The sequence below is a fragment of the Microcebus murinus genome, chromosome 4 (genome assembly GCF_040939455.1).
Source record: "Microcebus murinus isolate Inina chromosome 4, M.murinus_Inina_mat1.0, whole genome shotgun sequence".
In the NCBI taxonomy this organism is placed as follows: Eukaryota; Metazoa; Chordata; class Mammalia; order Primates; family Cheirogaleidae; genus Microcebus; species Microcebus murinus.
The window spans coordinates 113,972,552-114,042,255 of NC_134107.1; the positions used below are offsets into that span (position 1 = coordinate 113,972,552).

The 69,704-nt window shown below is 59.8% G+C and overlaps 1 non-coding gene and 4 pseudogenes across 1 annotated transcript; all 5 read left to right on the forward strand.

Annotated features, from left to right (window-relative positions):
* The first annotated feature begins 14,028 nt into the window (after positions 1–14,028).
* LOC142870653 (5S ribosomal RNA) lies at positions 14,029–14,147 on the forward strand. The gene has a single exon (XR_012919026.1). It is a non-coding gene; the product is annotated as a 5S ribosomal RNA (ribosomal RNA).
* A 12,564-nt stretch (positions 14,148–26,711) lies between these two features.
* LOC142870663 (uncharacterized) lies at positions 26,712–26,830 on the forward strand (annotated as a pseudogene).
* A 3,948-nt stretch (positions 26,831–30,778) lies between these two features.
* On the forward strand, positions 30,779–30,897 carry LOC142870661 (uncharacterized; annotated as a pseudogene).
* Positions 30,898–35,052: 4,155 nt separating this feature from the next.
* On the forward strand, positions 35,053–35,171 carry LOC142870665 (uncharacterized; annotated as a pseudogene).
* A 3,936-nt stretch (positions 35,172–39,107) lies between these two features.
* On the forward strand, positions 39,108–39,226 carry LOC142870662 (uncharacterized; annotated as a pseudogene).
* The last annotated feature ends 30,478 nt before the right edge of the window (positions 39,227–69,704 follow it).

A 69,704-nucleotide genomic window follows, 5' to 3' on the forward strand; every position in this document is an offset into this window, starting at 1 on the left:
ATGGCGCGGTGTGGATCTGGCTGTGTCCATACACCCATGGGACACGGGCAGGCAGGGCGCTGTGTGGATCAAACTGTGTCCACTCACCCACGGAAGATGGACAGGCAGGACACTGTGTGGATCTGGCTGTGTCCACACACCCATGGGTGACGGGCTGGCAGGGCACTGTGTGGAACTGGCTGTGTCCATTCACCCACGGGAGATGGGCAGGCAGGGCCCTGTGTGGATATGGCTGTGTTCGTACACTCACGGGAGACGGGCAGACAGGGCGCTGTGTGGAACTGGCTGTGTCCACTGACCCACGGGAGACGGGCAGGCTTTGCGCTGTGTGGATCTGGCTGTGTCCACACACCCACGGGAAATGGGCAGGCAGGGCGCTGTGTGGAACTGGCTGTGTCCACAGACCCACGGGAGAAAGGCAGGCAGGGAGCTGTGTAGATCTATCTGTGTCCACACACCGACGATAGATGGGCAGGCAGGGTGCTGTGTGGACCTGGCTGTGTCCACACACCCACGGGAGATGGGCAGGCAGGGTGCTGTGTGCATATGGCTGTGTCCACACACCGATGGGAGACGGGCAGGCAGGGCGCTGTGGGGATATCGCTGTGTCCACACACCCCCGGTAGACGGGCAGGTAGGGCGAGGTGTGGAACTGGCAGTGGCCACTGACCCACAGGAGATGAGCAGGCAGGGCGCTGTTTGGATCTGGCTTGTCCACACACCCATGGGAAACGGGCAGGCAGGGGGCTGTATGGATCAGGCTGTGTCCACTCACCCACAAAATACGGGCAGGCAGGACGAGGTGTGGAACTGGCAGTGGCCACTGACCCACGGGAGACGGGAAGGCAGGGCGCTATGTGAAACTGGATGTGACCACAAACCCACTGGTGATGGGCAGGTAGAGCAGGGTGTGGTACTGGCTGTGTCCACACACTCACGGGAGATGGGCAGGTAGGCCGCTGTGTGGAACTGGCTGTGTCCACTAGCCATGGGTCACGGGCATGCAGGGCGCTGTGTGAAACTGGCTGTGTCCACTCAGCCACGGGAGACAGGCAGGCAGAGCAATGTGTGGAACTGGCTGTGTCCACTCACCCACTGGAGACACTCAGGCAGGGTGCTGTGTGGAACTGGGTGTCTGCACTCACCCACTGGTGACGAGCAGGTAGGGCGCTGTGTGGAACTGGCTGTGTCCACTCACCCACTGGAGACGGGTATGTAGGGCGCTGTGTGGATCTGGCTGTGTCCACACACCCACGGTAGATGGGCAGGCAGGGAGCTGTGTGGAAATGCCTGAGTCCACACACCCACAGGAGATGAGCTGGCAGGGTACTTTGTGATACCGGCTGTGTCCACTCAGCCACAGGAGATGGGCAGGCAGGGCACCGTGTGGATTTGGCTGTGTCCACACACTTACGGGAGAGGGTCAGGTAGGGCACTGTGTGGAACTGGCAGTGTCCACTCACCCACAGGAGACGGGCAGGTAGGGCGCTGTGTGGATCTGGCTGTGTCCAAACACCCATGGGAGACGGGCAGGCAGGGAATGTGTGGATCAGGCTGTGTGCACTCACCCCCGAAAGATGGGCAGGCAGGGAACTGTGTGGATCTTGCTGTGTCCACACACCCATGGGAGACGGGCAGACAGGGCGCTCTGTGGAACTGGCTGTGTCCACTGACCCACGGGAGACGGGCAGGCTTTGCGCTGTGTGGATCTGGCTGTGTCCACACACCCATGGGAGATGGGCAGGAAGGGTGTTGTGTGGAACTGGCTGTGTCCACTCACCCACTTAAGATGGGCAGGGAGGGCGCTGTGTGGATCTAGCTATGTCCACACACCCACAGGAGACGGGCAAGCAGGGAGCTCTGTGGAATTGGCTGTGTCCATACAACCACCAGAGACGGGTAATCAGGGCGCAGTGAGGAACTGGCTGTGTCAACACACCCACCGGAGACGGGTAGGTAGGGCGGGGTGTGGATCTGGCTGTGTCCACACACTCATGGGAGAGTAGCAGGCAGGGCACTGCGTGGAACTGGCTGTGTCCACTCACCCACGGGAGAATGGCAAGTTGGTCGCTGTGTGGATGTGGCTGTGTTCACACACCAACCGGAGACGGGCAGGTAGGGTGCGGTGTGGAACTGGCTGTGTCCACTCACCCATGGGAGACAGGCAGGTAGGGCGCTGTGTGGATCTGGCTGTGTCCACTCACCCACAGAAGATGGGCAGGCAGGGCGCTGCGTGGAACTGGCTGTGTCCACTCACCCACGGGAAATAGGCAGGTAGGGCGCAGTGTGGAAATGGCTGTGTCCATTCAGCCACGGGAGACGGGCAGGCAGGGCGCTGTGTAGATCTGGGTGTATCTGGGTGTGTCCACACACCCATGGGAGACGGGCAGGCAGTGCACTGTGTGGAAGTGGCTGTGTCCACACACCCACCGGAGAAGGGCAGGTAGGGCACTTTATGGAACTGGCTGTGTCCACACACCCAAAGGACTAGGGCAGTCAGGTCCCTGTGTGGAACTGGCTGTGTCTACTCACCCACGGGAAACGGGCAGGAATGGCGATGTGTGGAACTGGCTGTGAACTCACACCCGTGGGAGACGGGCAGCCTGGGCGCTGTGTCGAAATGGCTGTGTCCACTCACCCACAGGAGACGGTTAGGCAGGGTGCTGTGTAGAACTGGCTGTGTCCACACACTCACTGGGGTCGGGCAGGCAGGGCGCTGTGTGGAACTAGCTGTGTCCACTCAACCACGGGAGACGGGCAGGCAGGGCGCTATGTGGATCTTGCAGTGTCCACACACCCATGGGAGATGGGCAGGCAGGGCGCTGTGTGGATCTTGCAGTGTCCACACACCCACGGATGATGGGCAGGCAGGGCGCTATGTGGATCTTGCAGTGTCCACACACCCACGGATGATGGGCAGGCAGGGTGCTATGTGGATCTGGCTGTGTCGACACACCCACGGGAGACCGGCTGGCAGTGTGCTGTGTGGATCTTGCTGTGTCCACTCAACCACGGGAGACGGGCAGGCAGGGCGCTGGGTGGATCTGGCTGTGTCCACTCACCAATGGGAGATGTGCAGGGAGGGCGCTGTGTGGAACTGGCTGTGTACACTGAGCCACCGGAGACGTCCAGGCAGGGCGCAGTTTGGATCTGGCTGTGTCCACACACCCACGGGTATGTGCAGTTAGGGAGCTGTGTGGAACTGGCTGTGTCCACTCAGCCACGGAAGCCGGGCAGCCAGGGCACTGTGTGGATCTGGCTGTGTCCACACACCCACGGGAGATGGGCAGGCAGGGCGATGTGTGGAACTGACTGTGTCCACTCACCCACGGGAGACGGGTATGTAGGGCGCTGTGTGGATCTGACTGTGTCCACACACCCATGTGACACTGGCAGGGAGGGTGCTGTGTGGATCTGGCTATGTCCACAAACCCATTGTAGACGGGCAGGAAGGGTGCTGTGTGGAAATGCCTGTGTCCACCCACCCACTGGAGATGGGCTGGCAGGGCGCTCTGTGATATCGCCTGTGTCCATGCACCCACAGGAGATGGGCAGGCACGGCGCTGTTTTGAACTGGCTGTGTCCACAAAACCACGGGAGACGGGCAGGCAGGCGCTGTGTGGAACTGGCTGTGCCCACTCACCCACGGTACAAGGGCAGGCAGGGTGCTGTGTGGATCTGCCTGTGTCCACTCACCGACAGGAAATGGGCAGTCAAGACACTGTGTTGAACTGGCTGTGTCCAATCACCCACAAGAGACGGGCAGGCAGGGCGCTATGTGGAACTGGCTGTGTGCACACACTCACGGGAGACTGGCATGTAGGGTGCTGTGTGTAACTGGCTGTGTCCACTCAGCCACGGGAGACGGGGAGGCAGGGTGCTATGTAGATCTGGGTGTGTCCACACACCCACGGGAGATGGGCAGGCAGGGCGCTGTGTGGATCTGGCTGTGTCCACACACCCACGGGAGATGGGCAGTCAGGGCGCTGTGTGGAAATGGCTGTGTCCACACACCCATGGGAGATGGGCATGCAGGGCACTGTGTGGATCTGGCTGTGTCCACTCACCCACGGGAGATGGGCAGGCAAGGCACTGTGTAGAACTGTCTGTGTCCACACACTCACTGGGGACAGGCAGGCACGGCGCTGTGTGGATCTGGCTGTGTCCACACACCCAAGGGAGATGGGCAGGTAGGGCGCAGTGTGGATCAAGCTGTGTCGACTGACCCACGGGCGATGGGCAGGCAGGACGCAGTGTGGGACTGGCTGTGTCCACACACCCATGGGAGACGGGCTAGCAGGGCGCTGTGTGAATCTTGCTGTGTCCACTCAGCAATGGCAGATGGGCAGGCAGGGCGCTGTGTGGATCTGGCTGTATCCACTCACCCACGGGAGATGGACAGGCAGGGCGCTGAGTGGATCTGGCTGTGTCCACACACCCATGGAGATGGGCAGACAGGACGCTGTGTTGAACTGGCTGTGTCCACACACCCACCGGAGACGGGCAGGTAGGGTGGGGTGTGGATCTGGCTGTGTCCACACACTCACAGGAGAGTGGCAGGCAGGGCGCTGTGTGGAACTGGCTGTGTCCACTCACCCATGGGAGATGGGCAGGCAGGGGGCTGTGTGGATCAGGCTATGTCCACTCACCCACTGGGGATGGGCAGGCAGGGCGCTGTGTGGATCTGGCTGTGTCCACACACCCATGGAACACGGGCAGACAGGGTGGTGTGTGGAACTGGCTGTGTCCACACACCCACTGGAGACTGGCTGGTAGGGTGGGGTGTGGAACTGGCTGTGTCCACACACTCATGGGAGAGTGGCAGGCAGGGCTCTGTGTGGAACTGGCTTTGTCCTCTTACCCACATGAGACGGTCAGGTAGGGTGCAGTGTGGATCTGGCTGTGTCCACACACCCACGGGAGACGGGCAGGCAGGGCACTGTGTGGAACTGGCTCTGTCCACTCACCCACGGGAGAAGAGCATGCAGGGCGCTGTCTGGAACTTGCTGTGTCCACTCAGCTACCGGAGACAGGCAGGTAGGGCGCTGTGTGGATCTGGCAGTGTCCACACACCCACGGGAGACGGGACGGCAGGACGCTGTGTGGAACTGGCTGTTTCCACTCAACCAAGGGAGACGGGCAGTTAGGGCGCTGTGTGGATCTGGCTCTGTCCACACACCCACGGGAGATGGGCAGGTAGGGCGCTGTGTGAAACTGGCTGTGTCCCCTGACTCATGGGAGACAGGCAGGCAGGGCGCTGTGTCGATCTGTCTATGTCCACACACCCACGGGAGACGGGCAGGCAGGGTGCTGTGTGTAACTGGCTGTGTCCACACACCCACGGGAGAGTGGCAGGCAGGGTGCTGTGTGTAACTGGCTGTGTCCACTCTCCCACGGGAGACAGGAAGGCAGGGCGCTGTGTGGATCTGGCTGTGTCCACTCACCCACGGGAGATGGTCAGTTATGGTGCTGTGTGTAACTGGCTGTGTCCATTCAGCCATGGGAGATGGGCAGGCAGGGCACTATGTGGTTCTGGCTGTGTCCACACAACCTCAGGAGAGGGGCTGGCAGGGTGCTGTGTGATACCGGCAATGTCCACTCACCCATGGCAGATGGGCAGGCAGGGCGCTGTGTGGATTTGGCTGTGTCCACACACTCACGGGAGATGGTCAGGTAGTGCACTGTGTGGAACTGGGAGTGTCCACTCACCCACAGGAGACGGGCAGGTAGGGCGCTGTGTGGATCTGGCTGTGTCCACACACCCTCGGGAGATGGGCAGGCATGGCACTGTGTGGAATTGGCTGTGTCCACTCACCCACGGGAGACGGGCATGTTGGGTGCTGTGTGGATCTGGCTGTGTTCACACACCCACCATAGACGGGCAGGCAGGGCACTGTGTGGAACTGGCTGTGTCCACTGTTTCACAGGAGACAGGCAGGCAGGGCGCTATTTGGATCTGGCTGTGTCCACACACCCACGGGAGACAAGCAGGCAGGGTGCTGTGTGGAACTCTCTGTGTCCACACACCCTCGGAGGACAGGCAGACATGGCGCTGTGTGGAACTGCCTGTGTCCACTCACCCAAGGGAGACGGGCAGGCAGGTCACTGTGTGGAACTGGCTGTGTCCACTCACCCACGGGAGACATGCAGGTAGGGCACAGTGTGGAACTGGCTGTGTCCACTCAGCCAGGGGATATGAGCAGGTAGGGTGCTGTGGGAAAATGGCTGTGTCCACTCAGCCTCGGGAGATGGGCAGGCTGGACGCTGTGTGGAACTGGCTGTGTGCACTCATCCACGTGAGACGGGCAGGTAGGGCACTGTTTAGATCTCACTATGTCTACACACCCACGGGAGACGGACAGGCAGGGCGCTGTGTGGATCTGGCTGTGTCCACACACCCATGGGAGACAAGCAGGCAGGGTGCTGTGTGGAACTGTCTGTGTCTACACACCCACGGGAGACGGGCAGGCAGGGCGCTGTGTGGAACTGTCTGTGTCCACTCACCCATGGACATGGGCAGGCAGGGCACTGTGTGGAACTGGCTGTGTCCATTCAGCCATGGGAGACTGGTTGGCAGGGTGCTGTGTGGATCTGGCTGTGTCCACACACCCTTGGGAGACGGGCAGGCAGGGTGCTGTGTGTATCTGGCTTTGTCCACTCAGCCACGGAGACGGGCAGGCAGGGCGCTGTGTGGAACTGCTGAGTCCCTCAGCCATGGGAGACGGGCAGGCAGGACACTGTGTGGATCTGGCTGTGTCGACACACCCACGGGAGACGGGCAGGCAGGGTGCTGTCTGGTACTGGCTGTGTCCACTCACCCAAGGGAGACGGGTATGTAGGGCGCTGTGTGGATCTGGCTTTGTCCACACACCCACAGGAGATGGACAGGCAGGGCGCTGCATGTTACTGGCTGTGTCCACTCACCCACGCGGGATGGGCAGGCAGGGCACTGTGTGGATCTGGATGTGTCCACACACTCACGGGAGATGGTCAGGTAGGGTGCTGTGTGGAACTTGCAATGTACACTCACCCATGGGAGACAGGCATGTAGGGCGCTGTCTGGATCCCGCTGTGTCCACACACCCATGGGAGACGGGCAGGCAGGGGGCTGTTTGGATCAGGCTGTGTCCACTCACCCAGGAGAGATAGGCAGACAGGGCGCTGTGTGGATCTGGCTGTGTCCACACCCCCATGGGAGACTGGATGACAGGGCGCTGTGTGGATCTGGCTGTGTCCACACTCCCACGGGAGACGGGCAGGCAGGGCACTTGTGGATCTAGCTGTGTCCACACACCCATGGTAGATGAGCAGGCAGGGCGCTGTGTGGAAATGCCTGTGTCCACACACACACAGGAGATGGGCTGGCAGGGCGCTGTGTGATACCGGCTGTGTCCACTCACCCACGAGAGATGGGCAGTCAGGATGCTGTGTGGATCTGGCAGTGTCCACACACTCACGGGAGACATTCAGGTAGTGCGCTTTGTGGAACTGGCAGTGTCCACTCACCCACGGGAGACGGGGAGGTAGGGCGCTGTGTGGATCTGGCTGTGTCCACACACCCATGGGAGACGGGCAGGCAAGGGGCTGTGTGGATCAGGCTGTGTCCTCTCACCCACGGGTGATGGGCAGGCAGGGCACTGTGTGGATCTGGCTGTGTCCACACACCCTCGGGAGACGGGAAGGCAGGGCGCTGTATGAATCTGGCTGTGTCCACTCAACCACGGGAGATGGTCAGTTATGGCGCTGTGTGGAGCTGGCTGTGTCCATTCAGCCACGGGAGACGGGCAGGCAGCGCGCTGTGTGGATCTGGCTGTGTCCACACACCCACGGGAGACGGGCAGGCAGGGCGCAGTTTGGAACTGGCTGTGTCCACTCACCCACGGGAGACAGGCAGGCAGGGCGCAGCGTGGAAATGGCTGTGTCCACTCAGGCACGGGAGACGGGCAGGCAGGGCATTCTGTGGAACTGGCTGTGTCCACACACCCATGGGAGATGGGCAGGCAGGGCGCTGTGTGGATCTTGCTGTGTGCACTCACCCATGGGGGATGGGCAAGTAGGGCGCTGTGTGGAACTGGCTGTGTTTACTCACCCAGGGGAGACGGGCAGGTAGGGCGCCGTGTTAAACTGGGTGTGACCACGAAACCAGGAATGGCGGGCAGGCAGGGTGCTGTGTGGCACTGGCTGTGTCGACTCACCCAAGGGAGACGGGCAAGAAGGGCACTGTGTGGGACTGGCTGTATCCACTCCCCCACGGGAGATGCACAAACAGGGCACTGTGTGGATCTGGCTGTGTCCACTCACCCAGGGGAGACAGGCAGGCAGGGCGCTGTGTGGAACTGGCTGTGTCCACTCAGGCACAAGATCCAGGCAGGCCGGGCGCTGTGTGGATCTGGCTGTGTCCACTCACCCACGGGAGATGGGCAGGTAGGTCGGGGTGTTGAACTGGCTGTGTCCACACACTCACGGGAGCACGGCAGGCAGGGCGCTGTGTGGAAATGGCTGTGTCCACTCACCCACGGGAGATGGGTAGGTAGGGCGCTATGTGGATCTGGCTGTGTCCACACACACACGGGATAGTGGCAGGCAGGGTGCTGTGTGGAACTGGCCGTGTCCACTCACCCACGGGAGACGGGCAGGCAGGGCACTCTGTGGAACTGGCTATGTCCACTCACCCACCAGAGACGGGCAAGCAGGGCGCTGTGTGGAACTGGCTGTATCCACACACCAACGGGAGATGGACAGGCAGGGCGCTGTGTGGAACTGGCTGTGTCCACTCATCCACAGGAGACGGGCAGGCAGGGCTCTGTGTGGAACTGGCTGTGTCCACTAACGCACGGGAGACGGGCAGGCAGGGTGTTGTGTGGAAGTGGCTGTGTCCACTTACCCACGGGAGACGGGTAGATAGGGCGCTATGTGGATGTGGCTGTGTCCACATATCCATGGGAGACGGGCAACCAGGGCGCTGTGTGGATCTGGATGTGTGCACTCACCCCCGGGGGATGGGCAGGTAGGGCCCTGTGTGGATCTGGCTGTGTTCACACACCCATGGGAGACGGGCAGGTAGGGCGCTATGTGGATCTGGTTGTGTCCACACACACACGGGAGAGTTGCAGGCAGGGTTCTGTGTGGAACTGGCCGTGTCCACTCACCCACAGGAGACGGGTAGGTAGGGCGCTGTATGGATCTGGCTGTGTTCACACAACCAGGAGAGACGGGCAGGTCAGGTGCTGTGTGGAACTGGCTATGTACACTCTCCCACGGGAGACGGGCAGGCAGGGAGCAGTGTGGAACTGGCTGTGTCCACACACCAATGGGAGACGGGCAACAGGGCACTGTGTGGAAGTGGCTGTGACCACACACCCACCGGAGATGGGCAGGCACGGCGCTGTGTTTAACTGGGCATGTCCTCACACCCATGGGAGATGGGCAGGCAGGGCACTGTGTTGAACTGGCTGTGTCCACTCACCCACAGGAGACAGGTACGTAGGGCGCTGTGTGGATCTGGCTGTGTTCACACAACCACGAGAGATGGGCAGGCAGGGTGCTGTGTGAATCTGGCTTTGTCCACACAGGCACGGGAGACTGTTAGGCAGAGCGATATGTGGATCTGGCTGTGTCCACTCACCCACGGTAATGGGCAGTTAGGGTGTTGTGTGGAACTGGGTGTGTCCACTGACCCGCCGTGCACGGGCAGGTAGGGTGCTGTGTGGAACTGGCTGTGGCCACTCACCCACAAGAGATGGCCAGTTAGGGCGCTGTGTGGAACTGGCTGTGTCCACTGACCCATGGGAGAAGGGCAGGCAGGGCGCTGTGTGGTTCTGGCTGTTTCCACACACCCACGGGAGATGGGCAGGCAGGGCGCTGTGTGGAACAGGGGGTATCCACTCACCCACGGGAGACGGGCATGTAGGGCATTGTGTGGATCTAGCTGTGTCCACACTCCCATGGGAGATGGGCAGGAAAGGCGCTGTGTGGATCTGGCTGTGTCCATACACCCATGGGAGACAGACAGGCAGGGCGCTGTGTGGAACTGGCTGTGTCCACAAACCCACGGCAGACAGGCAGGCAGGGCGTTGTGTGCAACTGGCTGTGTCCACTCACCCATGGGAGACGGGCAGGTCGGGTGCTGTGTGGAACTGGCTGTGTACACTCATCCACGGGAGAAGGGGAGGCAAGGTGCGGTGTGGAACTGGCTCTATCCACACACAAACGGGATATGGGTAGGCAGGGTGCCATGTGGAACTGGCTGTGTCCACTCACCCACGGGAGAAGGGGAGGCAAGGTGCGGTGTGGAACTGGCTGTATCCACACACAAACGGGAGACGGGCAGGCAGGGAGCTGTATGGAAATGCCTGTGTCCACTCTCCCACGGGAGACAGGCAGGCTGAGCGCTGTGTGGAAGTAGCTGTGTCCAGTCACCCACGGGAGACGGGCAGGCAGGGCTCTGTGTGGAACTGGCTGTGCCAATCATCCACGGGAGACGGGCAGGCAGTGCGCTGTGTGGAACTGGCTGTGTCCACTAACCCACGGGAGACGGGCAGGCAGGGCGCTCTCTGGAACTGGCTGTGTCCACACACCCATGGGAGATGGGCAGGCAGGGCGCTGTGTGGATCTGGCTGTGTCCACTCACCCACGGGAGACAGGCAGGTAGGGCGCTGTTGGATCTGGCTGTGTCCACACACACACGGGAGACAGGCAGGCAGGGTGCTGTGTGGAACTGGCTGTGTCCACTCAGGCACGGGATCCAGGCAGGCCGGGCGCTGTGTGGATCTGGCTGTGTCCACTCACCCACGGGGGATGGGCCGGTAGGTGGGAGTGTTGAACTGGCTGTGTCCACACACTCACAGGAGCGTGGCAGGCAGGGCACTGTGTGGAAATGGCTGTGTCCACTCACACACGGGAGAAGGGCAGCCCGGGAGCGGTGTGGAACTGGCTGTGTCCACACACTCACGGGAGACGGGCAGGCAGGGAGCTGTGTGGAACTGGCTGTCTCCACTCAAACAACGGAGACAGGCAGGTAGGGCGCTGTGTGAAACTGGCTTTGGCGACTCACCTTCAGGAGATAGGCAGCTAGGGTGCTCTGGGGAACTGGCTGTGTCCACTCAGCCACGGTAGACTGGTAGGTATTCATTTACCTCTCATGTTGTTCCAGTGTATTGTGGGGGTACCAATGTTAAGGTCGGGTACGTTGCCCTCTCCCAGCCTCCCCTCTTGGGTCAGAGCTTCAAGTGCACCCATCCCCCAGTGGGTGCGCACCCACCCCATTCCCAATGGATGTGTATGCCCATCCCCTCCCCCCACCCGCCCGACCCCCACCCGATGAAGGTGATTCCTCTGTGTCCACTTAGGTGTCCATCGGTTCGTACCCATTTGCTGGTGAGCGCGCTCACGTGGTGCTCGTGTGTCCATTCTTGGGATACTTGGCTTACTGGAACGGGTTCCAGCTCTGGCCAGGAGAACCACGAGAGGTGCCCTCTCACCGCTGTTCCTCATAGCCGAATAGCACTCTGTGGTGTCCACGCGCCACATTTTATTTACGCACTCGTGGGTCGATGGGCACTCGGGTCGCTTCCAGGTCTTTGCGATTGTGACTTGTGCCCTGACTCTAACCCTAACACTTACCCAGCCCGTCTCCTCCTCGGCCCCTGCCTGACTGACTCCTTCCCGCCCAGCCTGTCACCTGTCACCATCCTCTGCCCCTGCCTGACACGCTCCTCCCCGCCCGGGCCGTCACCGTCCTCGGCCCCTGCCTGACGGGGCTCCTCCATCGCCTGGGCCTTCCAAGGGCTTGGTGTGGACGCTGGTTCCAGGACACCCTCCCAGGAACCCGGTAGCAGGGCGGCCGCAGCATCTCACGCAACCCAACCGGCCGCCTTCGCTAAGTGGCCTGCGGGGGATGTGCTCCCGCTGTGCCGCGGGGGCCCAGCCTGGTGTCTTCTCTGAGGCCCCGCGGCTGCCAGTCCCCACTACCCGCAAGGGGAGAGCCGCGGAGGTGGGGACCACCTCCTCATGGGGACCTACACCCAGCTCTCCATGTCGGATTCCGGGGCTCTCTGTCCTGCCAGAAAGCCCAGCTGGCCTGTTGGTCCTTAGAGTGGCAAAAACATCTGAAAACCGAGATTGAGGGTCTGGTGGGTGTCTGCACTTTTGTGCTGGGCACCCCAGCGAGGCCCGGGGGCTGGCTGGACAACGCAGTCTGCTGGGCTGGGTGGGGGGTTTGGAGGAGCAACTGATGCCCTTTGCACTTTGGGTAGCAAGTGTCTGAGGTGTCTCTGAGCCCTGCACAATGTGGGGGGGGCGGGGGGAAGGAGGAGGAGGAGGAGGTGGCAGGGGCCAAGGCCTGCAGTCGTGCTCCCGGGGTGGCACGGCATGTGGCTTCTTCCACAGGCTGCTTGGCCTGGGCTCCCTGCACCTGGGCCTTTGGAGGACTGGCCCTGTGCTTGCCAACTCTTCCTGCAGGGACCCAGAGCTGGGAGGTTGCATCTCTCAGCCCTGGGTCGGGCAGAGCCCCAGCGGGCCATGCCCACAACCTCTCTCAGCACGGGTCCCCCAGAAGGCTCCTTTGGGACCAGGATTCTCTTGTGGGTGACTTTTTAAGGTCTGGCCCATGGATGGAGGGGCATCAGGAGTAGAGGAGCAGGAAGGGGAAGGGGGTGGCCATGCGAGGGGACACTTTCAGGCCAAGTCCCAGCTTCAGCCTGATCCTCCTGGGAACCCCGGGGTGGACATCACACCTCCTGGTTGTCCCGCTCTGAGACAAGGAGCCAGGCTTCTTCGCATTCCCACAGCAGCCAGTTGTGGGCTGAGGACACCTGGGGCGTTGGGAACTCCCTGGCTTCTCCTTGGTTTAACATCTGGAGCTGCTTGTGAATTGTGCCGCCACACACACCCGAGTGCAGGTGTCTTCTGCACAGACTGCGGGCCTCGCTCTTCTGAATGCCGCTAGCTCGCCACCCACCCACGGGTGAACCTGGTCAGGGTACTTTCTCTCAGGGGCAGACTCTCATCCGGGCGGGCTACCTGTGCTTCTGTTTGCTACTTTCTTTCTTCCATTTCGGGAAAGGCTTCCTTACTGGGTGTGGAAATCTCCTATGCCTTTCCTCGCCTATTCTGTCAGCTTTCAAATTCTCTTTCAGTTGCCACCCTCACAGATGGATTAGGAAACTCTTTCCGGTGCACTCATTAGTGAAATGACCTCAATGAAGCTGGAATCCAATATGTAATCGCCGATTTTTAGCGAGTCCATACGCCAGGGTGGTTGGGGTCCAATGCAGCCCCGGCCAGGCCCAGGCCCCTTGGACTGGGCCACAGGAGGACACAGAGGAGGGTCCCGGTTCCCACGGTAGCGGTGCGGGCAGTTCTCCAAGGGCTTGGGCATTTTCCAGAGGTAAGAGATGGAGGGGACTGATTTCTTCAGCGCCCCACAGACCACGCCACCCCACCCCACCCATGGGACACATCCGGAGAGAGAGATGCCCCATACACTGGCTCCCCTCCCCCATGCGCTGTGCCCCAGCCCTGACCCGGGGGAATAGGCAGCCGCCCACCCACAGGGCGAGGGGCACAGCTGAAAGGGGTTGTGGGGGCGGGCGGCCCCTGGCTGGGGTCTTAGGGCGAGTGCCCCGCACGTGCCCAGTCATTGGCGGCTGCGGGCGGCGGCGACGACGACGCGCTGGGAGTGGGGGGCGGGGAGGTGAAGGAGGCCAGGCGAGGAGAGGAGGGGGGCTGGAAGGTCTCCACCTTGGCGGGTCCAACCGTGGAGGCTGGAGGCGCATCTGGTGTGTGTCAGTGTGTGAGTGTGTGTGTGTGTGTTGTGTGTGTGTGTGAAGACAGCCCCCCACCCCGCCGAGCCCACCACGCCCTGCACCCCAGTCCCGTGGAACCTCGGGACCCGGCCAGCGAACTCCACAAGCCCGGCCCGGCCCGGCCCCGAGTGGGTCAGAGCCGGCTCGGGGCCTGGGGCGGGAGGAGGTGCGGGGAAGCGCAGAGACGCTCAGCTTCTTGAGCCGGGCTGGGGCGCCCTCCGCCATCTATGGCCACACCACCCTGAACGCGCCCGATCTCGTCTGATCTCGGAAGCTAAGCAGGGTCGGGCCTGGTTAGTACTTGGATGGGAGACCACCTGGGAATACCAGGTGCCGTAGGCCTCTTGTTCTGTCCCCATTCGGAGAGCGCGGCGGCGGTCTGGGGGGTGGGGGGTTCACCCCCACCCTCAGCACCCGCCGCGGTGCCTGGAGCCCCAGCCCGCACCGTGGGGCCTCCTCTTGTCCCAAGCTGCGACACCGCCGCCACGTGGCAGCAGGCGTGGCATCTGGACTGTCAGGTCTCAGACCAAATGTCTGGTCTGTGGGAACCGACACGCTGGAGGAAACCTTGAGAGTCTGAGAGGGGAGGGAATTCCAGAAGGCCAGGAAGTCATTTTGAGGGAGCATGTGACCAGAACTCATCCCGTTGCTTTTGGGGTTCTATGGGCTACACGTAGGAATCTTTGGTGGTGGCACCGGATGTTGGGGGATGCACAGTAGCTGGGACTACAGGCATGCGCCACCATGCCCAGTTAATTTTTTCTATATATTTTTAGTTGGCCAACTAATTTCTATTTTTAGGAGAGATGGGGTCTGGCTCTTGCTCAGGCTGGTTTCAAACTCCTGACCTTGAGCGATCCTCCTGCCTTGGCCTCCAAGAGTTCTAGGATTACAGGCGTGAGCCACCGCACCTGGCCATGTTTTTTTTAACACAAATAGAGTATCTTGTAGATACTTCCTCTTTTTCACTTAACAGTAGATCTTGGAGAGATTTCATTATCAGTATACATAAATATTCTTTATTAAAAATTTAAAATATCTATGGCATAACCCATTGTATAGCTATATCATAATTTATTTTTTTATCAGTTCTCCTCTGATGATCAGTTAAGATGTTTTAAGGTTCTAGTTATCAAAAATGGTGCCTCAGTAGACATTCTTTTCTGTCCATTATCATTGTCTCTGTGTGTGAAACTGTCGGATAAATTCCTAGAAGTAGAATCACTGAAGCCAAGGCTATGTGTATATATGCATCAAGGTATAACATCTGACCAACTTTGTACATATACATTTCTGACATCATTATTATTGCATTATAATTTTGCAATTTATAGAGAATTAGGAAACAGAAAAACTGTATTTCCAAAACATAGAGTTGATTTGCCAGATGCATGATAATGTTTCAAAGTACAAATACACCTAATTGTAATTAGGTGACTATTGCTAAATGAGGGGAAAAAATGGTTTCCAAAAATGTATAGGTCTATGAGTTTGTCTGAAGTTACAAAACTGGCTAATTTTAAATGGCTAAGCACTTAACTTCAACAAACTGTTTGGAATGCTATTTACAATTTTTTTTTTTAAATTGTGGTAACAAGTTTACGTAACTGGAACACCATTTTTATTGGTTCCTTTCATTTGCCAATGTCAAGTTTTTGCGAAAGCCACTGAGATGGATTTCACCACCTGGTACTAAGATGGGAAGTTCCAGGTAATTTTATCCTGGTGAAGTCTCTATGGAAATAAGACAAACTGTCCTTATGAAGCTTGGACCAGCGTGGGGACAGCATTCAGCTACTGGTAATGTGATCACCGCAGGATTGTGGCGTTCTCAGAAGGTGCATTTGTCTTCTGCCTCGGGTCGGGTGGAAACAGGCAGAGTGCTTGGTGTTAAGGATTTGGTGCTAGTCTGTTCTGCTTCTCATTTTATTCATCTCATCTCTGGATCTATTTTATTTTTTATATTTTATTTTATTTTACTTTATTTTATTATTTTATTTTATTTTTTATTGTATTTATTTTATTTTTATTTTATTTATTTTATTTTATTTTATTTAGACAAAGTCTTGCTCTGTTGCCCAGGCTAGAGTGAGTGCCATGGCATCAGCCTTGCTCACAGCAACCTCCAACTCCTGGGCTCAAGCAATCCTCCTGCCTCAGCCTCCTGAGTAGCTGGGACTACAGGCATGTGCCACCATGCCCGGCTAATTTTTTCTATATATATATTTTTAGTTGTTCAGCTATTTTTTTTTCTATTTTTAGTAGACATGGTGGGGTCTTGCTCTTGCTCAGGCTGGTCTCGAACTCCTCAGCTCAAGCAATCTTCCCACCTTGGCCTCCCAGAGTGCTAGGATGACAGGCGTGAGCCACCACGCCTGGCCTCTACTCTTGAACTTGAGTCCATGCTAACCAAGACAGCACCACCACTTCTCTGTAATATGAAGACGTGCTTCTAACTGGCTAAAATTTTTCCTCCCCCCCCCTTTTTTTTCTTTTCAATTAGGAGGAGCTGCTAATCTCTTTTAGCCCGACTGAATGCGACAGTTTTTACCAGTAGGAAAATATGATATTTGCTAGTTGCATAGTTGGTGTGTTAACTTCCCCCCCCCCCCCGTCGTCTCCTGTGTCCGTATTCAGATAAATCCTTTGATTTTAGGCTATTCCTTCCCAGGGTCCTGATAGAACCAGTGTGTCTCCATATTTTGTTTCTAGCCCCTTAAGTTATCCTTGGAATCTGAGTCTCACAGCAGGGACACAAAAGTGCCATTTAAAACGAGGGAAAGAACAAGAAATGTAGCAGGAACAATGCAGAGATGTGTAATCATCTCACCACTTCTCAGACTTGGGACTAATCATGACCTTCATCCTGGGGACCAAGTCCCTGCACGCAGACCCCAGGGCCCAGGCTGTAAAGACATTTTCCAATCCCACCTCTGCCAATGCCCAATCGGACAGCCTGCGACATCAGCTTGCATCTATGCAAAAATAATAACGTTGGGCGTTTTTTGTTTTGTTTTGTTTTGTTTTTCCTGGAAAGATGACCCGTATGTTTAATCAGTTTCAGTATGGAAACCACAGTCAGGTTGGATGACAAGCCACATAAAAGCTCCGCTTAAATGGCGGTTCTCAGTTTTCAGGGCAGAGATTTCCTGAGCTGCATTCTCCACGTGGCAGCTGTTCCCTGTCTCTGTCCCTCCGATCTGGGCGACCAAGAAATGAGGCCACTTGGAGTCCTGTGTTCTTTCACGTTCTAGGGTTGGGTTTCGTGAGCAGGGTCTTCTCAGACTGAAAGGAACGTTCTTCAGGGTAGAGCTCTGCAGTTTTCTACCTTCTTGGAAAAACCTCTTCAAATTGCATTTTCAGTTTTGACCGCCTACGCCTCAATAATTGAAGCCCATTGGGTTTTGCATTAACAGGCTTCAGTAGTATTTAATTATTAAGTATCTATTTTAAACACCATTGGTTATGTTCCATTTATTAAGCACCATTAAAACAGAAATGCCGCCTGAATACACCCCTGTGGTCTCTCCAGGAATAAGAATAACCTGATACTTGCTCAGGTCTTTAGGGTTTTTAAAAACCTTTTTGCAGGCTATGCGCAGTGGCTCACACCTGTAATCCTAGCACTCTGTGAGGCCGAGGCGGGAGGATTGCTTGAGGTCAGGAGTCCGAGACCAGCCTGAGCAAGAGCGAGACCCCTGTCTCTACTAAAAATAGAAATTAATTGGGCAACTAAAATATATATAGAGAGAAAATTAGCCGGGCATGGTGGTGCATGCCTGTAGACCTAGCTACTTGGGGAGGCTGAGGCAGGAGGATCACTTGAGCCCAGGAGTTGGAGGTTGCTGTGAGCGAGGCTGATGCCACGGCACTCACTCTAGCCTGGGCAACAGAGTGAGACTCTGTCTCAAAAAAAAAAAACATAAAAAAAAAAAAAACCTGTTTGTATACCTTATCTCATGATATCAGTAGCATGGAATTTTTGGCTTGTTTTCGCTTTTGATTTTTACAATCACCATTTGACAGAGGATGAAATCAGGGCTCAGAAAGAGAAAGGTGAAGTGGCTTGTTCAGAACAGCTGGTATGTTGTAGAGCCAGGTTAAGAATCCGGTTCTGACTCTAAAACTCGATCTCTCACCCCTGCCCCAAATGGTCTCTGCATGGGGCAGCTCAAGTCCATACGGACCAACACATCAGTATGGGATTTCGGGGTGCCTTGCATAACTGAGTAATGCATACAGCACCTCATTTACTATTCCACAACCCTCTTCGGCAACTAGAAATCCCATTTTGTAGATGAGAAAACAGGCTCATAGATGTTAAATATCTTGCATAAGATCGAAAGTTATTAGATTGTAGAGTTTTTTTTGTTTGTTTTTTGTGTTTGTTTTTTTTTTTTTTTTTGAGACATTGTCTCGCTCTGCTGCCCAGGCTAGAGTGCTGTGGCATCAGCCTCGCTCACAGCAACCTCAAACTTCTGGCCTCAGGCGATCCTCCTGCCTCAGCCTCCTCCTGAGTAGCTGGGACTACAGGCATGCGCCACCATGCCTGGCTCATTTTTTCTATATATATTTGTAGTCATCCAGCTCATTTCTTTCTATATTTTTTTTTAGTAGAGACAGGGTCTCACTCTTGCTCAGGCTGGTCTTGAACTCCTGACCTCAAACAATCCTCCTGCCTCAGCCTCCCAGAGTGCCAGGGTTACAGGCGTGAGCCACTGTGCCCAGAGGCTGTAGAGTTTGGACTTATTTCTGCAGAATAATATGTCCTATGTATGCTGCCTTCCAACATGGAAGTCAGAACTGTGGTTATTTACCCTGCCTGCTAAGGTACAGGCAGGACTGTCACACGTTTGGAACAATTGCAAGCAAAACTGATTAAAGTCGGGCTTCTAAAAAGACAACATGCAAAAGGCTTTTGCAAAAAAGCTCCTATCCATTGGAGTCAAGTGACCGGAATAACAAAAGATGGGGACTCAGCTAATTTGTTTCTTTGCTCCAGCAAAAGACTGAACTTTTGATTAGAGCCAGCAAATAGGAAAGGAGTCACTAGCTTGCACAGAAGCTGGGGGACATGAGAGTGAGCAAGAAATTGCACCGTGCCTGTCATCACTGTCTTTCCCCAAGCCCTAGTGGCATCTGGTCACTCTCTTCTACACTGGGGGACTTCTGCAATTCGAGTCCTGCATCAGCCAGCTGTCGTTACCCTAAGGATGTGCAACAATTAACCCCCAAATCTCAGTGGCGGGCAGCACTGAGCACCGACTTCCACAGACTTGCTACTTTGTGGATTGGCTGGGTGGCTTCTCTTGTCTTTCAGCCTCCACCAGGGCCAGTGGGTGAGCCTGGACACGCTCTCAGATCGGATGGGATCTTTTCTTATTTTTTTCCAAAGTGCAAATAGCTTTATCAACTGCTTCGATTGTAAAACAAAGTTTTTTCCAAAGCTCATGGGTTAAAAAAAAAGTCTGTTCTGTGATCATGTTTTCATTGGTTCCTATAAAAAAAAAGTGAAGGCTAAAGGTCGTGAAGTGCATGCAAGTAAATCCATTCAGTTTCAAAATCATAACGCTTGGGCCAGGCACGGTGGCTCACGCCTGTCATCCTAGCACTCCGGGAGGCCAAGGCGGGAGGATCGCTCAAGGTCAGGAGTTCAAAACCAGCCTGAGCAGGAGCAAGACCCCGTCTCTACTAAAAATAGAAAGAAATTAATTGGCCAACTAAAAATACATAGAAAAAATTAGCCGAGCATGGTGGCACATGCCTGTAGTCCCAGCCACTCGGGAGGCTGAGGCAGGAGGATTGCTTGAGGCCTGGAGTTTGAGGTTGCTGTGAGCGAGGCTGACGCCACAGCACTCTAGCCCGGGCAACAGAATGAGACTCTGTCTCAAAAAAAAATAATAATAATAATAATAATGTTTGTCTTTGACTTTTCTGTTAAACAGTTGTTTTTCTGAAATCGTGGTGATATTAAACAATGGATTTTTTACAAATGTCTTGAAACTCTATATATAGCTCTGGACGTTTTTCTCATCTGTACAATCTCAGACTCTGCTGAGACCGGTGGTGTAGACCAGCTGCCTTCTGAAGCTGGAATGTTGATGTTTCTCCCCCCCACTCCCCTTATCTGAGGAATCATCTGGATTCTGTCTGATTACCTGGAGAGATGGAAGCTCATCATCACTGGTCCACTGTGACCCCCGGATTGTTGCACGCGTCCATCCGGAAGCTTCCTCCCAGCCCTGCCTGGCACCACGAGAGACTCAGACCAGCACAGTGTCGTGGTGTGTAGGAGCTTCCAAAGTATTTTTCAATATAGAAAGAGGAGCAGAGGTGTCTTGCATCTGCCTGTTGCCGATGGGTTTGGCGTTCTGCAGACTTGGGGAGGGTTTGGAAATGAAGCCTCCCTGCAATAATGAAATCCCCCGGCAGGGGGCAGTCTCTCACTCAGCTCGAGGCCTCCTTTGCAGACATGTGGGTTTAAGCAAAGAAGAAGAATGCACGAGAGAAGTCGCTTTAATTAGGCTTCCTAAAGGGGAGCCAACTTCCTGGCTATCCTGCAGGCCGTCCTTTGCCTGCAGGAAGAAGGGTCATTTTGTTCTGGAAGGCGAGATGTCCCTCGTCCCTTTCTCTCCCCACCCCCCCCACGGCCTTTGGGTCTAGTTTGTGAAGTTCAAGGGCAGAAGGGGGTTCATCTTAGAGTTAGCCTTTCTGACTTTTTTTTTTCTTTCTCCTTTTTCTTTTTCTTTTTTCTTTTTTTTAGCCATAACAGACACAGCAGTAGAGACATTTGAACCCAAAGCCGCCAGACTTAGCGACTTTTCAGATTTGTCGAAAGGGCCCCCTGCTCTGAGGATGGGTGAGGCAGGAAAGAAGGATTCATGCCGGACGTCTGTTTTGCTTCCTCCTGTGTCCTGGGCACTGTTACGAGCCTGCTGGGCGCAGTGTTTAGTGGCCGCCAAGCCCTGCAAGGGGCACGGGCCTGTGGTCGCCGCTCACAGATGGGGAGACGGAGAAGAGTGAGCTGGAGGCGCTTGCTGTGTGGCCCTGAGCAGGTCGCAGGACCTTTCTGGGCCTTGCCTTGTTCATCTCTGGAACAAGGACGTTACCAAGAGCTCCAAGGTTTTCCCTTGCCTGAGGGCAAAGTCAAACCAAAGGCCGTGGAGCCGCTGCCTCAGTGGGGCTGGGTGGGGGTGGCAGTGTTGGTGTCGTCGTCATTGTTGATGTCATTGTCACTGTTGATGTCATTGTGGATGTCATTGTTGCTGTTGATGTCATTGTCACTGTCGATGTCACTGTCGATGTCATTGTCACTGTCGATGTCATTGTTGATGTCATTGTCACTGTCAATGTCATTGTTGATGTCATTGTTGCTGTTGATGTCATTGTCACTGTTGATGTCATCATCGTTGTCACTGTCGATGTCATCATCACTGCTGATGTCATCGTCACTGTCGATGTCATTGTCACTGTCGATGTCACTGTTGTCATTATCACTGTTGATGTCATCGTCACTGTTGATGTCGTCACTGTCGATGTCACTGTCGATGTCATTGTCACTGTCGATGTCATGTCACTGTCATTGTCACTGTTCATGTCATTGTCACTATCATTGTCACTTTGATGTCATCGTCACTGTTGATGTCGTCATTGTTGATGTCACTGTTGATGTCATTGTCACAGTCACTTCCATCGTCACTGTTGATGTCATTCACACTGTTGATGTCATCGTCACTGTTGATGTCATCGCCATTGTTGATGTCATTGTCACTGTCATCGTCACTGTTGTCATCGTCACTGTTGATGTTGTTGTCACTGTAAATGTCATTGTCACTATCACTGTCATCATCACTGTTGATGTCAACGCCATCGATGTCATTGTCACTGTCGATGTCACTGTCAATGTCATAGTCACTGTTGATGTCGTCATTGTCACTGTTGATGTCATTGTCACTGTCGTCACTGTTGATGTCATTGTCACTGTCACTGTTGTCATTGTCACTGTCATTGTCAGTGTTGTCATTGTCACTGTTGATGTCACTGTCACTGTTGTCATTGTCAGTGTCGATGTCATTGTCACTGCCTATGTCATTGTCACTGTCATTGTCACTGTAGATGTCATTGTCACTGTCATTGTCACTGTAGATGTCATTGTCACTGTCGATGTCATTGTCACTGTCATTGTCACTGTGATTGTCATTGTCACTGTTGATCTTGTCACTGAGTATGTCATTGTCATTGTCACTGCCGATGTCATTGTTACTGTTGTCATTGTCACTGTCGATGTCATTGTCACTGTCATTGTCATTGTCAATGTTGATGTTATTGTCACTGCCGATGTCATTGTCACTGTCATTGTCATTGTCATTGTCACTGTCGATGTCATTGTAACTGTCATTGTCGATGTCAACAACTGTCGATGTCAATGGTCACTGTCATTGTCACTGTTGATGTCATTGTCACTGTTGATGTCACTGTCACTGTTGATATTATTGTCATTGTCACTGTTGATGTCATTGCCACTGTCATTGTCACTGTGGATGTCATATTCACTGTCAATGTCATTGTCATTGTCACTGTTGTCATTGTCACTGTCGATGTCATTGTCATTGTCACTATCAATGTTATTTTCACTGTCGATGTCATTGTCACTGTCATTGTCACTGTCGATGTCACTGTCATTGTTGATGTCATTGTCACTGTCATTGTGATTGTCACTGATGATGTTATTCTCACTGTCGATGTCATTATCACTGTCATTGTCATTGTCATGGCCGATGTCATTGTCAAGGCCGATGTCATTGTCACTTGTCATTTTGACTGTCGATGTCATTGTCACTGTCGATGTCACTGTCACTGTCATTGTCACTGTTGATGTCATTGTCATTGTCATTGCCACTGTTGATGTCATTGTGACTGTGGCAGTCATTGTCACTGCCGATGTAATTGTCACTGTTGACACTGTCACTGTCGATGAAATTGCCAATGTCATAGTCACTGTTGTCATTGTCCCTGTCGATGTCACTGTCGGTATCATTGTCACTGTCGATGTCACTGTCGATGTCATTGTCACTGTTGATGTCATTGTCACCCTCATTGTCACTGTCACTGTGACTGTCAATGTCATTGTCATTGTCACTGTCGATGTCATTGTCACTGTTGATGTCATTGTCACTGTTGATTTCTCTGTTGATGTCATTTGTTCTGTCCCCATTCGGAGAGCCCAGCAGCGGTCCGGGGAGTCACCCCCAACCAGAGCGCCCGCCACGGTGCCAGGCGCCCCAGCCCGCTCCGTGGGGCCTCCACTTGCCCCAAGCCACAGGACCGCCATCACGCGACAGCAGGCGTAGCATCTGTATTGTTGGGTCTCAGACCAAGGGTCTGCTCTGTGGGAACCGACACGCTGGAGGAAACCTTGAGAGTCTGAGAGAGGAAGGAGTTGCAGAAGAAGGCCAGAATGTCATTTTGAGGGAGTATGTGACCAGAACTCGTCCCGTTGCTTTCGGGGTTCTATGGGCTACACGTAGGAATCTTTGGTGGTGGCACCTGATGTTGGGGGATCCGGAGTCACACCCAGAGCTGCTCCACAGGCCTCCTTTTACTTTTCTCTTCGGATTCATTATTTTTAAAAAGTGTCTCTTATCTCTATTAGTGCATTTTCTTTTCTCTCTCTCTTCAAGCAGATGATGGGAGTCCAAGTATTAAGGTGACATGTGTTGCCCGTGCCCCCCTCCCCCCTGTGTTCTTATTCATTTACCTCTCATGTGGTTCCAGCGTATTGTGGGGACACCAATGTTAAGGTCGGGTACATCGCCCTCTCCCCACCTCCCCCCTAGGGTCAGAGCTTCAAGTGCGCCCATCCCCCAGTGGGTGCGAACCCACCCCATTCCTAATGGATGTGTATGCCCATCCCCTCCCCACGCCCGCCCGACACCCACCCGATGAAGGTGAGTCCTCTGTGTCCACTTAGGTGTCCATCGGTTCGTACCAATTTGCTGGTGAGCGCGAGCACGTGGTGCTCGTGTGTCCATTCTTGGGATACTTGGCTTACTGGAAAGGGTCCCAGCTCTGGCCAGGAGAACCACGAGAGGTGCCCCCTCACCGCAGTTCCTCATAGCCGAATAGCACTCCGTGGTGTCCACGCGCCACATTTTATTTACCCACTCGTGGGTGGATGGGCACTCGGGTCGCTTCCAGGTCTTTGCGATTGTGACTTGTGCCCTGACTCTAACCCTAACCCTTACGAAGCCTGTCTCCTCCTCGACCCCTGCCTGACTGACTCCTTCCCGCCCGGCCTGTCACCTGTCACCTGTCACCGTCCTCGGCCCCTGCCTGACGGGTCTCCTCCGTCGCCTGGGACTTCAAAGGGCTTGGTGTGGACGCTGGTTCCAGGACGCCCTCCCAGGAACCCGGTAGCAGGGCGGCCGCAGCGTCTCGCACAACCCAACCGTCCGCCTGCCGCCCTCGCTAAGCGGCCTGCAGGGTACGTGCTCCCGCTGTGCCGCGGGGGCCCAGCCAGGTGTCTTCTCTGAGGCCCTGGGGCTGCCACTCCCCGCAAGGGGATAGCCGCGGAGGTGGGGACCGCCTCCTCATGGGGACGTACACCCAGCACTCCACGTCGGATTCCGGGGCTCTCTGTCCTGCCAGAAGGCCCAGCTGGCCTGCGGGTCCTTAGAGTGGCAAAAACATCCATCCGAAAACTGAGATTGAGGGTCAGGTGGGTGTCTGCACTTTTGTGCTGGGCACCCCAGGGAGGCCTGGGGGCTGGCTGGACAACACGGTCTGCTGGGCGGGGGGTTTGGAGGAGCAACTGATGCCCTTTGCACTTTGGGTAGCAAGTGTCTGAGGTGTCCCTGATCCCTGCACCATGTGGGGGGGGGAGGAGGAGAGGGGGGGCCATGACCTGCAGTCGTGTTCCCGGGGTGGCACGGCATGTGGCTTCTTCCACGGGATGCTTGGCCTGGGCTCCCTGACCTGGGCCTTTGGAGGACTGGCCCTGTGCTTACCAACACTTCCTGCAGGGACCCAGAGCTGGGAGGTTGCATTTCTCAGCCCTGGGTCGGGCAGAGTCCCAGGGGGCCATGCCCACAACCTCTGTCTGCACGGGTCCCCCAGAATGCTCCTTTGGGACCAGGATTCTCTTGCCAGTGACTCTTTAAGATCTGGCCCCTAGATGGAGGGGCACCAGGAGTAGAGGTGCAGGAAGGGAAAGGGGGTGGCCATGCGAGGGGACACTTTGAGGCCAAGTCCCAGCTTCAGCCTGATCCTCCTGGGAAGCCCTGGGTGGACATCACACCTCCTGGTTGTCCCGCTCTGAGACAAGGAGCCGGGCTTCGCATTCCCACAGCAGCCAGTCGTGGGCTGAGGACACCTGGGGCGTTGGGAACTCCCTGGCTTCTCCTTGGTTTAACATCTGGAGCTGCTTGTGAATTGTGCCACCACACACACCCGAGTGCAGGTGTCTTCCGCACAGACTGCGGGCCTCGCTCTTCTGAATGCCGCTAGCTCGCCACCCACCCACGGGGGAACCTGGTCAGGGTACTTTCTCTCAGGGGCAGACTCTCATCCGGGCAGGCTACCGGTGTCTCTGTTTGCTCCTTTCTTTCTTCCATTTCGGGAAAGGCTTCCTTACTGGGTGTGGAAATCTCCTATGCCTTTCCTCGCCTATTCTGTCAGCTTTCAAATTCTCTTTCAGGCCGGGCGCGGTGGCTCAAGCCTGTAATCCTAGCTCTCTGGGAGGCCGAGGCGGGCGGATTGCTCGAGGTCATGAGTTCGAAACCAGCCTGAGCAAGAGCCAGACCCGGTCTCTACTGTAAATAGAAAGAAATTAATTGGCCAACTAATATATATAGGAAAATGAGCCAGGCATGGTGGCGCATGCCTGTAGTCCCAGCTACTTGGGAGGCTGAGGCAGAAGGATTGCTTGAGCCCAGGAGTTTGAGGTTGCTGTGAGCTAGGCTAATGCCAGTGCACTCACTCTAGCCTAGGCAACAAAGCGAGACTCTGTCTCAAAAAAAAAAAAAAAAATTCTCTTTCAGTTGCCACCCTCACAGATGGATTAGGAAACTCTTTCCGGTGCACTCATTAGTGAAATGACCTCAATGAAGCTGGAATCCAATATCTAATCGCCGATTTTTGGCGAGTCCACACGCCAGGGTGGTTGGGGTCCAATGCAGCCCCGGCCAGGCCCAGGCCCCTTGGACTGGGCCACAAGAGGACACAGAGGAGGGTCCCTGCCCCAATGGTAGCGGTGCCGGCAGTTCTCCAAGGGCTTGGGTGTTTTCCAGAGGGAGGAGATGAAGGGACTGATTTCTTCAGCGCCCCACAAACCACGCCACCCCACCCCACCCATGGGAAACATCCGGAGAGAGAGAGAGACGCCCCATACACTCCCTCCCCTCCCCCATGCGCCGTGCCCCAGCCCTGGCCCGGGGGAATAGGCGGCCGCAGGGCCACAGGGGGGGGGCGCAGCTGAAAGGGGTTGTGGGGGAGGGCGGCCCCTGGCTGGGGTCAAAGGGCGAGCGCCCCTCCCGCCCACCCGCCCGGGCGCAGTAAGCGGCCGCGGCGCGCTGGGGGTGGGGGGCGGGGAGGTGAAGGAGGCCAGGCGAGGAGAGGAGGGGGGCTGGAAGGTCTCCACCTTGGCGGGTCCAGCCGTGGAGGCGCATCTTGTGTGAGTGTGAGTGAGTGAGTGAGTGTGAGTGTGAGTGTGTGTGTATAGAGAGACAGCCCCCAACCCCGGCCCGCCGCTCCCTGCCCGCCCCGCCTGTCACCCCCGTCCCTCGGAGCCCGCCGGACCCGGCCGGCGAACTCAACAGGCCCGGCCCAGCGCGGGGCCTTGGGCGGGAGGAGGCGGCGGGGAAGCGCAGAGAGGCTCGGCTTCTTAAGCGGGGCAGGGGCCCCTCCGCCGTCCACAGCCACACCACCCCGAACGCGCCCGATCCCGTCTGGTCTCGGAAGCTAAGCAGGGTCGGGCCTGGTTAGAACTTGGATGGGAGACCGCCCGGGAATACCGGGTGCCGTAGGCTTCTTCTTCTTTTTTTTTTTTTTTTTTGCCTCTGGTTCTGTCGCGTTTCTGGGAGTGCGGGGGCGGCCCGGGGTGGGGGTGACCCCCACCCTCAGCGCCCGCCGCGGTGCCTGGCGCCCCAGCCCGCACCGTGGGGCCTCCTTTTGTCCCGAGCCGCGACACCGCCGCCACGCGACAGCATGCGTGGCTTCTGGACTGTCAGGTCTCAGACCAAAGGTCTGCTCTATGGGAACTGACACGCTGGAGGAAACCTTGAGAGTCTGAGAGGGGAGGGAGTTCCAGAAGAAGGCCAGGATGTCATTTTGAGGGAGTATGTGACCAGAACTCGTCCCGTCGCTTTTGGGGTTCTATGGGCTACACGTAGGAATCTTTGGTGGTGGCACCTGATGTTGGGGGATCCGGAGTCACACCCAGACCTGCTCCACAGGCCTCCTTTTACTTTTCTCTTCGGATTCATTTTTTTTTTTTTTTTTTTGAGACAGAGTCTCGGTTTGTTGCCCAGGCTAGAGTGAGTGCCGTGGCGTCAGCCTAGCTCACAGCAACTTCAAACTCCTGGGCTCGAGTGATCCTTCTGCCTCAGCCTCCCGGGTAGCTGGGACTGCAGGCATGCGCCACCATGCCCCGCTAATTTTTATATATATATATCAGTTGGCCAATTAATTTCTTTCTATTTATAGTAGAGACGGGGTCTCGCTCTTGCTCAGGCTGGTTTTGAACTCCTGACCTTGAGCAATCCGCCCGCCTCGGCCTCCCAAGAGCTAGGATTACAGGCGTGTGCCACAGCGCCCGGCCGGATTCATTATTTTTAAAAAGTGTCTCTTATCTCTATTATTGCATTTTCCTTTCTCTCTCTTTTCAAGCAGATGATGGGAGTCCAAGTATTAAGGTGACATGTGTTGCCCGTGCCCCCCTCCCCCCCCGTGTTCTTATTCATTTACCTCTCATGTTGTTCCAGCATATTGTGGGGGCACCAATGTTAAGGTCGGGTGCGTTGCCCTCTCCCAGCCTCCCCCCTCGGGTCAGAGCTTCAAGTGCGCCCATCCCCCAGTCGGTGCGCACCCACCCCATTCCTAATGGATGTGTATGCCCATCCCCTCCCCCCACCCGCCCGACACCCACCCGAAGAAGGTGATTCCTCTGTGTCCACTTAGGTGTCCATCGGTTCGTACCCATTTGCTGGTGAGCGCGAGCACGTGGTGCTCGTGTGTCCATTCTTGGGATACTTGGCTTACTGGAACGGGTTCCAGCTCTGGCCAGGAGAACCACGAGAGGTGCCCCCTCACCGCTGCTCCTCATAGCCGAATAGCACTCCGTGGTGTCCACGCGCCACATTTTATTTACCCACTCGTGGGTGGATGGGCACTCGGGTCGCTTCCAGGTCTTTGCGATTGTGGCCTGTGCCCTGACTCTAACCCTAACCCTTACCCAGCCCGTCTCCTCCACGGCCCCTGCCTGACTGACTCCTTCCCGCCCGGCCTGTCACCTGTCACCGTCCTCTGCCCCTGCCTGACACGCTCCTCCCCGCCTGGGCCGTCACCGTCCTCGGCCCCTGCCTGACGGGGCTCCTCCGTCGCCTGGGCCTTCCAAGGGCTTGGTGTGGACGCTGGTTCCAGGACGCCCTCCCAGGAACCCGGTAGCAGGGCGGACGCAGCGTCTCGCGCAACCCAACCGTCCGCCGGCTGGCCGCCATCGCTAAGCGGCCTGCGGGGGACGTGCTCCCGCTGTGCCGTGGGGGCCCAGCCTGGTGTCTTCTCTGAGGCCCCCCGGCTGCCGCTCCCCACAAGGGGATAGCCGCGGAGGTGGGGACCGCCTCCTCATGGGGACGTACACCCAGCTCTCCATGTCGGATTCCGGGGCTCTCTGTCCTGCCAGAAGGCCCAGCTGGCCTGCGGGTCCTTAGAGTGGCAAAAACACCCGAAAACTGAGATTGAGTTTTCGGATCCGGTGGGTGTCTGCACTTTTGTGCTAGGCACCCCAGGGAGGCCCGGGGGTGAGGGTCCAGTGGGTGTCTGCACTTTTCTGCTGGGCACCCCAGGGAGGCCCGGGGGCTGGCTGGACAACGTGGTCTGCTGGGCTGGGGGGGGGTTTGGAGGAGCAACTGATGCCCTTTGCACTTTGGGTAGCAAGTGTCTGAGGTGTCTCTGGGCCCTGTGCCATGTGGGGGCGGGGGCGGGGGCGGGGTGGGAGGAGGAGGAGGAGGAGGAGGAGGAGGAGGAGGTGGGAAGGGCTGTGGCCTGCAGTCGTGTTCCCCGGGGTGGCACAGCATGTGGCTTCTTCCACAGGCTGCTTGGCCTGGGCTCCCTGCACCTGGGCCTTTGGAGGACTGGCCCTGTGTTTGCCAACACTTCCTGCAGGGACCCAGAGCTGGGAGGTTGCATCTCTCAGCCCTGGGTCGGGCAGAGTCCCAGCGGGCCATGCCCACAACCTCTCTCAGCACGGGTCCCCCAGAAGGCTCCTTTGGGACCAGGATTCTCTTGCGGGTGACTCTTTAAGGTCTGGCCCATGGATGGAGGGGCACCAGGAGTAGAGGAGCAGGAAGGGGAAGGGGGTGGCCATGCGAGGGGACACTTTCAGGCCAAGTCCCAGCTTCAGCCTGATCCTCCTGGGAACCCCTGGGTGGACATCACACCTCCTGGTTGCCCCGCTCTGAGACAAGGAGCCGGGCTTCGCATTCCCACAGCAGCCAGTCGTGGGCTGAGGACACCTGGGGCGTTGGGAACTCCCTGGCTTCTCCTTGGATTAACATCTGGAGCTGATTGTGAATTGTGCCACCACACACACCCGAGAGCAGGTGTCTTCTGCACAGACTGCGGGCCTCGCTCTTCTGAACGCCGCTAGCTCGCCACCCACCCGAGGGTGAACCTGGTCAGGGTACTTTCTCTCAGGGGCAGACTCTCATCCGGGCGGGCTACCGGTGTCTCTGTTTGCTCGTTTCTTTCTTCCACTTCGGGAAAGGCTTCCTTACTGGGTGTGGAAATCTCCTATGCCTTTCCTCGCCTATTCTGTCAGCTTTCAAATTCTCTTTCGGTTACCACCCTCACAGATGGATTAGGAAACTCTTTGCGGTGCACTCATTAGTGAAATGACCTCAATGAGGCTGGAATCCAATATCTAATCGCCGATTTTTAGCGAGTCCACACGCCAGGGTGGTCGGGGTCCAATGCAGCCCCGGCCAGGCCCAGGCCCCTTGGACTGGGCCACAGGAGGACACAGAGGAGGGTCCCGGCCCCCACGGTAGCGGTGCGGGCAGTTCTCCAAGGGCTTGGATGTTTTCCAGAGGGAGGAGATGGAGGGGACTGATTTCTTCAGCGCCCCACAAACCACGCCACCCCACCCCACCCATGGGACACATCGAGAGAGAGAGAGAGAGAGAGAGAGAGAGAGAGAGAGAGAGAGAGAGAGAGAGAGAGAGAGAGAGAGAGAGAGAGAGAGACGCCCCATACACTGGCTCCCCTCCCCCGTGCGCTGTGCCCCAGCCCTGGCCCGGGGGAATAGGCGGCCGCAGGGCCACAGGGTGGGGGGCCCAGCTGAAAGGGGTTGTGGGGGAGGGCGGCCCCTGGCCGGGGTCAAAGGGCGAGAGCCCCGCCCGCCCGTGCGCAGTCAGTGGTGGCGACGCGCTGGGGGTGGGGGGCGGGGAGGTGAAGGAGGCCAGGCGAGGAGAGGAGGGGGACTGGAAGGGCTCCACCTTGGCGGGTCCAGCCGTGGAGGCGCATCTTGTGTGAGTGTGAGTGAGTGAGTGAGTGTGAGTGTGTGTGTATAGAGAGACAGCCCCCAACCCTGGCCCGCCGCTCCCTGCCCGCCCCGCCTGTCACCCCCGTCCCTCGGAGCCCGCCGGACCGGGCCGGCGAACTCAACAGGCCCGGCCCGGCGTGGGGCCTGGGGCGGGAGGAGGCGGCGGGGAAGCGCAGAGAGGCTCGGCTACTTGAGCGGGGCAGGGGCGCCCTCCGCCGTCCACGGCCACACCACCCCGAACGCGCCCGATCCCGTCTGGTCTCGGAAGCTAAGCAGTGTCGGGCCTGGTTAGAACTTGGATGGGAGACCGCCCGGGAATACCGGGTGCCGTAGGCTTCTTCTTTTTTTTTTTGCCTCTGGTTCTGTCGCGTTTCTGGGAGTGCGGGGGCGGCCCGGGGTGGGGGTGACCCCCACCCTCAGCGCCCGCCGCGGTGCCTGGCGCCCCAGCCCGCACCGTGGGGCCTCCTCTTGTCCCGAGCCGTGACACCGCCGCCACGCGGCAGCATGCGTGGCTTCTGGACTGTCAGGTCTCAGACCAAAGGTCTGCTCTGTGGGAACAGACACGCTGGAGGAAACCTTGAGAGTCTGAGAGGGGAGGGAGTTCCAGAAGAAGGCCAGGATGTCATTTTGAGGGAGTATGTGACCAGAACTCGTCCCGTTGCTTTTGGGGTTCTATGGGCTGCACGTAGGAATCTTTGGTGGTGGCACCTGATGTTGGGGGATCCGGAGTCACACCCAGACCTGCTCCACAGGCCTCCTTTTACTTTTCTCTTCGGATTCATTTTTTTTTTTTTTTTTTTGAGACAGAGTCTCGGTTTGTTGCCCAGGCTAGAGTGAGTGCCGTGGCGTCAGCCTAGCTCACAGCAACTTCAAACTCCTGGGCTCGAGTGATCCTTCTGCCTCAGCCTCCCGGGTAGCTGGGACTGCAGGCATGCGCCACCAGGCCCCGCTAATTTTTTATATATATATCAGTTGGCCAATTAATTTCTTTCTATTTATAGTAAAGACGGGGTCTCGCTCTTGCTCAGGCTGGTTTTGAACTCCTGACCTTGAGCAATCCGCCCGCCTCGGCCTCCCAAGAGCTAGGATTACAGGAGTGAGCCACAGCGCCCGGCCGGATTCATTATTTTTAAAAAGTGTCTCTTATCTCCATTATTGCATTTTCTTTTCTCTCTCTTTTCAAGCAGATGATGGGAGTCCAAGTATTAAGGTGACATGTGTTGCCCGTGCCCCCCTCTCCCCCCCCCCGTGTTCTTATTCATTTACCTCTCATGTTGTTCCAGCATATTGTGGGGGCACCAATGTTAAGGTCGGGTGCGGTGCCCTCTCCCAGCCTCCCCCCTCCGGTCAGAGCTTCAAGTGCGCCCATCCCCCAGTCGGTGCGCAACCACCCCATTCCTAATGGATGTGTATGCCCATCCCCTCCCCCCACCCGCCCGACACCCACCCGAAGAAGGTGATTCCTCTGTGTCCACTTAGGTGTCCATCGGTTCGTACCCATTTGCTGGTGAGCGCGAGCACGTGGTGCTCGTGTGTCCATTCTTGGGATACTTGGCTTACTGGAACGGGTTCCAGCTCTGGCCAGGAGAACCACGAGAGGTGCCCCCTCACCGCTGCTCCTCATAGCCGAATAGCACTCCGTGGTGTCCACGCGCCACATTTTATTTACCCACTCGTGGGTCGATGGGCACTCGGGTGGCTTCCAGGCCTTTGCGATTGTGACCTGTGCCCTGACTCTAACCCTAACCCTTACCCAGCCCGTCTCCTCCACGGCCCCTGCCTGACTGACTCCTTCCCGCCCGGCCTGTCACCTGTCACCGTCCTCTGCCCCTGCCTGACACGCTCCTCCCCGTCCGGGCTGTCACCGTCCTCGGCCCCTGCCTGACGGGGCTCCTCCGTCGCCTGGGCCTTCCAAGGGCTTGGTGTGGACGCTGGTTCCAGGACGCCCTCCCAGGAACCCGGTAGCAGGGCGGCCGCAGCGTCTCGCGCAACCCAACCGTCCGCCGGCTGGCCGCCGTCGCTAAGTGGCCTGCGGGGGACGTGCTCCCGCTGTGCCGTGGGGGCCCAGCCTGGTGTCTTCTCTGAGGCCCCGTGGCTGCCGCTCCCGCAAGGGGATAGCCCCGCGGAGGTGGGGACCGCCTCCTCATGGGGACGTACACCCAGCTCTCCACGTCGGATTCCGGGGCTCTCTGTCCTGCCCGAAGGCCCAGCTGGCCTGCGGGTCCTTAGAGTGGCAAAAACATCCGAAAACTGAGATTGAGGGTCCGGTGGGTGTCTGCACTTTTGTGCTGGGCACCCCAGGGAGGCCCGGGGGCTGGCTGGACAACGCGGTCTGCTGGGCGGGGGGGTTTGGAGGAGCAACGGATGCCCTTTGCACTTTGGGTAGCAAGTGTCTGAGGTGTCTCTGATCCCTGCACCAAGTGGGGGGGGGCAGGAGGCGGAGGAGGAGGAGGAGGAAGAGGAGGAGGAAGGGGGGGGCCGTGACCTGCAGTCGTGTTCCCGGGGTGGCACGGCATGTGGCTTCTTCCACAGGATGCTTGGCCTGGGCTCCCTGCACCTGGGCCTTTGGAGGACTGGCCCTGTGCTTGCCAACACTTCCTGCAGGGACCCAGAGCTGGGAGGTTGCATCTCTCAGCCCTGGGTCGGGCAGAGTCCCAGCGGGCCATGCCCACAACCTCTCTCAGCACGGGTCCCCCAGAAGGCTCCTTTGGGACCAGGATTCTCTTGCGGGTGACTCTTTAAGGTCTGGCCCCTGGATGGAGGGGCACCAGGACTAGAGGTGCAGGAAGGGGAAGGGGGTGGCCATGCGAGGGGACACTTTCAGGCCAAGTCCCAGCTTCAGCCTGATCCTCCTGGGAGCCCCGGGGTGGACATCACACCTCCTGGTTGTCCCGCTCTGAGACAAGGAGCCGGGCTTCGCATTCCCACAGCAGCCAGTCGTGGGCTGAGGACACCTGGGGCGTTGGGAACTCCCTGGCTTCTCCTTGGTTTAACATCTGGAGCTGCTTGGGAATTGTGCCGCCACACACACCCGAGTGCAGGTGTCTTCTGCACAGACTGCGGGCCTCGCTCTTCCGAACGCCGCTAGCTCGCCACCCACCCACGGGTGAACCTGGTCAGGGTACTTTCTCTCAGGGGCAGACTCTGATCCGGGCGGGCTACCGGTGTCTCTGTTTGCTCCTTTCTTTCTTCCATTTCGGGAAAGGCTTCCTTACTGGGTGTGGAAATCTCCTATGCCTTCCTCGCCTATTCTGTCAGCTTTCAAATTCTCTTTCAGGCCGGGCGCGGTGGCTCAAGCCTGTAATCCTAGCTCTCTGGGAGGCCGAGGCGGGCGGACGGATTGCTCGAGGTCATGAGTTCGAAACCAGCCTGAGCAAGAGCCAGACCCGGTCTCTACTGTAAATAGAAAGAAATTAATTGGCCAACTAATATATATAGGAAAATGAGCCAGGCATGGTGGCGCATGCCTGTAGTCCCAGCTACTTGGGAGGCTGAGGCAGAAGGATTGCTTGAGCCCAGGAGTTTGAGGTTGCTGTGAGCTAGGCTAACGCCACGGCACTCACTCTAGCCTAGGCAACAAAGCGAGACTCTGTCTCAAAAAAAAAAAAAAAATTCTCTTTCAGTTGCCACCCTCACAGATGGATTAGGAAACTCTTTCCGGTGCACTCATTAGTGAAATGACCTCAATGAAGCTGGAATCCAATATCTAATCGCCGATTTTTGGCGAGTCCACACGCCAGGGTGGTTGGGGTCCAATGCAGCCCCGGCCAGGCCCAGGCCCCTTGGACTGGGCCACAAGAGGACACAGAGGAGGGTCCCTGCCCCAATGGTAGCGGTGCCGGCAGTTCTCCAAGGGCTTGGGTGTTTTCCAGAGGGAGGAGATGAAGGGACTGATTTCTTCAGCGCCCCACAAACCACGCCACCCCACCCCACCCATGGGAAACATCCGGAGAGAGAGAGAGACGCCCCATACACTCCCTCCCCTCCCCCATGCGCCGTGCCCCAGCCCTGGCCCGGGGGAATAGGCGGCCGCAGGGCCACAGGGGGGGGGCGCAGCTGAAAGGGGTTGTGGGGGAGGGCGGCCCCTGGCTGGGGTCAAAGGGCGAGCGCCCCTCCCGCCCACCCGCCCGGGCGCAGTAAGCGGCCGCGGCGCGCTGGGGGTGGGGGGCGGGGAGGTGAAGGAGGCCAGGCGAGGAGAGGAGGGGGGCTGGAAGGTCTCCACCTTGGCGGGTCCAGCCGTGGAGGCGCATCTTGTGTGAGTGTGAGTGAGTGAGTGAGTGTGAGTGTGAGTGTGTGTGTATAGAGAGACAGCCCCCAACCCCGGCCCGCCGCTCCCTGCCCGCCCCGCCTGTCACCCCCGTCCCTCGGAGCCCGCCGGACCCGGCCGGCGAACTCAACAGGCCCGGCCCAGCGCGGGGCCTTGGGCGGGAGGAGGCGGCGGGGAAGCGCAGAGAGGCTCGGCTTCTTAAGCGGGGCAGGGGCCCCTCCGCCGTCCACAGCCACACCACCCCGAACGCGCCCGATCCCGTCTGGTCTCGGAAGCTAAGCAGGGTCGGGCCTGGTTAGAACTTGGATGGGAGACCGCCCGGGAATACCGGGTGCCGTAGGCTTCTTCTTCTTTTTTTTTTTTTTTTTTGCCTCTGGTTCTGTCGCGTTTCTGGGAGTGCGGGGGCGGCCCGGGGTGGGGGTGACCCCCACCCTCAGCGCCCGCCGCGGTGCCTGGCGCCCCAGCCCGCACCGTGGGGCCTCCTTTTGTCCCGAGCCGCGACACCGCCGCCACGCGACAGCATGCGTGGCTTCTGGACTGTCAGGTCTCAGACCAAAGGTCTGCTCTATGGGAACTGACACGCTGGAGGAAACCTTGAGAGTCTGAGAGGGGAGGGAGTTCCAGAAGAAGGCCAGGATGTCATTTTGAGGGAGTATGTGACCAGAACTCGTCCCGTCGCTTTTGGGGTTCTATGGGCTACACGTAGGAATCTTTGGTGGTGGCACCTGATGTTGGGGGATCCGGAGTCACACCCAGACCTGCTCCACAGGCCTCCTTTTACTTTTCTCTTCGGATTCATTTTTTTTTTTTTTTTTTTGAGACAGAGTCTCGGTTTGTTGCCCAGGCTAGAGTGAGTGCCGTGGCGTCAGCCTAGCTCACAGCAACTTCAAACTCCTGGGCTCGAGTGATCCTTCTGCCTCAGCCTCCCGGGTAGCTGGGACTGCAGGCATGCGCCACCATGCCCCGCTAATTTTTATATATATATATCAGTTGGCCAATTAATTTCTTTCTATTTATAGTAGAGACGGGGTCTCGCTCTTGCTCAGGCTGGTTTTGAACTCCTGACCTTGAGCAATCCGCCCGCCTCGGCCTCCCAAGAGCTAGGATTACAGGCGTGTGCCACAGCGCCCGGCCGGATTCATTATTTTTAAAAAGTGTCTCTTATCTCTATTATTGCATTTTCCTTTCTCTCTCTTTTCAAGCAGATGATGGGAGTCCAAGTATTAAGGTGACATGTGTTGCCCGTGCCCCCCTCCCCCCCCCGTGTTCTTATTCATTTACCTCTCATGTTGTTCCAGCATATTGTGGGGGCACCAATGTTAAGGTCGGGTGCGTTGCCCTCTCCCAGCCTCCCCCCTCGGGTCAGAGCTTCAAGTGCGCCCATCCCCCAGTCGGTGCGCACCCACCCCATTCCTAATGGATGTGTATGCCCATCCCCTCCCCCCACCCGCCCGACACCCACCCGAAGAAGGTGATTCCTCTGTGTCCACTTAGGTGTCCATCGGTTCGTACCCATTTGCTGGTGAGCGCGAGCACGTGGTGCTCGTGTGTCCATTCTTGGGATACTTGGCTTACTGGAACGGGTTCCAGCTCTGGCCAGGAGAACCACGAGAGGTGCCCCCTCACCGCTGCTCCTCATAGCCGAATAGCACTCCGTGGTGTCCACGCGCCACATTTTATTTACCCACTCGTGGGTGGATGGGCACTCGGGTCGCTTCCAGGTCTTTGCGATTGTGGCCTGTGCCCTGACTCTAACCCTAACCCTTACCCAGCCCGTCTCCTCCACGGCCCCTGCCTGACTGACTCCTTCCCGCCCGGCCTGTCACCTGTCACCGTCCTCTGCCCCTGCCTGACACGCTCCTCCCCGCCTGGGCCGTCACCGTCCTCGGCCCCTGCCTGACGGGGCTCCTCCGTCGCCTGGGCCTTCCAAGGGCTTGGTGTGGACGCTGGTTCCAGGACGCCCTCCCAGGAACCCGGTAGCAGGGCGGACGCAGCGTCTCGCGCAACCCAACCGTCCGCCGGCTGGCCGCCATCGCTAAGCGGCCTGCGGGGGACGTGCTCCCGCTGTGCCGTGGGGGCCCAGCCTGGTGTCTTCTCTGAGGCCCCCCGGCTGCCGCTCCCCACAAGGGGATAGCCGCGGAGGTGGGGACCGCCTCCTCATGGGGACGTACACCCAGCTCTCCATGTCGGATTCCGGGGCTCTCTGTCCTGCCAGAAGGCCCAGCTGGCCTGCGGGTCCTTAGAGTGGCAAAAACACCCGAAAACTGAGATTGAGTTTTCGGATCCGGTGGGTGTCTGCACTTTTGTGCTAGGCACCCCAGGGAGGCCCGGGGGTGAGGGTCCAGTGGGTGTCTGCACTTTTCTGCTGGGCACCCCAGGGAGGCCCGGGGGCTGGCTGGACAACGTGGTCTGCTGGGCTGGGGGGGGTTTGGAGGAGCAACTGATGCCCTTTGCACTTTGGGTAGCAAGTGTCTGAGGTGTCTCTGGGCCCTGTGCCATGTGGGGGCGGGGGCGGGGGCGGGGTGGGAGGAGGAGGAGGAGGAGGAGGAGGAGGAGGAGGTGGGAAGGGCTGTGGCCTGCAGTCGTGTTCCCCGGGGTGGCACAGCATGTGGCTTCTTCCACAGGCTGCTTGGCCTGGGCTCCCTGCACCTGGGCCTTTGGAGGACTGGCCCTGTGTTTGCCAACACTTCCTGCAGGGACCCAGAGCTGGGAGGTTGCATCTCTCAGCCCTGGGTCGGGCAGAGTCCCAGCGGGCCATGCCCACAACCTCTCTCAGCACGGGTCCCCCAGAAGGCTCCTTTGGGACCAGGATTCTCTTGCGGGTGACTCTTTAAGGTCTGGCCCATGGATGGAGGGGCACCAGGAGTAGAGGAGCAGGAAGGGGAAGGGGGTGGCCATGCGAGGGGACACTTTCAGGCCAAGTCCCAGCTTCAGCCTGATCCTCCTGGGAACCCCTGGGTGGACATCACACCTCCTGGTTGCCCCGCTCTGAGACAAGGAGCCGGGCTTCGCATTCCCACAGCAGCCAGTCGTGGGCTGAGGACACCTGGGGCGTTGGGAACTCCCTGGCTTCTCCTTGGATTAACATCTGGAGCTGATTGTGAATTGTGCCACCACACACACCCGAGAGCAGGTGTCTTCTGCACAGACTGCGGGCCTCGCTCTTCTGAACGCCGCTAGCTCGCCACCCACCCGAGGGTGAACCTGGTCAGGGTACTTTCTCTCAGGGGCAGACTCTCATCCGGGCGGGCTACCGGTGTCTCTGTTTGCTCGTTTCTTTCTTCCACTTCGGGAAAGGCTTCCTTACTGGGTGTGGAAATCTCCTATGCCTTTCCTCGCCTATTCTGTCAGCTTTCAAATTCTCTTTCGGTTACCACCCTCACAGATGGATTAGGAAACTCTTTGCGGTGCACTCATTAGTGAAATGACCTCAATGAGGCTGGAATCCAATATCTAATCGCCGATTTTTAGCGAGTCCACACGCCAGGGTGGTCGGGGTCCAATGCAGCCCCGGCCAGGCCCAGGCCCCTTGGACTGGGCCACAGGAGGACACAGAGGAGGGTCCCGGCCCCCACGGTAGCGGTGCGGGCAGTTCTCCAAGGGCTTGGATGTTTTCCAGAGGGAGGAGATGGAGGGGACTGATTTCTTCAGCGCCCCACAAACCACGCCACCCCACCCCACCCATGGGACACATCGAGAGAGAGAGAGAGAGAGAGAGAGAGAGAGAGAGAGAGAGAGAGAGAGAGAGAGAGAGAGAGAGAGACGCCCCATACACTGGCTCCCCTCCCCCGTGCGCTGTGCCCCAGCCCTGGCCCGGGGGAATAGGCGGCCGCAGGGCCACAGGGTGGGGGGCCCAGCTGAAAGGGGTTGTGGGGGAGGGCGGCCCCTGGCCGGGGTCAAAGGGCGAGAGCCCCGCCCGCCCGTGCGCAGTCAGTGGTGGCGACGCGCTGGGGGTGGGGGGCGGGGAGGTGAAGGAGGCCAGGCGAGGAGAGGAGGGGGACTGGAAGGGCTCCACCTTGGCGGGTCCAGCCGTGGAGGCGCATCTTGTGTGAGTGTGAGTGAGTGAGTGAGTGTGAGTGTGTGTGTATAGAGAGACAGCCCCCAACCCTGGCCCGCCGCTCCCTGCCCGCCCCGCCTGTCACCCCCGTCCCTCGGAGCCCGCCGGACCGGGCCGGCGAACTCAACAGGCCCGGCCCGGCGTGGGGCCTGGGGCGGGAGGAGGCGGCGGGGAAGCGCAGAGAGGCTCGGCTACTTGAGCGGGGCAGGGGCGCCCTCCGCCGTCCACGGCCACACCACCCCGAACGCGCCCGATCCCGTCTGGTCTCGGAAGCTAAGCAGTGTCGGGCCTGGTTAGAACTTGGATGGGAGACCGCCCGGGAATACCGGGTGCCGTAGGCTTCTTCTTTTTTTTTTTGCCTCTGGTTCTGTCGCGTTTCTGGGAGTGCGGGGGCGGCCCGGGGTGGGGGTGACCCCCACCCTCAGCGCCCGCCGCGGTGCCTGGCGCCCCAGCCCGCACCGTGGGGCCTCCTCTTGTCCCGAGCCGTGACACCGCCGCCACGCGGCAGCATGCGTGGCTTCTGGACTGTCAGGTCTCAGACCAAAGGTCTGCTCTGTGGGAACAGACACGCTGGAGGAAACCTTGAGAGTCTGAGAGGGGAGGGAGTTCCAGAAGAAGGCCAGGATGTCATTTTGAGGGAGTATGTGACCAGAACTCGTCCCGTTGCTTTTGGGGTTCTATGGGCTGCACGTAGGAATCTTTGGTGGTGGCACCTGATGTTGGGGGATCCGGAGTCACACCCAGACCTGCTCCACAGGCCTCCTTTTACTTTTCTCTTCGGATTCATTTTTTTTTTTTTTTTTTTTGAGACAGAGTCTCGGTTTGTTGCCCAGGCTAGAGTGAGTGCCGTGGCGTCAGCCTAGCTCACAGCAACTTCAAACTCCTGGGCTCGAGTGATCCTTCTGCCTCAGCCTCCCGGGTAGCTGGGACTGCAGGCATGCGCCACCAGGCCCCGCTAATTTTTTATATATATATCAGTTGGCCAATTAATTTCTTTCTATTTATAGTAAAGACGGGGTCTCGCTCTTGCTCAGGCTGGTTTTGAACTCCTGACCTTGAGCAATCCGCCCGCCTCGGCCTCCCAAGAGCTAGGATTACAGGAGTGAGCCACAGCGCCCGGCCGGATTCATTATTTTTAAAAAGTGTCTCTTATCTCCATTATTGCATTTTCTTTTCTCTCTCTTTTCAAGCAGATGATGGGAGTCCAAGTATTAAGGTGACATGTGTTGCCCGTGCCCCCCTCTCCCCCCCCCCGTGTTCTTATTCATTTACCTCTCATGTTGTTCCAGCATATTGTGGGGGCACCAATGTTAAGGTCGGGTGCGGTGCCCTCTCCCAGCCTCCCCCCTCCGGTCAGAGCTTCAAGTGCGCCCATCCCCCAGTCGGTGCGCAACCACCCCATTCCTAATGGATGTGTATGCCCATCCCCTCCCCCCACCCGCCCGACACCCACCCGAAGAAGGTGATTCCTCTGTGTCCACTTAGGTGTCCATCGGTTCGTACCCATTTGCTGGTGAGCGCGAGCACGTGGTGCTCGTGTGTCCATTCTTGGGATACTTGGCTTACTGGAACGGGTTCCAGCTCTGGCCAGGAGAACCACGAGAGGTGCCCCCTCACCGCTGCTCCTCATAGCCGAATAGCACTCCGTGGTGTCCACGCGCCACATTTTATTTACCCACTCGTGGGTCGATGGGCACTCGGGTGGCTTCCAGGCCTTTGCGATTGTGACCTGTGCCCTGACTCTAACCCTAACCCTTACCCAGCCCGTCTCCTCCACGGCCCCTGCCTGACTGACTCCTTCCCGCCCGGCCTGTCACCTGTCACCGTCCTCTGCCCCTGCCTGACACGCTCCTCCCCGTCCGGGCTGTCACCGTCCTCGGCCCCTGCCTGACGGGGCTCCTCCGTCGCCTGGGCCTTCCAAGGGCTTGGTGTGGACGCTGGTTCCAGGACGCCCTCCCAGGAACCCGGTAGCAGGGCGGCCGCAGCGTCTCGCGCAACCCAACCGTCCGCCGGCTGGCCGCCGTCGCTAAGTGGCCTGCGGGGGACGTGCTCCCGCTGTGCCGTGGGGGCCCAGCCTGGTGTCTTCTCTGAGGCCCCGTGGCTGCCGCTCCCGCAAGGGGATAGCCCCGCGGAGGTGGGGACCGCCTCCTCATGGGGACGTACACCCAGCTCTCCACGTCGGATTCCGGGGCTCTCTGTGTCCTGCCCGAAGGCCCAGCTGGCCTGCGGGTCCTTAGAGTGGCAAAAACATCCGAAAACTGAGATTGAGGGTCCGGTGGGTGTCTGCACTTTTGTGCTGGGCACCCCAGGGAGGCCCGGGGGCTGGCTGGACAACGCGGTCTGCTGGGCGGGGGGGTTTGGAGGAGCAACGGATGCCCTTTGCACTTTGGGTAGCAAGTGTCTGAGGTGTCTCTGATCCCTGCACCAAGTGGGGGGGGGCAGGAGGCGGAGGAGGAGGAGGAGGAAGAGGAGGAGGAAGGGGGGGGCCGTGACCTGCAGTCGTGTTCCCGGGGTGGCACGGCATGTGGCTTCTTCCACAGGATGCTTGGCCTGGGCTCCCTGCACCTGGGCCTTTGGAGGACTGGCCCTGTGCTTGCCAACACTTCCTGCAGGGACCCAGAGCTGGGAGGTTGCATCTCTCAGCCCTGGGTCGGGCAGAGTCCCAGCGGGCCATGCCCACAACCTCTCTCAGCACGGGTCCCCCAGAAGGCTCCTTTGGGACCAGGATTCTCTTGCGGGTGACTCTTTAAGGTCTGGCCCCTGGATGGAGGGGCACCAGGACTAGAGGTGCAGGAAGGGGAAGGGGGTGGCCATGCGAGGGGACACTTTCAGGCCAAGTCCCAGCTTCAGCCTGATCCTCCTGGGAGCCCCGGGGTGGACATCACACCTCCTGGTTGTCCCGCTCTGAGACAAGGAGCCGGGCTTCGCATTCCCACAGCAGCCAGTCGTGGGCTGAGGACACCTGGGGCGTTGGGAACTCCCTGGCTTCTCCTTGGTTTAACATCTGGAGCTGCTTGGGAATTGTGCCGCCACACACACCCGAGTGCAGGTGTCTTCTGCACAGACTGCGGGCCTCGCTCTTCCGAACGCCGCTAGCTCGCCACCCACCCACGGGTGAACCTGGTCAGGGTACTTTCTCTCAGGGGCAGACTCTGATCCGGGCGGGCTACCGGTGTCTCTGTTTGCTCCTTTCTTTCTTCCATTTCGGGAAAGGCTTCCTTACTGGGTGTGGAAATCTCCTATGCCTTCCTCGCCTATTCTGTCAGCTTTCAAATTCTCTTTCAGGCCGGGCGCGGTGGCTCAAGCCTGTAATCCTAGCTCTCTGGGAGGCCGAGGCGGGCGGACGGATTGCTCGAGGTCATGAGTTCGAAACCAGCCTGAGCAAGAGCCAGACCCGGTCTCTACTGTAAATAGAAAGAAATTAATTGGCCAACTAATATATATAGGAAAATGAGCCAGGCATGGTGGCGCATGCCTGTAGTCCCAGCTACTTGGGAGGCTGAGGCAGAAGGATTGCTTGAGCCCAGGAGTTTGAGGTTGCTGTGAGCTAGGCTAACGCCACGGCACTCACTCTAGCCTAGGCAACAAAGCGAGACTCTGTCTCAAAAAAAAAAAAAAAAATTCTCTTTCAGTTGCCACCCTCACAGATGGATTAGGAAACTCTTTCCGGTGCACTCATTAGTGAAATGACCTCAATGAAGCTGGAATCCAATATCTAATCGCCGATTTTTGGCGAGTCCACACGCCAGGGTGGTTGGGGTCCAATGCAGCCCCGGCCAGGCCTAGGCCCCTTGGACTGGGCCACAGGAGGACACAGAGGAGGGTCCCGGCCCCCACGGTAGCGGTGCGGGCAGTTCCCCAAGGGCTTGGGCGTTTTCCAGAGGTAGGGGATGGAGGGGACTGATTTCTTCAGCGCCCCACAGACCAAGCCACCCCACCCCACCCATGGGACACATCCCGAGAGAGAGATGCCCCATACACTGGCTCCCCTCCCCCATGCGCTGTGCCCCAGCCCTGACCCGGGGGAATAGGCGGCCGCCCACCCACAGGGCGGGGGGCACAGCTGAAAGGGGTTGTGGGGGCGGGCGGCCCCTGGCTGGGGTCAAAGGGCGAGCGCCCGGCGCGTGCGCAGTCCTTGGCGGCAGCGGCGGCGGTGGCGGCGGGGGCGACGCGCTGGGGGTGGGGGGCGGGGAGGTGAAGGAGGCCAGGTGAGGAGAGGAGGGGGGCTGGAAGGGCTCCACCTTGGCGAGTCCAGCCGTGGAGGCGCATCTTGTGTGAGTGTGAGTGAGTGAGTGAGTGAGTGAGTGAGTGTGAGTGTGTGTGTGTGGGTGCGTGTGTGGTGTCTGTGTGTCTGTGTGTCTGTGTGTGTAGAGAGACAGCCCCCCACCCCGGCCCGCCCCTCCCTGCCCGCCCCGCCCCGCCCGTCACCCCCCGTCCCTCGGAGCCCGCCGGACCCGGCCGGCAAACTCAACAGGCCCGGCCCCCGCGGGGCCTGGGGCGGGAGGAGGCGGCGGGGAAGCGCAGAGAGGCTCGGCTTCTTGAGCGGGGCAGGGGCGCCCTCCGCCGTCCACGGCCACACCACCCCGAACGCGCCCGATCTCGTCTGATCTCGGAAGCTAAGCAGGGTCGGGCCTGGGAATACCGGGTGCCGTAGGCTTCTTCTTTTTTTATTTTGGCCTCTTGTTCTGTCCCCTTTCTGGGAGCGCCGCGGAGGCCCGGGCTGGGGGTCACCCCCACCCTCAGCGCCCGCCGCGGTGCCTGGCGCCCCAGCCCGCACCGTGGGGCCTCCTCTTGTCCCGAGCCGCGACACCGCCGCCACGGGGCAGCATGCGTGGCATCTGGACAACTGTCAGGTCTCAGACCAAAAGTCTGCTTTGTGGGAACCGACACGCTGGAGGAAACCTTGAGAGTCTGAGAGGGGAGGGAGTTGCAGAAGAAGGCCAGGATGTCATTTTGAGGGAGTATGTGACCAGAACTCGTCCCGTTGCTTTTGGGGTTCTATGGGCTACACGTAGGAATCTTTGGTGGTGGCACCTGATGTTGGGGGATCCGGAGTCACACCCAGACCTGCTCCACAGGCCTCCTTTTACTTTTCTCTTCGGATTCATTATTTTTAAAAAGTGTCTCTTATCTCTATTAGTGCATTTTCTTTTCTCTCTCTCTTCAAGCAGATGATGGCAGTCCAAGTATTAAGGTGACATGTGTTGCCCGTGCCCCCCTGTGTTCTTATTCATTTACCTCTCATGTGGTTCCAGCGTATTGTGGGGGCACCAAAGTTAAGGTCGGGTACATCGCCCTCTCCCCGCCTCCCCCCTCGGGTCAGAGCTTCAAGTGCGCCCATCCCCCAGTGGGTGCGCACCCACCCCATTCCTAATGGATGTGGATGCCCATTCCCTCCCCCCACCCTCCCGACACCCACCCGATGAAGGCGATTCCTCTGTGTCCACTTAGGTGTCCATCGGTTCGTACCAATTTGCTGGTGAGCGCGCTCACGTGGTGCTCGTGTGTCCATTCTTGGGATACTTGGCTTACTGGAACGGGTTCCAGCTCTGGCCAGGAGAACACGAGTGGTGCCCTCTCACCGCTGCTCCTCACAGCCGAATGGCACTCCGTGGTGTCCACGCGCCACATTTTATTAATGCACTCCTGGATGGATGGGCACTCGGGTCGCTTCCACGTCTTTGCGATTGTGAATTGTGCCCTAACTGTAACCCTAACCCTTACCCAGCCCGTCTCCTCTGCCCCTGCCTGAGGCACTCCTCCCCGGCCAGGCCCGTCACTGTCCTGGGCCCCCGCCTGACCGGCTCCTCCCCGCCCGGCCTGTCACCGTCCTCTGCCCCTGCCTGACATGCTCCTTCCCGCCCGGCCTCTCACCGTCCTCGGCCCCTGCGTGACCGGCTCCTCCGTCGCCTGGGCCTTCCAAGGGCTTGGTGTGGACGCTGGTTCCAGGACGCCCTCCCAGGAACCCGGTAGCAGGGCGGCCGCAGCGTCTCGCGCAACCCAACCGTCCGCCTGCCGCCCTCGCTAAGCGGCCTGCGGGGGACGTGCTCCCGCTGTGCCGCGGGGGCCCAGCCTGGTGTCTTCTCTGAGGCCCCGCAAGGGGAGAGCCGCGGAGGTGGGGACCGCCTCCTCATGGGGACGTACACCCAGCTCTCCAGGTCGGATTCCGGGGCTCTCTGTCCTGCCCGAAGGCCCAGCTGGCCTGCGGGTCCTTAGAGTGGCAAAAACATCCGAAAACTGAGATTGAGGGTCCGGTGGGTGTCTGCACTTTTGTGCTGGGCACCCCAGGGAGGCCCGGGGGCTGGCTGGACAACGCGGTCTGCTGGGCGGGGGGGTTTGGAGGAGCAACCGATGCCCTTTGCACTTTGGGTAGCAAGTGTCTGAGGTGTCTCTGATCCCTGCACCAAGTCGGGGGGGGGGGGCAGGAGGCGGAGGAGGAGGAGGAAGAGGAGGAGGAAGGGGGGGCCCGTGACCTGCAGTCGTGTTCCCGGGGTGGCACGGCATGTGGCTTCTTCCACGGGATGCTTGGCCTGGGCTCCCTGCACCTGGGCCTTTGGAGGACTGGCCCTGTGCTTGCCAACACTTCCTGCAGGGACCCAGAGCTGGGAGGTTGCATCTCTCAGCCCTGGGTCGGGCAGAGTCCCAGCGGGCCATGCCCACAACCTCTCTCAGCACGGGTCCCCCAGAAGGCTCCTTTGGGACCAGGATTCTCTTGCGGGTGACTCTTTAAGGTCTGGCCCCTGGATGGAGGGGCACCAGGACTAGAGGTGCAGGAAGGGGAAGGGGGTGGCCATGCGAGGGGACACTTTCAGGCCAAGTCCCAGCTTCAGCCTGATCCTCCTGGGAGCCCCGGGGTGGACATCACACCTCCTGGTTGTCCCGCTCTGAGACAAGGAGCCGGGCTTCGCATTCCCACAGCAGCCAGTCGTGGGCTGAGGACACCTGGGGCGTTGGGAACTCCCTGGCTTCTCCTTGGTTTAACATCTGGAGCTGCTTGGGAATTGTGCCGCCACACACACCCGAGTGCAGGTGTCTTCTGCACAGACTGCGGGCCTCGCTCTTCCGAACGCCGCTAGCTCGCCACCCACCCACGGGTGAACCTGGTCAGGGTACTTTCTCTCAGGGGCAGACTCTGATCCGGGCGGGCTACCGGTGTCTCTGTTTGCTCCTTTCTTTCTTCCATTTCGGGAAAGGCTTCCTTACTGGGTGTGGAAATCTCCTATGCCTTTCCTCGCCTATTCTGTCAGCTTTCAAATTCTCTTTCAGGCCGGGCGCGGTGGCTCAAGCCTGTAATCCTAGCTCTCTGGGAGGCCGAGGCGGGCGGATTGCTCGAGGTCATGAGTTCGAAACCAGCCTGAGCAAGAGCCAGACCCGGTCTCTACTGTAAATAGAAAGAAATTAATTGGCCAACTAATATATATAGGAAAATGAGCCAGGCATGGTGGCGCATGCCTGTAGTCCCAGCTACTTGGGAGGCTGAGGCAGAAGGATTGCTTGAGCCCAGGAGTTTGAGGTTGCTGTGAGCTAGGCTAACGCCACGGCACTCACTCTAGCCTAGGCAACAAAGCGAGACTCTGTCTCAAAAAAAAAAAAAAAAATTCTCTTTCAGTTGCCACCCTCACAGATGGATTAGGAAACTCTTTCCGGTGCACTCATTAGTGAAATGACCTCAATGAAGCTGGAATCCAATATCTAATCGCCGATTTTTGGCGAGTCCACACGCCAGGGTGGTTGGGGTCCAATGCAGCCCCGGCCAGGCCTAGGCCCCTTGGACTGGGCCACAGGAGGACACAGAGGAGGGTCCCGGCCCCCACGGTAGCGGTGCGGGCAGTTCCCCAAGGGCTTGGGCGTTTTCCAGAGGTAGGAGATGGAGGGGACTGATTTCTTCAGCGCCCCACAGACCAAGCCACCCCACCCCACCCATGGGACACATCCCGAGAGAGAGATGCCCCATACACTGGCTCCCCTCCCCCATGCGCTGTGCCCCAGCCCTGACCCGGGGGAATAGGCGGCCGCCCACCCACAGGGCGGGGGGCACAGCTGAAAGGGGTTGTGGGGGCGGGCGGCCCCTGGCTGGGGTCAAAGGGCGAGCGCCCGGCGCGTGCGCAGTCCTTGGCGGCAGCGGCGGCGGCGGCGGCGGGGGCGACGCGCTGGGGGTGGGGGGCGGGGAGGTGAAGGAGGCCAGGTGAGGAGAGGAGGGGGGCTGGAAGGGCTCCACCTTGGCGAGTCCAGCCGTGGAGGCGCATCTTGTGTGAGTGTGAGTGAGTGAGTGAGTGAGTGAGTGAGTGTGAGTGTGTGTGTGTGGGTGCGTGTGTGGTGTCTGTGTGTCTGTGTGTGTAGAGAGACAGCCCCCCACCCCGGCCCGCCCCTCCCTGCCCGCCCCGCCCCGCCCGTCACCCCCCGTCCCTCGGAGCCCGCCGGACCCGGCCGGCAAACTCAACAGGCCCGGCCCCCGCGGGGCCTGGGGCGGGAGGAGGCGGCGGGGAAGCGCAGAGAGGCTCGGCTTCTTGAGCGGGGCAGGGGCGCCCTCCGCCGTCCACGGCCACACCACCCCGAACGCGCCCGATCTCGTCTGATCTCGGAAGCTAAGCAGGGTCGGGCCTGGGAATACCGGGTGCCGTAGGCTTCTTCTTTTTTTATTTTGGCCTCTTGTTCTGTCCCCTTTCTGGGAGCGCCGCGGAGGCCCGGGCTGGGGGTCACCCCCACCCTCAGCGCCCGCCGCGGTGCCTGGCGCCCCAGCCCGCACCGTGGGGCCTCCTCTTGTCCCGAGCCGCGACACCGCCGCCACGGGGCAGCATGCGTGGCATCTGGACAACTGTCAGGTCTCAGACCAAAAGTCTGCTTTGTGGGAACCGACACGCTGGAGGAAACCTTGAGAGTCTGAGAGGGGAGGGAGTTGCAGAAGAAGGCCAGGATGTCATTTTGAGGGAGTATGTGACCAGAACTCGTCCCGTTGCTTTTGGGGTTCTATGGGCTACACGTAGGAATCTTTGGTGGTGGCACCTGATGTTGGGGGATCCGGAGTCACACCCAGACCTGCTCCACAGGCCTCCTTTTACTTTTCTCTTCGGATTCATTATTTTTAAAAAGTGTCTCTTATCTCTATTAGTGCATTTTCTTTTCTCTCTCTCTTCAAGCAGATGATGGCAGTCCAAGTATTAAGGTGACATGTGTTGCCCGTGCCCCCCTGTGTTCTTATTCATTTACCTCTCATGTGGTTCCAGCGTATTGTGGGGGCACCAAAGTTAAGGTCGGGTACATCGCCCTCTCCCCGCCTCCCCGCTCGGGTCAGAGCTTCAAGTGCGCCCATCCCCCAGTGGGTGCGCACCCACCCCATTCCTAATGGATGTGGATGCCCATTCCCTCCCCCCACCCTCCCGACACCCACCCGATGAAGGCGATTCCTCTGTGTCCACTTAGGTGTCCATCGGTTCGTACCAATTTGCTGGTGAGCGCGCTCACGTGGTGCTCGTGTGTCCATTCTTGGGATACTTGGCTTACTGGAACGGGTTCCAGCTCTGGCCAGGAGAACACGAGTGGTGCCCTCTCACCGCTGCTCCTCACAGCCGAATGGCACTCCGCGCCACATTTTATTAATGCACTCCTGGATGGATGGGCACTCGGGTCGCTTCCACGTCTTTGCGATTGTGAATTGTGCCCTAACTGTAACCCTAACCCTTACCCAGCCCGTCTCCTCTGCCCCTGCCTGAGGCACTCCTCCCCGGCCAGGCCCGTCACTGTCCTGGGCCCCCGCCTGACCGGCTCCTCCCCGCCCGGCCTGTCACCGTCCTCTGCCCCTGCCTGACATGCTCCTTCCCGCCCGGCCTCTCACCGTCCTCGGCCCCTGCGTGACCGGCTCCTCCGTCGCCTGGGCCTTCCAAGGGCTTGGTGTGGACGCTGGTTCCAGGACGCCCTCCCAGGAACCCGGTAGCAGGGCGGCCGCAGCGTCTCGCGCAACCCAACCGTCCGCCTGCCGCCCTCGCTAAGCGGCCTGCGGGGGACGTGCTCCCGCTGTGCCGCGGGGGCCCAGCCTGGTGTCTTCTCTGAGGCCCCGCAAGGGGAGAGCCGCGGAGGTGGGGACCGCCTCCTCATGGGGACGTACACCCAGCTCTCCAGGTCGGATTCCGGGGCTCTCTGTCCTGCCCGAAGGCCCAGCTGGCCTGCGGGTCCTTAGAGTGGCAAAAACATCCGAAAACTGAGATTGAGGGTCCGGTGGGTGTCTGCACTTTTGTGCTGGGCACCCCAGGGAGGCCCGGGGGCTGGCTGGACAACGCGGTCTGCTGGGCGGGGGGGTTTGGAGGAGCAACCGATGCCCTTTGCACTTTGGGTAGCAAGTGTCTGAGGTGTCTCTGATCCCTGCACCAAGTCGGGGGGGGGGGGGCAGGAGGCGGAGGAGGAGGAGGAGGAGGAAGAGGAGGAGGAAGGGGGGGGCCGTGACCTGCAGTCGTGTTCCCGGGGTGGCACGGCATGTGGCTTCTTCCACGGGATGCTTGGCCTGGGCTCCCTGCACCTGGGCCTTTGGAGGACTGGCCCTGTGCTTGCCAACACTTCCTGCAGGGACCCAGAGCTGGGAGGTTGCATCTCTCAGCCCTGGGTCGGGCAGAGTCCCAGCGGGCCATGCCCACAACCTCTCTCAGCACGGGTCCCCCAGAAGGCTCCTTTGGGACCAGGATTCTCTTGCGGGTGACTCTTTAAGGTCTGGCCCCTGGATGGAGGGGCACCAGGACTAGAGGTGCAGGAAGGGGAAGGGGGTGGCCATGCGAGGGGACACTTTCAGGCCAAGTCCCAGCTTCAGCCTGATCCTCCTGGGAGCCCCGGGGTGGACATCACACCTCCTGGTTGTCCCGCTCTGAGACAAGGAGCCGGGCTTCGCATTCCCACAGCAGCCAGTCGTGGGCTGAGGACACCTGGGGCGTTGGGAACTCCCTGGCTTCTCCTTGGTTTAACATCTGGAGCTGCTTGGGAATTGTGCCGCCACACACACCCGAGTGCAGGTGTCTTCTGCACAGACTGCGGGCCTCGCTCTTCCGAACGCCGCTAGCTCGCCACCCACCCACGGGTGAACCTGGTCAGGGTACTTTCTCTCAGGGGCAGACTCTGATCCGGGCGGGCTACCGGTGTCTCTGTTTGCTCCTTTCTTTCTTCCATTTCGGGAAAGGCTTCCTTACTGGGTGTGGAAATCTCCTATGCCTTTCCTCGCCTATTCTGTCAGCTTTCAAATTCTCTTTCAGGCCGGGCGCGGTGGCTCAAGCCTGTAATCCTAGCTCTCTGGGAGGCCGAGGCGGGCGGATTGCTCGAGGTCATGAGTTCGAAACCAGCCTGAGCAAGAGCCAGACCCGGTCTCTACTGTAAATAGAAAGAAATTAATTGGCCAACTAATATATATAGGAAAATGAGCCAGGCATGGTGGCGCATGCCTGTAGTCCCAGCTACTTGGGAGGCTGAGGCAGAAGGATTGCTTGAGCCCAGGAGTTTGAGGTTGCTGTGAGCTAGGCTAACGCCACGGCACTCACTCTAGCCTAGGCAACAAAGCGAGACTCTGTCTCAAAAAAAAAAAAAAAAATTCTCTTTCAGTTGCCACCCTCACAGATGGATTAGGAAACTCTTTCCGGTGCACTCATTAGTGAAATGACCTCAATGAAGCTGGAATCCAATATCTAATCGCCGATTTTTGGCGAGTCCACACGCCAGGGTGGTTGGGGTCCAATGCAGCCCCGGCCAGGCCTAGGCCCCTTGGACTGGGCCACAGGAGGACACAGAGGAGGGTCCCGGCCCCCACGGTAGCGGTGCGGGCAGTTCCCCAAGGGCTTGGGCGTTTTCCAGAGGTAGGGGATGGAGGGGACTGATTTCTTCAGCGCCCCACAGACCAAGCCACCCCACCCCACCCATGGGACACATCCCGAGAGAGAGATGCCCCATACACTGGCTCCCCTCCCCCATGCGCTGTGCCCCAGCCCTGACCCGGGGGAATAGGCGGCCGCCCACCCACAGGGCGGGGGGCACAGCTGAAAGGGGTTGTGGGGGCGGGCGGCCCCTGGCTGGGGTCAAAGGGCGAGCGCCCGGCGCGTGCGCAGTCCTTGGCGGCAGCGGCGGCGGCGGCGGCGGCGGGGGCGACGCGCTGGGGGTGGGGGGCGGGGAGGTGAAGGAGGCCAGGTGAGGAGAGGAGGGGGGCTGGAAGGGCTCCACCTTGGCGAGTCCAGCCGTGGAGGCGCATCTTGTGTGAGTGTGAGTGAGTGAGTGAGTGAGTGAGTGAGTGTGAGTGTGTGTGTGTGGGTGCGTGTGTGGTGTCTGTGTGTCTGTGTGTCTGTGTGTGTAGAGAGACAGCCCCCCACCCCGGCCCGCCCCTCCCTGCCCGCCCCGCCCCGCCCGTCACCCCCCGTCCCTCGGAGCCCGCCGGACCCGGCCGGCAAACTCAACAGGCCCGGCCCCCGCGGGGCCTGGGGCGGGAGGAGGCGGCGGGGAAGCGCAGAGAGGCTCGGCTTCTTGAGCGGGGCAGGGGCGCCCTCCGCCGTCCACGGCCACACCACCCCGAACGCGCCCGATCTCGTCTGATCTCGGAAGCTAAGCAGGGTCGGGCCTGGGAATACCGGGTGCCGTAGGCTTCTTCTTTTTTTATTTTGGCCTCTTGTTCTGTCCCCTTTCTGGGAGCGCCGCGGAGGCCCGGGCTGGGGGTCACCCCCACCCTCAGCGCCCGCCGCGGTGCCTGGCGCCCCAGCCCGCACCGTGGGGCCTCCTCTTGTCCCGAGCCGCGACACCGCCGCCACGGGGCAGCATGCGTGGCATCTGGACAACTGTCAGGTCTCAGACCAAAAGTCTGCTTTGTGGGAACCGACACGCTGGAGGAAACCTTGAGAGTCTGAGAGGGGAGGGAGTTGCAGAAGAAGGCCAGGATGTCATTTTGAGGGAGTATGTGACCAGAACTCGTCCCGTTGCTTTTGGGGTTCTATGGGCTACACGTAGGAATCTTTGGTGGTGGCACCTGATGTTGGGGGATCCGGAGTCACACCCAGACCTGCTCCACAGGCCTCCTTTTACTTTTCTCTTCGGATTCATTATTTTTAAAAAGTGTCTCTTATCTCTATTAGTGCATTTTCTTTTCTCTCTCTCTTCAAGCAGATGATGGCAGTCCAAGTATTAAGGTGACATGTGTTGCCCGTGCCCCCCTGTGTTCTTATTCATTTACCTCTCATGTGGTTCCAGCGTATTGTGGGGGCACCAAAGTTAAGGTCGGGTACATCGCCCTCTCCCCGCCTCCCCCCTCGGGTCAGAGCTTCAAGTGCGCCCATCCCCCAGTGGGTGCGCACCCACCCCATTCCTAATGGATGTGGATGCCCATTCCCTCCCCCCACCCTCCCGACACCCACCCGATGAAGGCGATTCCTCTGTGTCCACTTAGGTGTCCATCGGTTCGTACCAATTTGCTGGTGAGCGCGCTCACGTGGTGCTCGTGTGTCCATTCTTGGGATACTTGGCTTACTGGAACGGGTTCCAGCTCTGGCCAGGAGAACACGAGTGGTGCCCTCTCACCGCTGCTCCTCACAGCCGAATGGCACTCCGTGGTGTCCACGCGCCACATTTTATTAATGCACTCCTGGATGGATGGGCACTCGGGTCGCTTCCACGTCTTTGCGATTGTGAATTGTGCCCTAACTGTAACCCTAACCCTTACCCAGCCCGTCTCCTCTGCCCCTGCCTGAGGCACTCCTCCCCGGCCAGGCCCGTCACTGTCCTGGGCCCCCGCCTGACCGGCTCCTCCCCGCCCGGCCTGTCACCGTCCTCTGCCCCTGCCTGACATGCTCCTTCCCGCCCGGCCTCTCACCGTCCTCGGCCCCTGCGTGACCGGCTCCTCCGTCGCCTGGGCCTTCCAAGGGCTTGGTGTGGACGCTGGTTCCAGGACGCCCTCCCAGGAACCCGGTAGCAGGGCGGCCGCAGCGTCTCGCGCAACCTAACCGTCCGCCTGCCGCCCTCGCTAAGCGGCCTGCGGGGGACGTGCTCCCGCTGTGCCGCGGGGGCCCAGCCTGGTGTCTTCTCTGAGGCCCCGCAAGGGGAGAGCCGCGGAGGTGGGGACCGCCTCCTCATGGGGACGTACACCCAGCTCTCCAGGTCGGATTCCGGGGCTCTCTGTCCTGCCCGAAGGCCCAGCTGGCCTGCGGGTCCTTAGAGTGGCAAAAACATCCGAAAACTGAGATTGAGGGTCCGGTGGGTGTCTGCACTTTTGTGCTGGGCACCCCAGGGAGGCCCGGGGGCTGGCTGGACAACGCGGTCTGCTGGGCGGGGGGGTTTGGAGGAGCAACCGATGCCCTTTGCACTTTGGGTAGCAAGTGTCTGAGGTGTCTCTGATCCCTGCACCAAGTCGGGGGGGGGGCAGGAGGCGGAGGAGGAGGAGGAGGAGGAGGAGGAGGAAGAGGAGGAGGAAGGGGGGGGCCGTGACCTGCAGTCGTGTTCCCGGGGTGGCACGGCATGTGGCTTCTTCCACGGGATGCTTGGCCTGGGCTCCCTGCACCTGGGCCTTTGGAGGACTGGCCCTGTGCTTGCCAACACTTCCTGCAGGGACCCAGAGCTGGGAGGTTGCATCTCTCAGCCCTGGGTCGGGCAGAGTCCCAGCGGGCCATGCCCACAACCTCTCTCAGCACGGGTCCCCCAGAAGGCTCCTTTGGGACCAGGATTCTCTTGCGGGTGACTCTTTAAGGTCTGGCCCCTGGATGGAGGGGCACCAGGACTAGAGGTGCAGGAAGGGGAAGGGGGTGGCCATGCGAGGGGACACTTTCAGGCCAAGTCCCAGCTTCAGCCTGATCCTCCTGGGAGCCCCGGGGTGGACATCACACCTCCTGGTTGTCCCGCTCTGAGACAAGGAGCCGGGCTTCGCATTCCCACAGCAGCCAGTCGTGGGCTGAGGACACCTGGGGCGTTGGGAACTCCCTGGCTTCTCCTTGGTTTAACATCTGGAGCTGCTTGGGAATTCTGCCGCCACACACACCCGAGTGCAGGTGTCTTCTGCACAGACTGCGGGCCTCGCTCTTCCGAACGCCGCTAGCTCGCCACCCACCCACGGGTGAACCTGGTCAGGGTACTTTCTCTCAGGGGCAGACTCTGATCCGGGCGGGCTACCGGTGTCTCTGTTTGCTCCTTTCTTTCTTCCATTTCGGGAAAGGCTTCCTTACTGGGTGTGGAAATCTCCTATGCCTTTCCTCGCCTATTCTGTCAGCTTTCAAATTCTCTTTCAGGCCGGGCGCGGTGGCTCAAGCCTGTAATCCTAGCTCTCTGGGAGGCCGAGGCGGGCGGATTGCTCGAGGTCATGAGTTCGAAACCAGCCTGAGCAAGAGCCAGACCCGGTCTCTACTGTAAATAGAAAGAAATTAATTGGCCAACTAATATATATAGGAAAATGAGCCAGGCATGGTGGCGCATGCCTGTAGTCCCAGCTACTTGGGAGGCTGAGGCAGAAGGATTGCTTGAGCCCAGGAGTTTGAGGTTGCTGTGAGCTAGGCTAACGCCACGGCACTCACTCTAGCCTAGGCAACAAAGCGAGACTCTGTCTCAAAAAAAAAAAAAAAAATTCTCTTTCAGTTGCCACCCTCACAGATGGATTAGGAAACTCTTTCCGGTGCACTCATTAGTGAAATGACCTCAATGAAGCTGGAATCCAATATCTAATCGCCGATTTTTGGCGAGTCCACACGCCAGGGTGGTTGGGGTCCAATGCAGCCCCGGCCAGGCCTAGGCCCCTTGGACTGGGCCACAGGAGGACACAGAGGAGGGTCCCGGCCCCCACGGTAGCGGTGCGGGCAGTTCCCCAAGGGCTTGGGCGTTTTCCAGAGGTAGGAGATGGAGGGGACTGATTTCTTCAGCGCCCCACAGACCAAGCCACCCCACCCCACCCATGGGACACATCCCGAGAGAGAGATGCCCCATACACTGGCTCCCCTCCCCCATGCGCTGTGCCCCAGCCCTGACCCGGGGGAATAGGCGGCCGCCCACCCACAGGGCGGGGGGCACAGCTGAAAGGGGTTGTGGGGGCGGGCGGCCCCTGGCTGGGGTCAAAGGGCGAGCGCCTGGCGCGTGCGCAGTCCTTGGCGGCAGCGGCGGCGGCGGCGGCGGCGGCGGGGGCGACGCGCTGGGGGTGGGGGGCGGGGAGGTGAAGGAGGCCAGGTGAGGAGAGGAGGGGGGCTGGAAGGGCTCCACCTTGGCGAGTCCAGCCGTGGAGGCGCATCTTGTGTGAGTGTGAGTGAGTGAGTGAGTGAGTGAGTGTGAGTGTGTGTGTGTGGGTGCGTGTGTGGTGTCTGTGTGTCTGTGTGTGTAGAGAGACAGCCCCCCACCCCGGCCCGCCCCTCCCTGCCCGCCCCGCCCCGCCCGTCACCCCCCGTCCCTCGGAGCCCGCCGGACCCGGCCGGCAAACTCAACAGGCCCGGCCCCCGCGGGGCCTGGGGCGGGAGGAGGCGGCGGGGAAGCGCAGAGAGGCTCGGCTTCTTGAGCGGGGCAGGGGCGCCCTCCGCCGTCCACGGCCACACCACCCCGAACGCGCCCGATCTCGTCTGATCTCGGAAGCTAAGCAGGGTCGGGCCTGGGAATACCGGGTGCCGTAGGCTTCTTCTTTTTTTATTTTGGCCTCTTGTTCTGTCCCCTTTCTGGGAGCGCCGCGGAGGCCCGGGCTGGGGGTCACCCCCACCCTCAGCGCCCGCCGCGGTGCCTGGCGCCCCAGCCCGCACCGTGGGGCCTCCTCTTGTCCCGAGCCGCGACACCGCCGCCACGGGGCAGCATGCGTGGCATCTGGACAACTGTCAGGTCTCAGACCAAAAGTCTGCTTTGTGGGAACCGACACGCTGGAGGAAACCTTGAGAGTCTGAGAGGGGAGGGAGTTGCAGAAGAAGGCCAGGATGTCATTTTGAGGGAGTATGTGACCAGAACTCGTCCCGTTGCTTTTGGGGTTCTATGGGCTACACGTAGGAATCTTTGGTGGTGGCACCTGATGTTGGGGGATCCGGAGTCACACCCAGACCTGCTCCACAGGCCTCCTTTTACTTTTCTCTTCGGATTCATTATTTTTAAAAAGTGTCTCTTATCTCTATTAGTGCATTTTCTTTTCTCTCTCTCTTCAAGCAGATGATGGCAGTCCAAGTATTAAGGTGACATGTGTTGCCCGTGCCCCCCTGTGTTCTTATTCATTTACCTCTCATGTGGTTCCAGCGTATTGTGGGGGCACCAAAGTTAAGGTCGGGTACATCGCCCTCTCCCCGCCTCCCCGCTCGGGTCAGAGCTTCAAGTGCGCCCATCCCCCAGTGGGTGCGCACCCACCCCATTCCTAATGGATGTGGATGCCCATTCCCTCCCCCCACCCTCCCGACACCCACCCGATGAAGGCGATTCCTCTGTGTCCACTTAGGTGTCCATCGGTTCGTACCAATTTGCTGGTGAGCGCGCTCACGTGGTGCTCGTGTGTCCATTCTTGGGATACTTGGCTTACTGGAACGGGTTCCAGCTCTGGCCAGGAGAACACGAGTGGTGCCCTCTCACCGCTGCTCCTCACAGCCGAATGGCACTCCGCGCCACATTTTATTAATGCACTCCTGGATGGATGGGCACTCGGGTCGCTTCCACGTCTTTGCGATTGTGAATTGTGCCCTAACTGTAACCCTAACCCTTACCCAGCCCGTCTCCTCTGCCCCTGCCTGAGGCACTCCTCCCCGGCCAGGCCCGTCACTGTCCTGGGCCCCCGCCTGACCGGCTCCTCCCCGCCCGGCCTGTCACCGTCCTCTGCCCCTGCCTGACATGCTCCTTCCCGCCCGGCCTCTCACCGTCCTCGGCCCCTGCGTGACCGGCTCCTCCGTCGCCTGGGCCTTCCAAGGGCTTGGTGTGGACGCTGGTTCCAGGACGCCCTCCCAGGAACCCGGTAGCAGGGCGGCCGCAGCGTCTCGCGCAACCCAACCGTCCGCCTGCCGCCCTCGCTAAGCGGCCTGCGGGGGACGTGCTCCCGCTGTGCCGCGGGGGCCCAGCCTGGTGTCTTCTCTGAGGCCCCGCAAGGGGAGAGCCGCGGAGGTGGGGACCGCCTCCTCATGGGGACGTACACCCAGCTCTCCAGGTCGGATTCCGGGGCTCTCTGTCCTGCCCGAAGGCCCAGCTGGCCTGCGGGTCCTTAGAGTGGCAAAAACATCCGAAAACTGAGATTGAGGGTCCGGTGGGTGTCTGCACTTTTGTGCTGGGCACCCCAGGGAGGCCCGGGGGCTGGCTGGACAACGCGGTCTGCTGGGCGGGGGGGTTTGGAGGAGCAACCGATGCCCTTTGCACTTTGGGTAGCAAGTGTCTGAGGTGTCTCTGATCCCTGCACCAAGTCGGGGGGGGGGCAGGAGGCGGAGGAGGAGGAGGAGGAGGAGGAGGAGGAAGAGGAGGAGGAAGGGGGGGGCCGTGACCTGCAGTCGTGTTCCCGGGGTGGCACGGCATGTGGCTTCTTCCACGGGATGCTTGGCCTGGGCTCCCTGCACCTGGGCCTTTGGAGGACTGGCCCTGTGCTTGCCAACACTTCCTGCAGGGACCCAGAGCTGGGAGGTTGCATCTCTCAGCCCTGGGTCGGGCAGAGTCCCAGCGGGCCATGCCCACAACCTCTCTCAGCACGGGTCCCCCAGAAGGCTCCTTTGGGACCAGGATTCTCTTGCGGGTGACTCTTTAAGGTCTGGCCCCTGGATGGAGGGGCACCAGGACTAGAGGTGCAGGAAGGGGAAGGGGGTGGCCATGCGAGGGGACACTTTCAGGCCAAGTCCCAGCTTCAGCCTGATCCTCCTGGGAGCCCCGGGGTGGACATCACACCTCCTGGTTGTCCCGCTCTGAGACAAGGAGCCGGGCTTCGCATTCCCACAGCAGCCAGTCGTGGGCTGAGGACACCTGGGGCGTTGGGAACTCCCTGGCTTCTCCTTGGTTTAACATCTGGAGCTGCTTGGGAATTCTGCCGCCACACACACCCGAGTGCAGGTGTCTTCTGCACAGACTGCGGGCCTCGCTCTTCCGAACGCCGCTAGCTCGCCACCCACCCACGGGTGAACCTGGTCAGGGTACTTTCTCTCAGGGGCAGACTCTGATCCGGGCGGGCTACCGGTGTCTCTGTTTGCTCCTTTCTTTCTTCCATTTCGGGAAAGGCTTCCTTACTGGGTGTGGAAATCTCCTATGCCTTTCCTCGCCTATTCTGTCAGCTTTCAAATTCTCTTTCAGGCCGGGCGCGGTGGCTCAAGCCTGTAATCCTAGCTCTCTGGGAGGCCGAGGCGGGCGGATTGCTCGAGGTCATGAGTTCGAAACCAGCCTGAGCAAGAGCCAGACCCGGTCTCTACTGTAAATAGAAAGAAATTAATTGGCCAACTAATATATATAGGAAAATGAGCCAGGCATGGTGGCGCATGCCTGTAGTCCCAGCTACTTGGGAGGCTGAGGCAGAAGGATTGCTTGAGCCCAGGAGTTTGAGGTTGCTGTGAGCTAGGCTAACGCCACGGCACTCACTCTAGCCTAGGCAACAAAGCGAGACTCTGTCTCAAAAAAAAAAAAAAAAATTCTCTTTCAGTTGCCACCCTCACAGATGGATTAGGAAACTCTTTCCGGTGCACTCATTAGTGAAATGACCTCAATGAAGCTGGAATCCAATATCTAATCGCCGATTTTTGGCGAGTCCACACGCCAGGGTGGTTGGGGTCCAATGCAGCCCCGGCCAGGCCTAGGCCCCTTGGACTGGGCCACAGGAGGACACAGAGGAGGGTCCCGGCCCCCACGGTAGCGGTGCGGGCAGTTCCCCAAGGGCTTGGGCGTTTTCCAGAGGTAGGAGATGGAGGGGACTGATTTCTTCAGCGCCCCACAGACCAAGCCACCCCACCCCACCCATGGGACACATCCCGAGAGAGAGATGCCCCATACACTGGCTCCCCTCCCCCATGCGCTGTGCCCCAGCCCTGACCCGGGGGAATAGGCGGCCGCCCACCCACAGGGCGGGGGGCACAGCTGAAAGGGGTTGTGGGGGCGGGCGGCCCCTGGCTGGGGTCAAAGGGCGAGCGCCTGGCGCGTGCGCAGTCCTTGGCGGCAGCGGCGGCGGCGGCGGCGGCGGCGGGGGCGACGCGCTGGGGGTGGGGGGCGGGGAGGTGAAGGAGGCCAGGTGAGGAGAGGAGGGGGGCTGGAAGGGCTCCACCTTGGCGAGTCCAGCCGTGGAGGCGCATCTTGTGTGAGTGTGAGTGAGTGAGTGAGTGAGTGAGTGTGAGTGTGTGTGTGTGGGTGCGTGTGTGGTGTCTGTGTGTCTGTGTGTGTAGAGAGACAGCCCCCCACCCCGGCCCGCCCCTCCCTGCCCGCCCCGCCCCGCCCGTCACCCCCCGTCCCTCGGAGCCCGCCGGACCCGGCCGGCAAACTCAACAGGCCCGGCCCCCGCGGGGCCTGGGGCGGGAGGAGGCGGCGGGGAAGCGCAGAGAGGCTCGGCTTCTTGAGCGGGGCAGGGGCGCCCTCCGCCGTCCACGGCCACACCACCCCGAACGCGCCCGATCTCGTCTGATCTCGGAAGCTAAGCAGGGTCGGGCCTGGGAATACCGGGTGCCGTAGGCTTCTTCTTTTTTTATTTTGGCCTCTTGTTCTGTCCCCTTTCTGGGAGCGCCGCGGAGGCCCGGGCTGGGGGTCACCCCCACCCTCAGCGCCCGCCGCGGTGCCTGGCGCCCCAGCCCGCACCGTGGGGCCTCCTCTTGTCCCGAGCCGCGACACCGCCGCCACGGGGCAGCATGCGTGGCATCTGGACAACTGTCAGGTCTCAGACCAAAAGTCTGCTTTGTGGGAACCGACACGCTGGAGGAAACCTTGAGAGTCTGAGAGGGGAGGGAGTTGCAGAAGAAGGCCAGGATGTCATTTTGAGGGAGTATGTGACCAGAACTCGTCCCGTTGCTTTTGGGGTTCTATGGGCTACACGTAGGAATCTTTGGTGGTGGCACCTGATGTTGGGGGATCCGGAGTCACACCCAGACCTGCTCCACAGGCCTCCTTTTACTTTTCTCTTCGGATTCATTATTTTTAAAAAGTGTCTCTTATCTCTATTAGTGCATTTTCTTTTCTCTCTCTCTTCAAGCAGATGATGGCAGTCCAAGTATTAAGGTGACATGTGTTGCCCGTGCCCCCCTGTGTTCTTATTCATTTACCTCTCATGTGGTTCCAGCGTATTGTGGGGGCACCAAAGTTAAGGTCGGGTACATCGCCCTCTCCCCGCCTCCCCGCTCGGGTCAGAGCTTCAAGTGCGCCCATCCCCCAGTGGGTGCGCACCCACCCCATTCCTAATGGATGTGGATGCCCATTCCCTCCCCCCACCCTCCCGACACCCACCCGATGAAGGCGATTCCTCTGTGTCCACTTAGGTGTCCATCGGTTCGTACCAATTTGCTGGTGAGCGCGCTCACGTGGTGCTCGTGTGTCCATTCTTGGGATACTTGGCTTACTGGAACGGGTTCCAGCTCTGGCCAGGAGAACACGAGTGGTGCCCTCTCACCGCTGCTCCTCACAGCCGAATGGCACTCCGCGCCACATTTTATTAATGCACTCCTGGATGGATGGGCACTCGGGTCGCTTCCACGTCTTTGCGATTGTGAATTGTGCCCTAACTGTAACCCTAACCCTTACCCAGCCCGTCTCCTCTGCCCCTGCCTGAGGCACTCCTCCCCGGCCAGGCCCGTCACTGTCCTGGGCCCCCGCCTGACCGGCTCCTCCCCGCCCGGCCTGTCACCGTCCTCTGCCCCTGCCTGACATGCTCCTTCCCGCCCGGCCTCTCACCGTCCTCGGCCCCTGCGTGACCGGCTCCTCCGTCGCCTGGGCCTTCCAAGGGCTTGGTGTGGACGCTGGTTCCAGGACGCCCTCCCAGGAACCCGGTAGCAGGGCGGCCGCAGCGTCTCGCGCAACCCAACCGTCCGCCTGCCGCCCTCGCTAAGCGGCCTGCGGGGGACGTGCTCCCGCTGTGCCGCGGGGGCCCAGCCTGGTGTCTTCTCTGAGGCCCCGCAAGGGGAGAGCCGCGGAGGTGGGGACCGCCTCCTCATGGGGACGTACACCCAGCTCTCCAGGTCGGATTCCGGGGCTCTCTGTCCTGCCCGAAGGCCCAGCTGGCCTGCGGGTCCTTAGAGTGGCAAAAACATCCGAAAACTGAGATTGAGGGTCCGGTGGGTGTCTGCACTTTTGTGCTGGGCACCCCAGGGAGGCCCGGGGGCTGGCTGGACAACGCGGTCTGCTGTGCGGGGGGGTTTGGAGGAGCAACCGATGCCCTTTGCACTTTGGGTAGCAAGTGTCTGAGGTGTCTCTGATCCCTGCACCAAGTCGGGGGGGGGGGGGGGCAGGAGGCGGAGGAGGAGGAGGAGGAGGAAGAGGAGGAGGAAGGGGGGGGCCGTGACCTGCAGTCGTGTTCCCGGGGTGGCACGGCATGTGGCTTCTTCCACGGGATGCTTGGCCTGGGCTCCCTGCACCTGGGCCTTTGGAGGACTGGCCCTGTGCTTGCCAACACTTCCTGCAGGGACCCAGAGCTGGGAGGTTGCATCTCTCAGCCCTGGGTCGGGCAGAGTCCCAGCGGGCCATGCCCACAACCTCTCTCAGCACGGGTCCCCCAGAAGGCTCCTTTGGGACCAGGATTCTCTTGCGGGTGACTCTTTAAGGTCTGGCCCCTGGATGGAGGGGCACCAGGACTAGAGGTGCAGGAAGGGGAAGGGGGTGGCCATGCGAGGGGACACTTTCAGGCCAAGTCCCAGCTTCAGCCTGATCCTCCTGGGAGCCCCGGGGTGGACATCACACCTCCTGGTTGTCCCGCTCTGAGACAAGGAGCCGGGCTTCGCATTCCCACAGCAGCCAGTCGTGGGCTGAGGACACCTGGGGCGTTGGGAACTCCCTGGCTTCTCCTTGGTTTAACATCTGGAGCTGCTTGGGAATTGTGCCGCCACACACACCCGAGTGCAGGTGTCTTCTGCACAGACTGCGGGCCTCGCTCTTCCGAACGCCGCTAGCTCGCCACCCACCCACGGGTGAACCTGGTCAGGGTACTTTCTCTCAGGGGCAGACTCTGATCCGGGCGGGCTACCGGTGTCTCTGTTTGCTCCTTTCTTTCTTCCATTTCGGGAAAGGCTTCCTTACTGGGTGTGGAAATCTCCTATGCCTTTCCTCGCCTATTCTGTCAGCTTTCAAATTCTCTTTCAGGCCGGGCGCGGTGGCTCAAGCCTGTAATCCTAGCTCTCTGGGAGGCCGAGGCGGGCGGATTGCTCGAGGTCATGAGTTCGAAACCAGCCTGAGCAAGAGCCAGACCCGGTCTCTACTGTAAATAGAAAGAAATTAATTGGCCAACTAATATATATAGGAAAATGAGCCAGGCATGGTGGCGCATGCCTGTAGTCCCAGCTACTTGGGAGGCTGAGGCAGAAGGATTGCTTGAGCCCAGGAGTTTGAGGTTGCTGTGAGCTAGGCTAACGCCACGGCACTCACTCTAGCCTAGGCAACAAAGCGAGACTCTGTCTCAAAAAAAAAAAAAAAAATTCTCTTTCAGTTGCCACCCTCACAGATGGATTAGGAAACTCTTTCCGGTGCACTCATTAGTGAAATGACCTCAATGAAGCTGGAATCCAATATCTAATCGCCGATTTTTGGCGAGTCCACACGCCAGGGTGGTTGGGGTCCAATGCAGCCCCGGCCAGGCCTAGGCCCCTTGGACTGGGCCACAGGAGGACACAGAGGAGGGTCCCGGCCCCCACGGTAGCGGTGCGGGCAGTTCCCCAAGGGCTTGGGCGTTTTCCAGAGGTAGGGGATGGAGGGGACTGATTTCTTCAGCGCCCCACAGACCAAGCCACCCCACCCCACCCATGGGACACATCCCGAGAGAGAGATGCCCCATACACTGGCTCCCCTCCCCCATGCGCTGTGCCCCAGCCCTGACCCGGGGGAATAGGCGGCCGCCCACCCACAGGGCGGGGGGCACAGCTGAAAGGGGTTGTGGGGGCGGGCGGCCCCTGGCTGGGGTCAAAGGGCGAGCGCCCGGCGCGTGCGCAGTCCTTGGCGGCAGCGGCGGCGGCGGCGGCGGGGGCGACGCGCTGGGGGTGGGGGGCGGGGAGGTGAAGGAGGCCAGGTGAGGAGAGGAGGGGGGCTGGAAGGGCTCCACCTTGGCGAGTCCAGCCGTGGAGGCGCATCTTGTGTGAGTGTGAGTGAGTGAGTGAGTGAGTGAGTGAGTGTGAGTGTGTGTGTGTGGGTGCGTGTGTGGTGTCTGTGTGTCTGTGTGTCTGTGTGTGTAGAGAGACAGCCCCCCACCCCGGCCCGCCCCTCCCTGCCCGCCCCGCCCCGCCCGTCACCCCCCGTCCCTCGGAGCCCGCCGGACCCGGCCGGCAAACTCAACAGGCCCGGCCCCCGCGGGGCCTGGGGCGGGAGGAGGCGGCGGGGAAGCGCAGAGAGGCTCGGCTTCTTGAGCGGGGCAGGGGCGCCCTCCGCCGTCCACGGCCACACCACCCCGAACGCGCCCGATCTCGTCTGATCTCGGAAGCTAAGCAGGGTCGGGCCTGGGAATACCGGGTGCCGTAGGCTTCTTCTTTTTTTATTTTGGCCTCTTGTTCTGTCCCCTTTCTGGGAGCGCCGCGGAGGCCCGGGCTGGGGGTCACCCCCACCCTCAGCGCCCGCCGCGGTGCCTGGCGCCCCAGCCCGCACCGTGGGGCCTCCTCTTGTCCCGAGCCGCGACACCGCCGCCACGGGGCAGCATGCGTGGCATCTGGACAACTGTCAGGTCTCAGACCAAAAGTCTGCTTTGTGGGAACCGACACGCTGGAGGAAACCTTGAGAGTCTGAGAGGGGAGGGAGTTGCAGAAGAAGGCCAGGATGTCATTTTGAGGGAGTATGTGACCAGAACTCGTCCCGTTGCTTTTGGGGTTCTATGGGCTACACGTAGGAATCTTTGGTGGTGGCACCTGATGTTGGGGGATCCGGAGTCACACCCAGACCTGCTCCACAGGCCTCCTTTTACTTTTCTCTTCGGATTCATTATTTTTAAAAAGTGTCTCTTATCTCTATTAGTGCATTTTCTTTTCTCTCTCTCTTCAAGCAGATGATGGCAGTCCAAGTATTAAGGTGACATGTGTTGCCCGTGCCCCCCTGTGTTCTTATTCATTTACCTCTCATGTGGTTCCAGCGTATTGTGGGGGCACCAAAGTTAAGGTCGGGTACATCGCCCTCTCCCCGCCTCCCCCCTCGGGTCAGAGCTTCAAGTGCGCCCATCCCCCAGTGGGTGCGCACCCACCCCATTCCTAATGGATGTGGATGCCCATTCCCTCCCCCCACCCTCCCGACACCCACCCGATGAAGGCGATTCCTCTGTGTCCACTTAGGTGTCCATCGGTTCGTACCAATTTGCTGGTGAGCGCGCTCACGTGGTGCTCGTGTGTCCATTCTTGGGATACTTGGCTTACTGGAACGGGTTCCAGCTCTGGCCAGGAGAACACGAGTGGTGCCCTCTCACCGCTGCTCCTCACAGCCGAATGGCACTCCGTGGTGTCCACGCGCCACATTTTATTAATGCACTCCTGGATGGATGGGCACTCGGGTCGCTTCCACGTCTTTGCGATTGTGAATTGTGCCCTAACTGTAACCCTAACCCTTACCCAGCCCGTCTCCTCTGCCCCTGCCTGAGGCACTCCTCCCCGGCCAGGCCCGTCACTGTCCTGGGCCCCCGCCTGACCGGCTCCTCCCCGCCCGGCCTGTCACCGTCCTCTGCCCCTGCCTGACATGCTCCTTCCCGCCCGGCCTCTCACCGTCCTCGGCCCCTGCGTGACCGGCTCCTCCGTCGCCTGGGCCTTCCAAGGGCTTGGTGTGGACGCTGGTTCCAGGACGCCCTCCCAGGAACCCGGTAGCAGGGCGGCCGCAGCGTCTCGCGCAACCCAACCGTCCGCCTGCCGCCCTCGCTAAGCGGCCTGCGGGGGACGTGCTCCCGCTGTGCCGCGGGGGCCCAGCCTGGTGTCTTCTCTGAGGCCCCGCAAGGGGAGAGCCGCGGAGGTGGGGACCGCCTCCTCATGGGGACGTACACCCAGCTCTCCAGGTCGGATTCCGGGGCTCTCTGTCCTGCCCGAAGGCCCAGCTGGCCTGCGGGTCCTTAGAGTGGCAAAAACATCCGAAAACTGAGATTGAGGGTCCGGTGGGTGTCTGCACTTTTGTGCTGGGCACCCCAGGGAGGCCCGGGGGCTGGCTGGACAACGCGGTCTGCTGGGCGGGGGGGTTTGGAGGAGCAACCGATGCCCTTTGCACTTTGGGTAGCAAGTGTCTGAGGTGTCTCTGATCCCTGCACCAAGTCGGGGGGGGGGGCAGGAGGCGGAGGAGGAGGAGGAAGAGGAGGAGGAAGGGGGGGCCCGTGACCTGCAGTCGTGTTCCCGGGGTGGCACGGCATGTGGCTTCTTCCACGGGATGCTTGGCCTGGGCTCCCTGCACCTGGGCCTTTGGAGGACTGGCCCTGTGCTTGCCAACACTTCCTGCAGGGACCCAGAGCTGGGAGGTTGCATCTCTCAGCCCTGGGTCGGGCAGAGTCCCAGCGGGCCATGCCCACAACCTCTCTCAGCACGGGTCCCCCAGAAGGCTCCTTTGGGACCAGGATTCTCTTGCGGGTGACTCTTTAAGGTCTGGCCCCTGGATGGAGGGGCACCAGGACTAGAGGTGCAGGAAGGGGAAGGGGGTGGCCATGCGAGGGGACACTTTCAGGCCAAGTCCCAGCTTCAGCCTGATCCTCCTGGGAGCCCCGGGGTGGACATCACACCTCCTGGTTGTCCCGCTCTGAGACAAGGAGCCGGGCTTCGCATTCCCACAGCAGCCAGTCGTGGGCTGAGGACACCTGGGGCGTTGGGAACTCCCTGGCTTCTCCTTGGTTTAACATCTGGAGCTGCTTGGGAATTGTGCCGCCACACACACCCGAGTGCAGGTGTCTTCTGCACAGACTGCGGGCCTCGCTCTTCCGAACGCCGCTAGCTCGCCACCCACCCACGGGTGAACCTGGTCAGGGTACTTTCTCTCAGGGGCAGACTCTGATCCGGGCGGGCTACCGGTGTCTCTGTTTGCTCCTTTCTTTCTTCCATTTCGGGAAAGGCTTCCTTACTGGGTGTGGAAATCTCCTATGCCTTTCCTCGCCTATTCTGTCAGCTTTCAAATTCTCTTTCAGGCCGGGCGCGGTGGCTCAAGCCTGTAATCCTAGCTCTCTGGGAGGCCGAGGCGGGCGGATTGCTCGAGGTCATGAGTTCGAAACCAGCCTGAGCAAGAGCCAGACCCGGTCTCTACTGTAAATAGAAAGAAATTAATTGGCCAACTAATATATATAGGAAAATGAGCCAGGCATGGTGGCGCATGCCTGTAGTCCCAGCTACTTGGGAGGCTGAGGCAGAAGGATTGCTTGAGCCCAGGAGTTTGAGGTTGCTGTGAGCTAGGCTAACGCCACGGCACTCACTCTAGCCTAGGCAACAAAGCGAGACTCTGTCTCAAAAAAAAAAAAAAAAATTCTCTTTCAGTTGCCACCCTCACAGATGGATTAGGAAACTCTTTCCGGTGCACTCATTAGTGAAATGACCTCAATGAAGCTGGAATCCAATATCTAATCGCCGATTTTTGGCGAGTCCACACGCCAGGGTGGTTGGGGTCCAATGCAGCCCCGGCCAGGCCTAGGCCCCTTGGACTGGGCCACAGGAGGACACAGAGGAGGGTCCCGGCCCCCACGGTAGCGGTGCGGGCAGTTCCCCAAGGGCTTGGGCGTTTTCCAGAGGTAGGAGATGGAGGGGACTGATTTCTTCAGCGCCCCACAGACCAAGCCACCCCACCCCACCCATGGGACACATCCCGAGAGAGAGATGCCCCATACACTGGCTCCCCTCCCCCATGCGCTGTGCCCCAGCCCTGACCCGGGGGAATAGGCGGCCGCCCACCCACAGGGCGGGGGGCACAGCTGAAAGGGGTTGTGGGGGCGGGCGGCCCCTGGCTGGGGTCAAAGGGCGAGCGCCCGGCGCGTGCGCAGTCCTTGGCGGCAGCGGCGGCGGCGGCGGCGGGGGCGACGCGCTGGGGGTGGGGGGCGGGGAGGTGAAGGAGGCCAGGTGAGGAGAGGAGGGGGGCTGGAAGGGCTCCACCTTGGCGAGTCCAGCCGTGGAGGCGCATCTTGTGTGAGTGTGAGTGAGTGAGTGAGTGAGTGAGTGAGTGTGAGTGTGTGTGTGTGGGTGCGTGTGTGGTGTCTGTGTGTCTGTGTGTGTAGAGAGACAGCCCCCCACCCCGGCCCGCCCCTCCCTGCCCGCCCCGCCCCGCCCGTCACCCCCCGTCCCTCGGAGCCCGCCGGACCCGGCCGGCAAACTCAACAGGCCCGGCCCCCGCGGGGCCTGGGGCGGGAGGAGGCGGCGGGGAAGCGCAGAGAGGCTCGGCTTCTTGAGCGGGGCAGGGGCGCCCTCCGCCGTCCACGGCCACACCACCCCGAACGCGCCCGATCTCGTCTGATCTCGGAAGCTAAGCAGGGTCGGGCCTGGGAATACCGGGTGCCGTAGGCTTCTTCTTTTTTTATTTTGGCCTCTTGTTCTGTCCCCTTTCTGGGAGCGCCGCGGAGGCCCGGGCTGGGGGTCACCCCCACCCTCAGCGCCCGCCGCGGTGCCTGGCGCCCCAGCCCGCACCGTGGGGCCTCCTCTTGTCCCGAGCCGCGACACCGCCGCCACGGGGCAGCATGCGTGGCATCTGGACAACTGTCAGGTCTCAGACCAAAAGTCTGCTTTGTGGGAACCGACACGCTGGAGGAAACCTTGAGAGTCTGAGAGGGGAGGGAGTTGCAGAAGAAGGCCAGGATGTCATTTTGAGGGAGTATGTGACCAGAACTCGTCCCGTTGCTTTTGGGGTTCTATGGGCTACACGTAGGAATCTTTGGTGGTGGCACCTGATGTTGGGGGATCCGGAGTCACACCCAGACCTGCTCCACAGGCCTCCTTTTACTTTTCTCTTCGGATTCATTATTTTTAAAAAGTGTCTCTTATCTCTATTAGTGCATTTTCTTTTCTCTCTCTCTTCAAGCAGATGATGGCAGTCCAAGTATTAAGGTGACATGTGTTGCCCGTGCCCCCCTGTGTTCTTATTCATTTACCTCTCATGTGGTTCCAGCGTATTGTGGGGGCACCAAAGTTAAGGTCGGGTACATCGCCCTCTCCCCGCCTCCCCGCTCGGGTCAGAGCTTCAAGTGCGCCCATCCCCCAGTGGGTGCGCACCCACCCCATTCCTAATGGATGTGGATGCCCATTCCCTCCCCCCACCCTCCCGACACCCACCCGATGAAGGCGATTCCTCTGTGTCCACTTAGGTGTCCATCGGTTCGTACCAATTTGCTGGTGAGCGCGCTCACGTGGTGCTCGTGTGTCCATTCTTGGGATACTTGGCTTACTGGAACGGGTTCCAGCTCTGGCCAGGAGAACACGAGTGGTGCCCTCTCACCGCTGCTCCTCACAGCCGAATGGCACTCCGCGCCACATTTTATTAATGCACTCCTGGATGGATGGGCACTCGGGTCGCTTCCACGTCTTTGCGATTGTGAATTGTGCCCTAACTGTAACCCTAACCCTTACCCAGCCCGTCTCCTCTGCCCCTGCCTGAGGCACTCCTCCCCGGCCAGGCCCGTCACTGTCCTGGGCCCCCGCCTGACCGGCTCCTCCCCGCCCGGCCTGTCACCGTCCTCTGCCCCTGCCTGACATGCTCCTTCCCGCCCGGCCTCTCACCGTCCTCGGCCCCTGCGTGACCGGCTCCTCCGTCGCCTGGGCCTTCCAAGGGCTTGGTGTGGACGCTGGTTCCAGGACGCCCTCCCAGGAACCCGGTAGCAGGGCGGCCGCAGCGTCTCGCGCAACCCAACCGTCCGCCTGCCGCCCTCGCTAAGCGGCCTGCGGGGGACGTGCTCCCGCTGTGCCGCGGGGGCCCAGCCTGGTGTCTTCTCTGAGGCCCCGCAAGGGGAGAGCCGCGGAGGTGGGGACCGCCTCCTCATGGGGACGTACACCCAGCTCTCCAGGTCGGATTCCGGGGCTCTCTGTCCTGCCCGAAGGCCCAGCTGGCCTGCGGGTCCTTAGAGTGGCAAAAACATCCGAAAACTGAGATTGAGGGTCCGGTGGGTGTCTGCACTTTTGTGCTGGGCACCCCAGGGAGGCCCGGGGGCTGGCTGGACAACGCGGTCTGCTGTGCGGGGGGGTTTGGAGGAGCAACCGATGCCCTTTGCACTTTGGGTAGCAAGTGTCTGAGGTGTCTCTGATCCCTGCACCAAGTCGGGGGGGGGGGGGGCAGGAGGCGGAGGAGGAGGAGGAGGAGGAAGAGGAGGAGGAAGGGGGGGGCCGTGACCTGCAGTCGTGTTCCCGGGGTGGCACGGCATGTGGCTTCTTCCACGGGATGCTTGGCCTGGGCTCCCTGCACCTGGGCCTTTGGAGGACTGGCCCTGTGCTTGCCAACACTTCCTGCAGGGACCCAGAGCTGGGAGGTTGCATCTCTCAGCCCTGGGTCGGGCAGAGTCCCAGCGGGCCATGCCCACAACCTCTCTCAGCACGGGTCCCCCAGAAGGCTCCTTTGGGACCAGGATTCTCTTGCGGGTGACTCTTTAAGGTCTGGCCCCTGGATGGAGGGGCACCAGGACTAGAGGTGCAGGAAGGGGAAGGGGGTGGCCATGCGAGGGGACACTTTCAGGCCAAGTCCCAGCTTCAGCCTGATCCTCCTGGGAGCCCCGGGGTGGACATCACACCTCCTGGTTGTCCCGCTCTGAGACAAGGAGCCGGGCTTCGCATTCCCACAGCAGCCAGTCGTGGGCTGAGGACACCTGGGGCGTTGGGAACTCCCTGGCTTCTCCTTGGT